The sequence below is a fragment of the Daphnia pulicaria genome, chromosome 8, assembly GCF_021234035.1.
Source record: "Daphnia pulicaria isolate SC F1-1A chromosome 8, SC_F0-13Bv2, whole genome shotgun sequence".
Lineage (NCBI taxonomy): Eukaryota > Metazoa > Arthropoda > Branchiopoda > Diplostraca > Daphniidae > Daphnia > Daphnia pulicaria.
This window is the reverse complement of record NC_060920.1, coordinates 7,214,447-7,281,081: the sequence shown is the minus strand read 5'-3', so window position 1 is coordinate 7,281,081 and position 66,635 is coordinate 7,214,447. Positions and strand designations below refer to the sequence as shown.

Below are 66,635 nucleotides of genomic sequence, written 5' to 3'. Positions count from 1 at the left end.
TACGATGTGAAACTACTCTGTACAAAACGCAGACAAGCAATGGAGTACTAGAACTACCCACCTTCACCAGTTCCAATATTGATACCCTAGCAGCCACGGCTCTACAACAACAACAAAAACAAATAGAGGAATTACAAACCAAACTAAGTAAAACAAATTTTATAGGAGAGTCGCCAGAAACTAAAGAAGACACCATCTTCTACTTGGGACCCAATCAACGCGGAAGACCACCACAACGTTACCAGCCCAACACTGCCGTTCGTTGGTCCGACAACACCAACAACTACCCAAACTCCGAGCAACGATACCGCTCCTAAAGCAGAGACCGACAATATCCAAACTCTTCCAACAACGGATATTACCAACCACAGCCACAGGCGCCACAACAACCATACAATCAACGCCCCAAAAGCCCTGCCAATAGACCAAATACACCAGGCGCATCTTCGCGTTCCAACAGCTGGAACGACGACCCTCAAAATATTCAATACCATCGATGTGAAAATTTTGGACACGTCGCTAAAGAATGTCGGACAAAAGACCCCAAACGACTGCGTCGACCCGCGAAATAAATTACAAACACAAATCTTATAGTATTTAACGTGTCCCAGTAGTATTCCATAACATTAGTAAATTTGCATTAATCGATACCGGAGCTTCTGCCAGCTTTATTTCCGATGAGTACCAAGCTACCATCCCGACAAATAAATCAATCATGAAATCTTCAACACCAGGGATCGAGTCTTCAGAAGCGCAAGTGGAGAAACCATGATGCAAATCTCAAGCATGTACAATTTAAAAGTGAAACTCTCACCTGATTGTACAGTAAATCAAGTCTTCTATGTATTACCTAAACTAGAGGAGGAGTGTATTCTCGGAATATAATTTTTACACAACAACGAAATCTCCTTGGATGTTTTCAACAAAGAAATGAGAATCGGTAATCATCAGGATGGAAAGACAATCAAGCTTAACCGGATCACTAAAATATCATTTCCACTTTATCGTATCGTCGATCAACCTAGATTTTGAAATAGGTCACCTTAAAGAGGAACCACTGTATGTTAAATTTTTAAACCTGTTGATATCATTCACTTCATTGTTTGCCAGTACATTACTGGATATTAGAAAAACAACAGCTATCAAGCACCATATTGTGACAAATGGAGCTACAATCGTTCTTCCTTCGTATAAAACTCCGTTCGCCCATAGACCACTCCTTAAGAAAAAAAATTTCGAAATGGAAGCCGGTAAAATCATCGAACGCAGTACCAGCGCGTTCTGTTCCCCTCTACTAATCGTTGGTAAGAAATACGGGGAAATGAGAGTCTGCCACGATTTCCGGGAACTCAACAAAATCACGACCAAAATAAGATATCCATTGCCAATAGTCGAAAGCATTTTACACCTTTTACACGGAGAAAAATACTTTACAACACTGGACCTGTTTAGCGGATTTTGGCAAATCGAAATTGCAGAAGAAGATCGACACAAAACCGCATTCTCGTGTGAATTTGGACACTTTCATTACATTCGAATGCCATTCGGACTCTGTAATGCTCCAAGCACATTCCAGAAAGCAATGGAAACGATTTTGGAACCTATTCTTAACACCTTTGTAATGGTATACATCGATGATAAACTTAGCGGACCATATCTCACACCTCGAACAAGTTTTTACACTTCTAAACGAGGCAGGTATGAAAATTAAGATTCAAAAATTTCGTTTCGCAAGGGATACAGTCGAATATTTAGGACACATCGTCTCCCACGAAGGCATAAAAGCTGACCCAAAAAAGTTACAAGCAGTGAAAGAATTTCCAATACCCCAAAACCTGGACATTTTAAGATCTTTTCTGGGATTTGCTAATTACTACAGAAAATTTGTGGATCAATTTGCCGAAAAAGCCCACACACTCACCGAACTTACCAAAAGTAAAGTGTCGTGGAAATGGGGAACTAAGGAGCAGACGTGCTTCGAACGCATCAAAGAAATATTGTGCTCCTCTCCTGTCCTCGCGTATCCTGACTTCACCAAGCCTTTTATCATTCACACGGATGGGTCCCGGACATTCAGGCCAGTGACATTCAGATTCACACATCCAAAAGAAGAGACGAAGGAAGAAACTAAGAGGGGACCAAGGGTGGCGCGGGGTTCTCTTTCCTCGGGCAGAGCTATAGAATACTGGTAGCGCCACTGCCATGTTAACTCTTCCTCTCAGAAATTTTCTCTGGGGCTGGAGCCAACTTTAGCAATCGATAGTGAAAATCGGAGCTAAGATATCGATCTCGACCCTTACCACTCCTCCACTTTTCCCTCCATTCCTATACCATGCCTATACCCTATTTCCCCACACACCCGCCGTGGCGCTTATAGCTACGGGACAGGGCAGGCAAGCAAGCAGGCTTCACTCCCAGAGAAAAAAGGAATGGAAGGGCTCGCCATATGAGTGGTGCTACCAGTATTCTATAGCTCTGGGCAGGGGTATGGAGAGATGATTGCCAATGACAGTGTTAAATTTCCCATAATTCGACGAGAAACTACTTTTTTACTAGCGATTTTTTATGGAGGTTGTAGTAAAAGTGCGCCATCTAGGAGTGGTCTGGAGATTTAGTTAAGTTTTCAGTTGCTTTTTTAGCCTCTCCTGAACGTTACAATCACTAAAACTTAATAATTTCTTGAAAATTATTCACAATTAACACTAAAAAGTTCCAAAATGTGATTAAATTTTAACAACTGCAGAAAAAATGAAAATTTGTTCATGCATTTTGAAGGGAAATAGCATGTAGTCCACTTACACACCCGTTTGGTGGCGCGATTCCGTTACAACATTTTAGTAAAATAAGCTTATGGGAAATTTAACACGAAGAGTGGAAACCATATCTCCATACCCCTAGAACCAGTGGCCTATGCAGATTTGACAAAATTTTTGATAATTAAAAGGGAATTCAGAAAAAGGTAAATGTATGAAAAAATCCCATGTTCAATTTATTTCAGTATAAACTGGAATTAAACTACAGGCTGTAACCAAAAGGACCATAAAATTTTTTTATTATATTACATTTTATTACATTTTTAACCGAAAAAAAACAAAGGAAAAAAACGATTGGGAGAGAAAACAAAAGTTAGTGTGTGACATGGCAACTGTGTAAGGGCCATGTGTGTGCAATTCCTTTCTCTGGCAATGGGGTTGGAACTTCAACCCCATGAAGTTGTGTTGAAGATCCGACACACCAATTAAGTGGCGCTATGTTCCGTAACATTGCGTTTCTTCCATTATGAACGCGTCTTTAGACAAGGTTACTACAGAATAACTCCATGAGAATACTATCGTCTTCCATTCATCTTTAAAAATAATTATAAAACAATTATCAGATTCAACTTCCAAAATATATATTTAATTGCCTTTAAACAAATACAAGATCTTAAAATTTATATAAAGGTTAATTTAGACGGAAACATTCGAATTCTATGAATTTTTTAAGTGTTTTGTGTTAAAAGAGTTGTTTGTGAAGATATATAATCGTTGTAAAATTAAGGATTCTGGGGCTTTTCCAGCTGAACTAAGATAAACATTTTGTCAATTATTACGTCGGCATTAATATGTAGCATGAAATGCTGTAGCTGTAACAATAGGGCGCATACTTTGTAGTGTGACTGTATGACAGCTGACATTAATGGGGTCTATCCGTGGTTAAAAAATCTGGCCGTTGTGCTATGAATTAGTAGACAAATTCCAATTTGCCTTTAAAACATGCGAAATTTGATTGAGCCATTGCATTGCCTGATTATCAGATCTAATTTGGAATCTTCTGCCATAGAGATTGGGGTAAAAAGCTAGTGCCGCGTGATTGATTGTTAACAGTTCTTTCTCCTCTGTACTCCAATTAGCCTGTGATTTTGCTAGATGCTTTGATGTGTACGCAATTACTAGTAAGAACGCTAATTGGGACACCGGACGCTTAAACGCTGATTGGGACAAAAAACGACGATTTTTCTTTTAGTTAAATACATTAAAAATGAGAGTTTTATTGCAAAATCTGATTAATTAAATTTAAAATACAGGGGGGATACGCAATTGATCAAAAGGGCATCTTATAATATTTAGGATTAAAAGAGAAATCGTAAATTGAAATTTCAGAATTTTGCTTACGGCCGAGAAATTTGGGCTCTAAGTTGGCTGTTAGCAAAAGAAATACGGCAGAAGGAATATCTAGAGTATAAGTGAACTAATCCTTTAAATAACTATATCAAAAGATAGGGAATAAAAAGTTCTAGATTAGTGTATAAGGTATTTCCAATATTTTGTATATTTTTTGAAATATTTCATTACCAGGAAATGGAAGAAAAATGCTAATTTTGGGATAGCAGACGCGAATTGGGACAACAATTTTTTTAAAAAATTTTGTTATTCAACTATGTATATATAAAGTCTAGGCCTGGCATAGTGAAGATCCCAGTATGGGGATTTAACTGTCGTTAAGTGGGCACCTTTCGATGAAAAATTGGCTCCTCACTTGATTGCTTTACTGGCCTGGCACATTTATTTTATCCCATTGGAATCAAGACCGTAAAAGTAAACTTGTCGGGTTTTCTACCAACATAGCTCTACATGTGACTTTCCCTAGCAATTGACAAGTCATTAACGGTATCCTCTTTTTTCTCTTATGTTTCAGAGGAAATCAGTCTCTGGCAATGATGTCAGTTATCACAAGTTGGTTAGGTCCTTGGCTTCCTTCTATTATAAGTGGAATATAAAACCTATTTAACTTTTTTAACTGAACTAATGTTGATGTTAGTTTTTAGTACAGGCGCAATGAAGGTTTCAGAATGGGCTTACCTTGCTGTCTTTTAAAGAAGTTGGCACCTTTTTTTGATTAGTTCCTCATCGCATGGAATCTCTGGTGAGGTACATTTACATTAGGTCTTATATTGAAATGAAGAACGATTACTAGCTGAACCAGTTGAGGTAACATTAATTTATGGTGCGTGTATGTAAAGATTTTGATGTATAAATAGACAACAGGTCGGTATTATGATGTTTACTCAATTTATTCAAGAAGAAGTTATGGCACTTTTCTTAATCCAAAAATGTTTGCGTTTACATCAATGAGACAAAAAGTTGGAAATTCACACACGCACGACTGACCCCTTATTTTTCTGTCTCCGCGCACGTCTTTTGATGCCGTTGTGAAGTCTTTGTTTTACTTGTCTCTCCTTAATTTTCTTCCTCTTTTTTCTGTCTCTTGGTCGTCTTGGTAACATGTCGAAAATCGTTTCAATGTGTCCTCGACGACCTGCCCATACAGGAACCAGCAATGGAGCTTCCTAATCAGTCAGGTAAGCGGGAATTAATTAAGGTAATGAAATTCAACTCGCGCTGTTACATACCATAAGAAAAGGCATGAAGTTGTGCGACACTTCAGTCATGGAGGGAGCACAAACAACATATGGAGTACTGATATTGGACTGTTGGACATGAATATGAGAAAGTTGTTGGTTGGCATTTGCTCGAACAGGAAATTGTTGAACAGGTGGGAATTGTTGAGCCCAAGTAGATGTTCCACGAGGTTGAGAAGTTGTAGTTGTAGTTAAAGTAGAAGTTGAATTTGAAGCATGGAAATTAACAGGGTGACGATAATTAGGATCCTTAGGAAGTGCATGGTATTGCCATAACAAAGTCGTTTTCCTGGGTCCCCATCCCAAACCTTGAATTGGTGAATACTATTGGAGTAAAAAAAACATAAGATAAGAAAGTGAAATTGTCAACAAGGTGAAAATATAAATTACCAGATGGCGAGGGAAAGCCCACTAATTGTGAACAACAGCGTTGTTGAAGGTGTAGTTAAACCCAGTACGATACTGGGGACCCAGAATTTTCATGCTACGCTGTATTTCCCTGTGAGCATTGCACTCTTCAACAAAACTGATAGGTTGCATCAGTTGAATTTTGGATTGATGGTATCCACTTCCGGTCACTGATTGCGCTTTGGCAATATCTTGCATTGATATCACGGGGTCGCTGTAAAGAAAAATGAATGTAAAATAAGTTTACAAAAACAAAAATAAGCAAATACGCACTGTAGTGAAACGCCATTGATTATGTTAACACCATTGTTGAAACGATATTCAATCCCATGGCGGTAAGATCGGAGCAATTTCTTTAAACTCCTTTGTATCTCACGGTGAGCACTGCACTGCTCAGTTAAAGTTGCTGTTGCTGAAGTTAAAAAACGCAATGCATATTTGATTCGCCTTTGATGGTAACTGTTACCCCTAACAACTCTAGCCTTGACAAGATCTGAAATGGGTAAAACCATTTTCAGAAAACAGAAACTCGCACAGCATCAGTAATGTGATAGAACTCGCGCTGTTACACACTATCAAAAAAGGTATTTTTTTTATTTATTTTTTATTTTATTTTTTTTATTTTTTTTTTATTTTTTTTTTATCTTTTTTATTTATTTTTTTTATTTTTTATTTTTTTATTTTTTTATTTTTATTTTTTTTTTGTTGGGTAATGAAGGTAACCAAGGTATGAAGTTGTGCGACACTTCGTTGTTGATCTTGTACTCAAATCCAGTTCGGAAAGTAGGGTCAATGCATTTCATCGATCGTTGCACTTCCCTGTTCAACATGCACTCGTGTACCAATCCGGTTATGTAAGGCCAAGCCAAGTGAACGCGAATCCTGTCGGAATGGTAGCAATGTCCGACAACGGCCATTGCAGCGTTTAGCTCAACGACCGGAATCACCATTATAACCTAATAAATCATATTTTACACGTTAAAACTATTTCTAATGAAAAATAAAATTAGAAACTTACCTTTCGAAATTGGGTGTTATTTTTCCGGCAAAGGATGTCTAAGATATCAACGGATTTAAATTTGGATATAGGTAGCGTATGAGACGGCTTATGACCAAAGAGATGAGGGTTACAACTAGTTACAATTCTTTAAGAAAATCTCTCCCAATCCATTAGCACAACTTTTCAAACGGTCTTCTTCCCCAACCACTTAGCGCAATTTTTTTTCCAATCACAACTCTTCAACTTTTACAATCACGTGGCACAGCAGCCACTTTACATAACTCTTCATTCTTTTCCTTCCCAATCACTTGGCACAAATTCTCTATTCCTTCCAATAACTTGGCACAATTTTTAAATAAAGTTTTTATCTCAATTACTTAGCACAAATCTCCAAAAAATATTTTTTCGCACAATTTTCCAAAACCTTTCGTCCCCGAACCCAAAACTTTTAAATAAAAATTTTACTCTCCCAGTCACTAGACATAACTCTTTTTCACATTTCTCCCCCTAATTACGTGGAACAATTCTTCAAAAATCTTTTCAATTACTTGTTACAGATTCTTGAAATATTTCTTTCCCTCCCAATCTCGTTCCACATTAAATTAATCATTCCCTTTCCCCTAACCACTTAATCCGAGTCTTTAAACAATTTTTTTCATCACTTGGCACAACTCTAAAAACAAATTCTTTCTTTTTATCTCGCAATCACTTGACACAACTCTAAAAAAAAAAATTCTTTCTTTTTATCTCGCAATCACTTGGCACAAATCATCAAAGACTCTTATCCCCAACCTCCCTACACAAACTTTCTTCTGAAAATTCTTGCTTTCCCAATTACTTGATACAACTATTTAAAAAAAAATTCCTTCCACCTCATACACTTGGCACAATTGGCAAATAGTTTTTTTATCACTTAACACAACTCTTAAATTAAAATTGGTTTTCTCCCCAATCACTTCTTCTCTTCCTAGCGCATAACACAAACCTTTTAGTGAATTTTTTTCCCGACCACTTGAAACTTAAAAAAACTTTTTTTTCCTACCCACTCGGCACGATTTTTAAATAAAAATAAAAGTCTTTCCCCTGAATCGCTAGGCATAATTTCATTTAAAAAAAAATTTCTTTCCAGACACTTGGCACAATAAAAAAAACAACACTTACTTTAACTCCTCTAATTAAACTCTTAACCAACCAATTACACGAATTATAAAAAATTATTTTTTTCACTTGACACTTGACACAAAAAATTTATTTTCTCAAACATTTTTTTTTCACTTGTCACAACTTTTCAACAAGGAAAACTTTTTTAACCAACCACCTGGAAAAAATAATTAAAATTTTTTTTTTCTAAACATTTTGAACAACTCTTCAATTTTATTCCTCTCCGATAACTTGACACAATTCTCCAACGAACTTTCTTTCAACTATTTGGCACAATTAAAAAAATATATATTATTATTCCCATCACTTAGAACTCCCTCCCAATAAAATTGCTTTCCACAAACTTGGCACAACTCTCCAAACAATTTGTTTCCCAACCACTTGGCACATTAAAAAAAAAATTTCGATCTCCTAATCACTTGACATAACTTTTCATTTTGTTTTCTCCTCCCAATTACCTATACAATTCTTTACGATAATCCCTCCCAATCAAATAACCAAATATTTTTATAGAATTTTTCTTCCCCCAACCTCTTAGCAGAACTTTTCGAAAAAACAATTTTTTCCAATAACTCATCACAGTTCTTGGTTTTTTTCAATCACCTGGCACAGCAGCCACTAGACATAACTCTTCAACTTTCCCCTCCCCAATCACTTTGCACAAATTCTTTATCTTCTCCGGTCACTTCGCACAATCTTTAAACAAAGGTTTTCCCAATCTCTTAGCACAGATTCCAATTGAATTTTCTTCGCACAACTTCTCAATAAACACTTTGCCCTCCAAATACTTGGCGCAGTTTTTTAAAATAAACAAATGTTTTTTAAATAACTTTTTTTTTGTTCCCTCGGTTACTAGACATAACACTTTCTTTCCCCTCCTAATTACTTGACACAATTCTTATGAAATCTTCCCAATCATTTTACACTAACTCTTGGAATAATCTTTTTTCCTCCTAATCTCCTTACCCATCGAATTATTCATTCCCTTTCCCCCAACCAATTAATGAATTAACCCAAGTCTTCAACTAATTTTCTAATCCATCACTTGGTACAACTCTCCAAAGAATTATTTTCTCTCCCAAATACTTGGCACAACTCATCAAAGATTTTTCTTCCCAATCACCTTACACAAACCTTCTTTGTATAATCCTTGCTTTCCCAATCACTTGTTGTAACTATTTAAAAACATTCCTTCCACCCCAATCACTTGGCACAATTAGCAAAAAAAAATTGTATCACTTGACACAACTCTTAAAATAAAAATTGGTTTTCTCTTTAATCACCTAGCAAAATTTTTTCAAAACATTTTTCCAAGCACGTAACAAAAACTTTAAAAAAAATGTTTTTCCAATCACTTGACATTTAAATAATCATTTTTCTCTTACTCACTTGAAACAACATTTTTGGTAATAAATGTTTTTTTCTACTAATCACTGGCTACGATTTCATCAACCAATTTTTTCCTTTTTCCCCACACTTGGCACAACTTTGTTTAAATAATTTTTTTCTCCCCAATCACTTGCTGTAACTTCTCTTAATTAACTTTTTAACCAACCACTTACACAAATAAAAAAACTTTTCTCTACCAATCCCTTGAAACAAGAAATTTATTTTCTCAAAAACTTTTTCTAATCTCTTGTCACAACTCTTAACAAATAAAACTTTTTCACCAACCACCTGGAACAAATACTTTCCAAAAACTTTTTTTTCCCAATGATCTGGAAAAACTCTTCAATTTTCCTCTTCTCCGATAACTTGACTAAATTCTCCAATAAACTCTCTCCCAACCATTTGGCACAACTTTTTCTAAAAATTTATGATCACTTATCACCCCTTCCCTATAAAATTTTTTTCCCCACAACTCTTGGCACAACTCTTCAAATAATTATTTTTTCTTCCAACCACTTAACACATTTTAGAAAAAAATTGTTTCGCTCCCCCGATAACTTGACAAAACTTTTCATTTTTTTCTCTCATTCCAATTCCTTGTACAAATTCTTTAAGAAAATCCCTTCCAATCAATTAGCAAAACTTTTCATAGAATTTTTCTTCCTCCAAACACTTAGCACAACTTCTCAAGAAAAAATGTTTTTTCTTATCACTCATCGCAGCTTTTGTTTTTTCAATCATCTGGCACAGCAGCCACTCGACATAACTCTTCATTTTTCTCCTCCCCAATAATTTTGCTCAAATTCTTTATCTCCCCCAGTCACTTGGCACAATTTCTTAATAAAGTTTTTTTCAATCACCTAGCACAAATCTAAAAAAAAATTGTGTTCGCAAAACTTCTCATTTAAAAACCTTTGTCTCCCAACACTTGGCGCTAACTATTAAAATAATTAAAAAAAAATTGCTTAAAAAAATTTTTTTTTCTCCCAGTACTAGACACTAAAGTCACTCAAGTCACACTCCATAATTACTTGACACAATTTTTAAGAAAATCTTTCCAATCATTTGACACGGATTCTCGAAATAATCTTTTTTCCTCCATATAACCTCGCACATTAAATTAATCATTTTTCCCCCCAACCACTCACCCCAAGTTTTCAACCATTTTTCTTTCCATCACCTGACACAGCTTTCCAAAATATTTTTTCTCTCCCAACCACTTGGCACAACTCATCAAGGATTTTTCTCCCTGAACACTTGACACAAATTTTCTTTAGAAACCCTTGTTACCCAATCTTTCAATATAACTGATTGCTAAAAAAAAGTTGTTTTACTCCAATCACTTGTACATCAGTTTCTTTTCCTCCTCCAATCACTTTTAACAACTCTTCAAAAAAAATTTCCTATTCGAGCATTTGATAAAAGCTCTTTCCTTCTCTTCTCTTCTTTGTGTTATTCCTTGTTTGACTAAGATCCTCCTCCCAATCACTTAGCTTAACCTTGTCAAAAATCATCTTTAAAATCACTCGACACAAACCTTTTAATAAGTGACTTTTCCCAACTATAGCACCTGGCACAAAAAATTCCTCAAAAACCCCTTTCATAACCAACCCCTGGAAAGATATCCCTTTATTTTCCGAACTAGGGACTATTTCCGTGATATTAGCTATCTCCTTCAAGCTATCCACACTAAAAAGTTCAGCTTGTTTGACTAAAAATTCTTCTCCCAAGCACTTGACGAAAAAAAATCTTTTTTCTTAATAATTTCTTTTGTATTCCCCATATCACTTGACATAACTTTCCGGATGACCTGACACAATTTCAAAAATTTTTTTTTCAACCACATGGTTAATTCTTACCAATCACTTGGCACCAACCTGTTCCGGCCTATATATCTAAAATTTCTTTCCCTTGGCACAAACCATTCTTGATGGTAACTTTCCCCAACAGAAGCACCAGATACAATTAATCCCTCTAAACTCCTTTCATAACTAACACTGGCTACTATATAAGAAACCACTTTTTAAAAAAATCTTTTCAATCCGTGATTAACGCTTCGCACAGATTCTTTCGAATTTATATTAGCCTTCTTCTTTGGTCACCATCAGCCCCATAAAAACCACTTATCTCCCCCTTCTCTCTTCCACAGTTAAGCACTCTTATCTATACGACCCTCCAATTAAAACTTTTTTCTACCAATCACTTGGCATTATGGCACAACTCTTCCAAAAGAGTTATTATCCAATCGCCCGGCACAACTCTTCAAATGTTTTTAAACAATTTTATAATTTTCTTTCCAATCACTTTGGAACTGGTTTTTTCCCCAACACCTGGCAAACTTTCTTACACTTACACGTTTTTAAATTTTTTTTCTATTATTTCATCCCAACTCCTTTAGTTTAATTCTCTCCAATCACTTGGCGCAACTTAAAAAAAATCACTCGAAAAAACCCTTCATTATATGGTTTCTCTCAACTTATGCACCTAACACAAGAATCCCTTGAAAATACTTTCTATTAAAAACCCCTTGTAATGAATTCTTTATCTCTCCGTACTAACACTCAACACAAATTCTATCAAAATAAATTTTCCAAGCACGAATATCTGACACAATTGGGGCTATTTCTCTTAGTAGAAGCTCTCCCCCTTGCACAATTTTCTCATAATCTTAATAAACATTTTTCCTTTGCTATCATATCTCTTCAAAAAAAAACTTTCCTCCAAAGGGAATCTTACTTATTGACACAGTTTTCTATTAATCAATGCTTGGTTTTATTCCCCACAATCACTTGGCACATTTTTCTTCACCTGTCACCAACTCGATCAGTATGAATTTCTTTTTCTCCACCACCTGATACTAACCTCTCTTTGAAAATTCTTACCAATCACTTGGCACAAACTTGTTCTCGTATATTAATAAAATCTATTTTCCAATCATCCGACACAAATCATTCAAAAATGGCCCTCCCCAACAGAAGCACCTGACGCAAAAAATTCCCTATAAACTCTTCTCATAACAAGCACCTACCACATTTCCAATAAAATCTTTTCTCTCCAAACAAACACCTGGCACAATTTTCTCGTAATCTAAATAAACATTCCTCCTTAGCCATCAGCAATAGCCCCATAAAAACCCACTTATATCTTTCTTCACTCTTCCATAGTTCAGCCACTCTTTACTTCTATTCTCTCATGAATCAAAACCGACTATCGACACCCCCATCCACCACTTTTTCACTTACACCCCTTAAAAAATTAACACATAACACGCTTCTTTCCTCCTTCTCTCTTCTTCGACCAAACCAACCTAAACTCATTTTTTATTATTTTTATTCAATAACAACTAAATTCCTTCGTTATCAGGTAATCTTTTAATTTTTATTTCCCCTCGATAGTCATTGTAGTTTATTTTTTATTCATTTTTTTGTAAACGTCCCTACCGTGTTTTAAAAAAATGTTGCCATTTCCTGTCCCAAGGAAAGAAGGGAAAGAAGGGATGTGTGACGTTCAGGCCAGTGACGTTCAGGCCAGCGACGTTCAGGCCAGTCCCCGGCCACTGGCCTGAACGAGAGACATTCAGGCAAGTGCCAAGGGACTTTCAGGCCAGTATTAAGGTATAGCCACCCCACTGCCATATTAACTCTAGCCTTAAATGAATCACCCTCTCTCACAAAAGAAAAAAGGCAGCGAATTTATTGAAATAGTCTGTGTCCTGTGATTTTAAATTTTAGTTGGGTAGCAAGTTAGGAAAGCGTCGGATATCTATAAGGGATAACTAAAAAAAAACTTAAACCTTTTTGCTTGGTTTGAGGGGGAATTCGAATCACGATGAAGGGGGAAATTATATCACATACATTTTATCATTACTTTTTAAACCATTACCTCCATTACCATAAAATACTTGAACTTAACATACACACTACGGTTCTGTAATGTAAATCTTTATCTGACGGATTTTTGTAATCCTCGTCAAATTTAAGTTCGATTTCGCATATTGTCGGTGAGAAATTTTAACTCTGGAACTCTTTCAGAGATAAGGACTTAAGATGTCGTCTCAGATAAAATTTAAAAGCTTCATGTGCAAAATTTTTTTTAATCATTTTTTTTCTATCGATTTTCTTTTGTTTTTGGTAATTGCTTCTCAAAATTGTTTGGTTGGGAATTGTAAAGAAAAACTTCCCTAAATGCTGAAACTGACTTAAACTGCCTTGGCAGAAAAAAAAAATACCCCTTCCCAACTTCTAAAAATATTTATAAAAATGCCAAAACAGGGTGTGTAGAGACTCAAGACTTTGAAAATGAAAATCTACCTACTGCCGCCACTGGCCTGAAAGGATTTGGACATTCAGGCCACTGGTCTGAACGTCGCTGGTCTGATCGCCAACAAAACGATATTATGTACCAATGATACTGTATTAACTGTTATGGGTGTCCCAGACACATACGTCCAGTTAGTTCACCCGAAAGTACGCGGAAAAAGAGCAACCCCAGACAACATCCCTGGTTTTTAAGCGGTATAAAAACCGTCCCTTCCGTACCGTACAAACAATCCGGAAAAAGGACGGTTTTTATCCGTCTAATTGAAACGCTTAAAAACTAAAGGGTTCCGTCTGACGCCCCTATTTTGCCGGAAAAAAGGACGGAAAAAAGACGGCTTTTGTCCTTCCAATTCGTGTGGTCCCAAATTGGTTTTTTTAGGGGCACAAATATAAAATTCCGTTTGGCCCAAAGCAGTCTAAAACTTGTCTCGTTTCTGTGTTTTGGGTTAGTGAACAATGACACAAAGACACGAAATGCGCGAAAATTCTAAGTTCAAATGCAATCTTAAGAATTACATTTTCAAACTTCTGCTAATTCATAACGTGAGTTGGGTGAATGGTTAGAGTGTCGGACTAGTAAATCGATTATGAGAAAGTGTTGCGATCAAATCGCAGAGCGAAGAGAACTTTTATATTTGAAATTCGGCTTCAGACAGTACGATTAAAGTGATTTAACCATAAATTTATTTTTTAATAATAAAAAAAGAAATTTTAGCATGTTTTAGGCTAAATTTAAACAAAAATTTGATTAATTTAAAAAAACCACAAATAAACCCAAAAACAACGGATTAAAATCCGGCATTGGCCCAACATAAAACCCGAAAAAGCGGACACATTCCCTTGTTTGCGCCTGATTTCATCCCATAAAACCTCGTCTTTAAAACGGTATGCGCGGTCCCAATACGTTGGAGAAAAGACGGCTAAAAGACGGAAGGGTGCTGTCTGGGACGAATGACGTACCAACTGGAATCATTCGACTCGCCAATCACACCAAATATTGCTTGACCTATACCAAATTGGATATCTACATTAATGTAAACATTCTCTCCTGCGCTACTGACGACAACATAGAAACTTCAGACGAATACATTTCAACAATCGAGCGAGGTCAAAATTTCCAATTCCTGGAATCCGGTTTAATCATTCTAACCGGACACAATTCTTTCGAAAACGAAAGAAGAATACTGTCTTTCAGTTACCGATACCAAGGTACTTTCTCTTAAATTGTGTAAATCGATAACCGCTCGCAACAAATTTCCACAACAGAAATTCGCCTATTACAATGGACAACTTACGATTCATGGAACAACTGAGTGCGTGACCCCGGACAAATTATTGACTTGCAGCAACTCAATTAACCAAACAGCGAAATGGGAATATGACTCATCACTACTATCAATGTCATGGAACAGACAATGCATTGCCTTAATTCCCATCACTATCATCCCCAACCTTACATTTACCACCTGCAATATCTCTGATCCACTTCAGCAATGGAAATTTCAACATTCTCTTGCTGAACTAAACCCCATGCCATTACAAACCATCCCGGCGTGGAAAGATCTACAAAAGAAACGTAATCGCAGATCACGAGATAGAAATTGCCAAATTGGCCAAATTTTGCATCATCTTCAACCGGCAGGCCTACTTCAACCACACCCAAATTACCCGTAACCCTCCAAAACCGGTCTCAACATCTACAGCAAGTCAACCCTCATCTCCTTCAAACCAAAATACCACAAACCAAAATACAACAAAAAATATATCAGACAGCGATCGCCAGATCCTTGATATTGAAAACCGATAGTTCATTGAAGCCCAAGCGGCAAAACATGAATCAGTACTAGCAAACGAAATCAGAAATTTATACTGCAAAATCACTGCCATCCAACGAAATCAAGCAGTGATCATGGCCCAGTCAAACAGCATATTAACTGGAAAAGCATTGAACTTGGAAAAATGCAGCAGAGGCATCACCCTTGTTTTACAACAATGCGCCGTTGTACCTATCCAACTGTCAGCAAAGCTGATATCTTGCGGCTATCAACCATTTTTTCAAGCCATATCAGCAAATTATACAATAGGTAAAGATGGATGGTCACTCCACCCATTCCAAGATTGCTTTTGGACATCGCCTTACGTCTCCCTAAACGACAAAACATACCAACGGGTAAATTCCGTCCATCTAACCAAGCTTCATCTCGTCAAGAAATTCGACGATATTCCACTAAAATCTTATAACTATTTACCTAATCACCACTCAATATACGAATCTAACACAATAGAACAAATGAATGTTCTATCTGAACTAATCAGTCGGATACAACTATCCAGCAGCAACTCCCTCTCTTCTCTTGTTCTGGACACTAAATCCCAATCCAATTTTGGAGACATGTCCAGCTGGATCTACATTTTCAAATATGGCCTGTTAGGCCTCCTTGCATGTATTATTCTTTTTACTACCATATATCTAGCCATCGCCTGCATTCCGTGCCATCGCCTCCCAGCGATACTAACACGTAAACAAGTTACAGTGGATGACATTGAACTAACAGCCCCTTTGAATCCTCGACTAACGATTGCAAAGCAACACAACCACAATCACACCATCATCGACCCAATAAAAGGTCTCTGTTGGAACGACGGCTGTGTAATTGTCCCTCCATCAGCCCCAGCTCTTTAAGTAAAAAAATAAAAAAAAATAAAAAAGTTAAAGTAAAAATAAAAGTAAAATTAAAAGTAAAAAAAAAAAAAATTTCCTGATAAAATAACAATAGTAATAACAACAAAAATAAAATGTATATGCCTTTATTTTCCCTTTTTCACTAAATCTTTTTACATCTATGCATTACTAACAACTTGTTAATTGAGCAACTGATAATCTGCAACAAGTATTCCACCAGCCCCGACTTCCGAGCTGATGGTTATTTTGCCTTTCCGGCAATGCCATAAGAGCACAACGACGCGCCCATCTCCAATCGTCGTCCGTCAGTTCATCGGGATCCTCCACCACATCATCGGATGGATCGTAGTGCTGGATAGCACCAAAACGACGTCATACAGCTTGCCTAAACTGCCGCTTTCCACACCGACGACGATCGTTCACAGCACGCACTTCAGGAAGCCGCGCCCCGAGCAGCCCCTCCGGATAAAATACATCAACACCAGACTCCATCTACCACAAAATCCGAGATTGTATAACAGTATAGTTGTCACGATACTTTCTTAAACCCTTCTGCCCCCTTTAAATGAAAAACAATGATTTAAACTTTATACATGTAATCGTTTGATTGTACTAACCCTAAGCGTGTTTCCTTATTAGTCTCCGCTGTCCATCCCAGATAGACACCATCCCATTTAATTAACAAATGTTCTGTCTGGTCGTAGTAACCATCTTTAAATAGAAAATAAGCTTCGGCCCCCAAAGGGAGCCAAATACTTTTCTTTGAACACTCTTCAACACATTTCAGACCCCGTTCTACTCCTTGGGGGTTCACATTGATCAAAATACGATCAATAACGAGCGGAAGCAATGCATACCTGCGACCGGCCATAGTGACAAACCGTAGAAAACTAACTATATACCCTACTTTTTCAAAAAAGGGAGGAAGTGACATTGCCTCCGACCTACAGTAACCTTTTCATTCACGACCTTCGGTGACAGTCACTGGCCAAATCAAAAACCAAATAAAAAAAAGAGAAATCTTTCCTTTCCACTAACATATTCATTTCCTTCAAAAAAGGGAGGAATGTAACGGTTCCTTAACCGTGCACATAGCAACAGCCGAGACACTCTCCTTATTAGGCGGTAGCTGGCAAGTTACACGCCAGATGCACGTGAACGATCCTTTCTGGATCGTCTGGAAACTGACCTACAGTCTGTGCCCACAAGGCACAGCCACGTCAGCATCCTCACTAGTATTTAAGCAGAGTCTACCTGAGACTCCGCAGGACTGTGTGCATAACTGTTACTGTATGTAACATGTACATCTGTGTTTCATAACAAATACAAGTTGTCTCCCATACTTTGAGTTCGTGCATTTACTCATTGTAACTAACTGTTACAACTCTAACGTTAAGATAGCGCGTCAGTTACATTTGTAACAAAAATGAAAGATGAAAATGAAAATTCAGAGTTGAACGATACAAATGCCCTCGTTGGTGCAGTTCGTGGTGCCGAAAATGAATTACAGAACTGTAAAAACTTTTTTCTAAAATAGTTAACAATCATGCTCGTTAACTAACTGCAATTTTTAAATGTTACAGGTGAAAGTTCTGAGGGTAATTCAGTAAGCGAAGCTAGTTGCTCTCAGCTGAATCAAACCCCAAACGTTGGCGACATACATTCAATTTTTGAAGATTTCACAGATATAGGTGAAAAATACAAAGGCATAATTCAGGAAGACCTAGAGCCTTCCCTGGAAAATGCTATTCGCTTGAACAGAGCTCACCAAGCAGCGTTAAAGGGCATTACTCAGAAGTCAAAAGTTCTCTCTGACACCAAGCTTAATTAGTCAAATATCTTACGCAAAGAGATTGAAGTTTTGAAAGCTGAAGAAAAAGCGGCATTAGATGAAAAGAAAGAGCTAATTACATTCTCTTATTTTGGAATTCCATATTTCAAAGATGCAGCATATAACACTCCACTCTTGAACGATGACGCATTGAAAGCTAAAGAACTTGGATTTCGAAATATCAGTCTTCTAATGAACAACAACCCCAGTAAGTTGATGTAAATTTCTTCTACGAATGAGAAACATTTGACAATAACTTGATTTTGTCCACAGTCTCAAAGTTAGATGAGCGATTGATTTGTCAAGGCTTAAAAGAACAAGGTATCAATATGGAGTCTACTTCTCTATTGTGTAATGTGAAAGACAAACTAGAGAAGCAGCCTGTGGACTCCACTACTGAAGAGAGAAAGAAGGAATTCCAAAGTAAGAAGATTTCTATTCAGAATAAAATTTCTTTCGTCCATTTGCTTAATGAGCAAATTCTCTTTCATGTGCCCACATCAGCCATTGATTGGGAAAAGATCTCTGTTCTCAAGGTATGGTTTGAAAATTTGTTCAATTACATTCCTTGGTTTTTAACTGTTAGAGTTAACTTACCACAGTTTAAAAGAACACGAACTCCTGATCAGTTGAGACTACACTGGGAGCAGTAGGCTATCTACGTCCCGGAGTCAATAACTCCCCATGGACAAAAAAGGAAGACACAGTCTTACAAGTAAATGCTTAGTAGTTATTTTAATTTGGCTGTGAGTTAACAAAAATAAAATTTTTAATCAAGGATTTGGTAAGCAAATACGATAAGGGAGTAGATTGGCAAGAAGTTGCATTAAATATGCAAAACGGACGAACAACATTTTCTTGTTTCCGGCGCTTTCAACAGAAGAACGTCGAGGGCCAACAATTAAAATGGACTGATCAAGAAAACAAACTATTAATCAGCCTGGTTGACAGTTGCAAAACCCCAAACATAAACGATATACAATGGGAGGAGATTAGAAAGAATTTTCCTGGCAGAACAAAACGCCAGGTTTGCGGGTACGTGTGGCTTTTCTATCTTTTCGCGTAATGCCCATGATTATTTATCGTGAACATTTTTTGTAGGCAAGCACCACAGAAATTTGATGAACTCGGATCGCAGCATTTTTTTGGCTCATGAGGATTATGCTAAACTGGAAGGCTTACTTACGCAATTTGTAAATTCCAATGATAACATTGCTGATCTAAATGTAAGTTAAAAGCGCAACTTACTGCTTGACCACATCCTGTAATCTCTTTTCGTAGGATCAAAGCATGTTAAAAGAAACATCGGAGGCGGCTGCTGGTCCAAATAAAGCAATAGTGTCTGTAGCTGCCACGCCACCTTCAAATAAATTCAAGAAAAATTCTGAAATTCTGACAGATTTTTAAAAATTGACAGGATTTACTCCTAATTTAAAAAAAAACTGAACAGATGTTTGTTTTGAGTTTTCTGTATCGAAAATTTCCTTTGAATTGATCTCGAAATGTTTGTGTTTATGAAAGGACACCGGTGTTCTTATGTCTGATGTTAGCAGCTAAAGCTTGTGCAGAGGTTGTCCGCACTTTTTGCAAACGATTTGAAAAAATCAGCATAAGTCGTAAACTATGTCTAACAAGACCCTTCCAGGTTCGCCCTCGGGTATTATCGGTCATGATTTCACAAGACATCAACAGACTGTCAACAGACAACCTAATGGATTTTGTGGTTGTCCTAAGTCACAAAAAGCTAATGACTAAATCCGCATAAAAATAAATAAAATTTAGTATTACCAAATAAATTGAAACTTACCTATCCGCTGAGATAAATTACTGTAAGTTTACACAAAAATTTTGAAGAAAATTGATGCAGTTGTTTAGTTTTCTATAAATATATTCTGATTCTGAATAAGGGTTCTGGAAGCCTTGCTCAGAACACCGTACACTCCCCCACACCCCCCTCCTACACACAGTACACACACACCCGCATTTACTTTAATGCCTTCTGGTAGTACAAGTACTACCCTCAAGGATTAAATTCATAGTAATCCAGCCATGTTTGAAATGCCAAAAGATGGAGAAATACAAAGTCTCGAATCTAAATTCCCGTTATTTACAAAAAAAGGTTTGATTACAAATTAGGGTAAGCTGGTGAATAGCTGGTTGGAGCTATTAATGACTTTTCTCAAGACTGTAAAGAGATTCCCCCCACGTATAAATTTTCCTATCTTCTGTCAAGTTTTCTTGGCACCTTTCACAACAGTCCACCAAGTCACAAAAAGCTAATGACTAAATCCGCATAAAAATAAATAAAATTTAGTATTACCAAATAAATTGAAACTTACCTATCCGCTGAGATAAATTACTGTAAGTTTACACAAAAATTTTGAAGAAAATTGATGCAGTAGTTTAGTTTTCTATAAATATATTCTGATTCTGAATAAGGGTTCTGGAAGCCTTGCTCAGAACACCGTACACTCCCCCACACCCCCCTCCTACACACAGTACACACACACCCACATTTACTTTAATGCCTTCTGGTAGTACAAGTACTACCCTCAAGGATTAAATTCATAGTAATCCAGCCATGTTTGAAATGCCAAAAGATGGAGAAATACAAAGTCTTGAATCTAAATTCCCGTTATTTACAAAAAAAGGTTTGATTACAAAAAGGATAAGATATCGATTCTGAATGTATGGTTTGAAAATTAGTTTTTGAGTACATTCCTTGGCTTCTATTTATAAGTTTTTCCATACCACAGTTTGGAAGATCACGAACTCCAGATCAATTAAGACTTCACTACGAACAATATCTTCGCCCTGGGGTGAATATCAGCACGTGGACAAAAGCAGAAGATGATTTGCTAGAGGTAAATATTTAGTAGTCATCTTGATTTGGCTGTGAGATCAATAGAATGTAACTTTTAAAATAGGTATTGGTCAGCCAAAACGAGAAAGGGGTGGATTGGAAGCAAGTGGCAATTAATATGAATAGCGGAAGGACAACTTTCGATTGTTTCCGTCACTATCAACAAAAACATGTCGAACTCGAAGGGCGAATGATAAATCCTAAATCGCCGCTTATGAAAAAGAAGAAGAAAGCTCCCGGGTAATTAAAATACTTATTTTCTATGAATTTCAATCGATAAAATAATTTTTTTTCTCCCGAAATAGAGAGCCATCAACAAGTGCTGGTCCAAGTGAAGCTATTGAGCCGTTAGTTGCCATGCCCCCTTCAAAGAGATTCAAGATTTCGGAGTTTTGAGAGACGTTTAAAAATTGACAGGATTTTCACCAGCGTTCTAATGTCTGATGTTTGCAGCTTGTGCGGAGGTTGTCTGCACTTTTTGCTCCAACTCGTAAACTACATCGATTTAAAATTATATCAACCCAGCAATGTTTAAAATGCCAAACGATGCAGAAATATAAAATCTCTGGTCTTAATTCTTGTTATTTAAAAAAAAAAAGGTTTGATTACAAATTAGGGTAAGCTGGTGAATAGCTGGTTGGAGCTTTTAGTGACTTTTCTTAAGCCTGTAAAAAGATTCACCCCACATATAAATTTCTTATCTTCTGTCAAGTTTTCTTGGCACCTTTCACAACAGTCCACTACGATCAACCTTTTGAGAACAACTAGTACACCTTCATGATTTTCCCAAAGGTTGTACTCACCGCTGTATTTGACACATAAGGTTTCAATCTTCACATTATCCCCCAGTGACCACTAAGTTGATGACATTATCCAAAGTACAGAAGTACTTGATAATAAAAAATATATATATATTCAAGTTTTAATTTGACAGATGGTTTAAGTTTTTTACTGTGTATATTCTGGCTACTTGGTTTGACTTCTTCTTTTCTTAAAATAGATCAGCGTTGAACACTTTAGTGGATTTTTAATTTATTGGGTATTGAGTTAAATATTTCTAAGTATCACATACACATGGGATCTAGTACATACATTATCTGTCCATCTGAATGATGTGACTGGGATGTGACAAGGGATTCATAAAGATTATGGTGGCAGGACTCACGAGCGCAATTCTGAGTTAGGTGGCCACTCTGTTTCCAAAATTAACTTGAACAGAATCAACCTTATTTTTTATGGCTTCTTTGAATTCCCTAGAAATAGTTTGAAAATGTACTCAAATACAAACAAATGATTGAGATTGTTGTAGACGTACTTGACACCACTTAAACTGTGACTAATTGTTATTGCAACTCTGCTAAAAATCTTAATTTTGTAATTTCCTGTCCTGGTTGAAGTCCGTTTTAGGCTGCTGTTGTTTAATTTTGTTCATTTGCAACATTCATTCTTCCATTTTCATTCGTCGTCGTTTCATTAGTCCATAACATTCATTCGTCGTTGTTAAAAGACATACTTGTCACTACTTTGAACTGTGACCAACTGTTGTTGTAGCTCTAGATTCATTGCCATCCTATCCCGATTGAAGTCCGATACAGTGGCGGTCCAGTCATCGGGCCACCTGGTGCAGTGGCCCCATGAGCAGGTGGCTCTATAACCGAGCACCCGATCACAGAGCCACCACGGGGCGAAAGAGGGAAATACATACAATTTACGGTCCCCTATACTATATATGGATGGCCGTTAAATACTGAAGTAAATTGCCGATAACGAGTATTTAATCAATATATTTTGGTAGTCTCTTCTTAAAAATTAAAAGAGAAATCATCTGAGACGGGGAGAGAAAATGACGGGAGCCGTGAACCGACCAGGCATCTATAGCTCTGACTCCGATGTTGGAGCACTCCGGAGTCTTTTTGAGGCGTTGAGGACTTGAGAGTAGATGCACCATGATAGATGATGGCGCCACCATCTACTCCATTACTCTGGTTGAGGAGTGAAACACTGAAATGCATATTTGATAGAAATTAGAATACCATACTAATTCTAGGCCTCCAAATCATGGAATGCGATCATTTATAAAAAACCCTTGTACATAAATATGTAGACATATTTATGTCAACAAGTCATACATATAAGGTTGTAAGGAATACGCGTTTCTTGCCGTGGAGATTGGAACAGGAGCAATTTACAATTCGGTGAAATTAGAAGGCTCATTCACATACCGCCAGCAACGAGCTGCTGCTAAGGTCGAAGTTCCAAGTTTCGCGTCTCACACATTTTCCAAGTCCATTAAATTTTTGATTAACACGCCCCAAAAAACATTTTTTTTTAAATTAATTATTATACATTCTTCCAATCAACACTTGGTTGATTCTTTTTTTCGATTTCAAATGTTTGTTCTTTTACTTTTTCCATGAATCTCCTTCCATTGTTTTCTTTTTTTTAAGGTTTGATCCCCCAAAGTCAAAATAGGTGTCTTTTAATTGTTTCGTCTGTATTATTTCTCCAAAAATTTCAAATCCTGGAATAAGAAGAATGAAAAAACAATTAAATAAAGTCGTTGAGCCTTTTCCCAGCTTTAAGAAACAAATCAAAGTTTTTTAATCAAAAGGATCTGTAGTGGCTGCAAGAGAAGGACAGTGAGAACCCAAAGGGCTGCCAAAAAGCTGTATGCGTTTGATTTACGATAACAGACAAACAAGCGATCACTGTGCCCTCCAACTATTGGCATCGACGAGCATCGTTTTTGAGCATTCTCTCAGCAGGTACAGGCCGCGATCTTATAGTCTTTAAATTCTTGGTCGTATAATAGTATAATTAAGCCATGAAATAAACGCAGCAATTCCATTTTTAATAATTGTGAAATACAATGAAGCCATATGTCCACTGCATACAAATGTGAATAGAAAAAGTTGTTTTTTTCATTTGCAAGGATTTGAACTATATGCTTTGGTATATTGGATAGCTTGACTGGGTTTAAGAATATCGCGTTTGATTCAACATCAAAATATAAAAATTAAAAGACAACTGAGCAGATAAACCTTTTTTTTTATTTAATTTTTTTTCCTACCTACAAACAAACTCTATTTTCATCATGAGAAATGCGGCACATGCGGTGATTTAATACGTTTATTACGTACCATTCATGGTATTATGAGTGGCGTGTGTGGATCGGTGGGCTAAGGCGAAGTCCTGTAGTTAAAATCTCCAACTTGATATCTAATTGGTGCCGTGCCAAGCCTAGTGCGACGTAATAGAATAACGTTCTTATAGATGACCGGAAGGAGCTTAATTAACATGGATGGCACATTAGGATGAGCAAAACGCCGCTAAATTCGGCCATTTAAAGAAAACATTGATTTCTCTAAAAAAAATTTAAATGAAACTAAATTTAAATTTATAGATTACATCATAGTTTTCCGTCGAATTCAAGATTTTATACTTCCATATTGGAACTTCAAAGTTTTAAAGTTCAAAGTTCTTCCATCGTTTACCCAATTAATGTCTACATCCAATTTGTAACCTATCGCAGCAAAGTTGAAATTCTCCACGCTGTCGACCGATTATGCGAACTAATTTTACCCGCGAGTAAATTCCAAAACGGATCAAACTGTTTATCTTATTCGACATTGATTAATTGGAAATTACCAGAGGGATCGCTCTGCGATCCCGATAGGTAATTATAATTATACTAGAATAAACGAAGTGAGACCCTAAGGGTGTAGACGAATTATATTTTAAGCTCTTCAAAGACAAATACTTAGGTTACCTCACCCCTTGCAACGCCCCTCTCTCATCAGACTTTTTTCTCAGGACCGACTTGGCGATTGCAATAACACCGGGGTGAATAACCAATTTGGAAAAAAAACATCATCATTTTTTCTCATGAACAATGTGGGTCAAACATAATAAATGGCAAATTTTCTGTTTCGAAAAGGGAAATAAAATATAAACTGAACCAAAATAAAGTGTTGTTTGGGCAAAAAAACCGGTGATACCGGGCAAAAAAAAGCTCCAAACTAGTTCAAAGGGAAAGAACATTTGACTGCTTGGTAGGGTAACAGAGAATTGTGGTTGGCATCACTCTTGCTTGTCGTTCGCACCACGCCTGGATGAAATAAAATTAAAAAAGAAAAAATATATGAACTGACATGAAATCACAAGCGCGACCCAAGAATAACGAAGTAGGGCGGAGTGGGGGGGGGGGGGGGGGGAAATAAAGACCCTTAGGGTCTCACTTCGTTCATTCTAGTATAATTATAATTACCTGTATTACCGGTAATTTCCAATTATACTGACGAAAGTGACTACTTTCGACCCTAAGGGTGATTTTAAAGTTGGTCGCGCGAACCCTCCGCACCCGAATTGAATATTGCTGGTGTCATCGGCGCTATCGCATCTCTCTGGTAAAATCTACCGAATGTAGACGCGCTACTCCAATGCCCCGCTTTAAGAATACGATCGACTGACATGCCGGAAGCCAGTGCCTTAGAGGCCGCCGCTCCTCTTGTGGAGTGAGCTTTGAACAGGGACGTATCAATTCCGGATGAGGCTAGGGCTGAACGTATCCATCCGCTTATGGTGTTCGCCGTAACGTTCCCATGCGGTGAAATAAATGAAATGAAAAGCGAATTAATATTTGTATCGTTGCGATGGGTTGACGTCCTGTCGACGTATACCCTGATCGCTTCGACTGGACAACACGCCGAATCCGGAAGACCCGGAATAACGATTGATTGTAGCGGCCCATTGTGCTGCACCTTTCTGGGTTTCAAAAGAGTAAACGTAACCCCGCTATTTGAAAAGATTATTGACGACAGATTAATGGAGGCCAGTTCCGAAACTCTCAGCAAAGAAGCCAGAGCCAACAACATGACAGTTTTTCGCGTTAACACCGAGATTGCGAGACTGCGATTTTCGCCGAGTGCCGATAAATAATTAATGACTGCGTTAGGGTCCCATGTACAGTCATATCTTGGTTTTGGGGGGTTAAGGTTGTAGCACCCGTCCAGGAGATTCTTCACTAGCGGGTGAATCCCCACCGGATTGCCGTTAAAAGGCGGGAGTGTTTTGGAGAGCATCGACCGATTGATATTAATAGTGCTATAAGCTTTGCCTGATTGGTACAAGTGCGCTAAAAACTCCAACACTGAGTTTAAAGATACCGACAAGGGATTTTCACCCCGTTGAAAACACCAATGACTCCAGCCCCTTCAGGCTGACTCGTATGTTGAAAGTGTTGAAGTTCGGTTGCTGGCCACAAGAAGCTTGACCAATGGTTCCGAAAACCCCTTCCGGCGGAACTGTCTCCGGATAACATCCAAACGGCTAATTGTAAGGCCCCGGTTTTCAGTAGAGGGTGTGGCTCGCCTTTGGGTGACACCAACAAGGTCGAGGACGGATGTAGGAGGAGAGGAACGTCGCATGTGAGTTCCAGCAGAATTGGAAACCAAGGCTGCGTCGGCCATACTGGACAAACCATAACGGTGTTAGCTAATTCCCTCCCAATTTTCTCGAGGCATTTTGGGATTACATTAAATGGAGGAAACGCGTAGCCCATAAAATCCCCCCAATTGACTGAAAAGGCGTTGACGGCCGTCGACCCAGGTTGTGGCCGCCATGAAACAAATTTTGGAAGCTGGGCATTCCAGAGAGAGCTAAACAGGTCGATCTCGGTGTGCCAAATGTCCCGAATTTTCCCAAACACCACCTGATCTAACTTCCAGTCGCTCGAATCGGTGTCGGATCGTGACTCTTTATCCGCTTCGATGTTAAGCTCACCCGCCAAATAAACCGCTATGATTGTGAGTTGTCGCTGCTCACAAAAATCTGCCAGTGTTTTGGCTATGTTAGTCAGCCCCGCCGACTTCGTGCCCCCTCCCTTATTAATATAGCATACCGTTGTGGAATTATCCAAGTACATTTTGACAGAAAGCCCCCGTGAATCTTTAACAAACGATTGCAGGGCATACAGGGCGCCGAGGAGTTCGAGGCTGTTAATGTGCATTAAAGTCTGATCTCCCGTCCATGGTCACCGCGTCGTAACTCCGTTGCAAATGGCCCCCCAGCCCGTCATCGAAGCATCCGAATAAATTTCTAAATCCGGAATCTTCGGAAATAATTCCTTTCCGTTGACTTTCTCTAGATTAGCCACCCACCATTCCAAATCCAATCTAGATTCAGGGGAGAGGCAACACCGTACATTGAGGTTCCCGAGCGCTTTTTGCGATTCAACTATATAAAATCGCTGCATACTTCTGTAGTGCGATTGGGCGAAGGGAATAGTAGGGATGGCCCACGTGAAGTTCCCTAAAATTGACGCCACGTCGCGCAAAATAACCTGCCCGCTAGACAGAGCTTTTTCACACATTCTTTTGACATCCTGAACCTTTGAGGCCGGAAGGCGAACGATAGTTCGACGGAATTTATAACCATCCCCAAATAGTCCATAATTTTGGATGGCTCCAAAACGGACTTTTCCCAATTAATCAAGAAACCCAACTCCTGTTATAAATCCAAGGCAATCTGGAGGTCAGCTAGCGCACCCTCCCTTGTTTCGTTCAAAATTAGGAAATCGTCAAGGTAGACGACCAAGCGTACGCCCCTTTTTCTTAAAAAGGCAACCACCACCCGTAACAACTTAGTAAAAATGCGCGGCGCAGGGGAGAGACCAAATGCCATACAAGTGAACTGGTAAATCCGCCCCCTCCATGCAAAATGGAGATATTTTTGTTGCGAACAATGTACCGGGACCGTCAGGTATGCGTCCTTAAGGTCAAGTTTGACGAACCAGTCCCCTTCCCTTACCAAATATCGCACCGTCTTCAAGTTTTCCATTTAAAAATGTTCGTAAACAATGAACTTATTAAGTGGTTTAAGATTTACTATCGGTCTAAATCCATTCCCTTTTTTCGGAATACAAAAGAAGGAACAAACGAACCCCTTCGACCCATCAATCACTTCCATAATGGCTTCTTTTTTTAAAAGACTAGTAACCTCGGAATCGCAAACTGTCTGCATTTCAACTGACATTGCGACTTCGTAAGGCTGTGATTGCTGGGTCGGTCGTGACGAGAAATTAATGACTAATCCCTCTGACACCGTTCTCAAAACCCAGGGATCCTCCGATACCATAACCCAATTCTTTGCAAAATCCCGCAGTCTAGCGCCAACTTTGACATTCTCTGCATTACATAAGGAGGATACAGAGAGAGAAAGGGGAGATAACTCGTACCTTCTGCTTGCCCCACCGCGACTGCGGGGTCCCCGATGATCCGACAAGGCTCTCCGGCCACGTCCTCTGCCACGCTCGCCCGGTTGATACTCGAAAAATTGGGGCTGACGGGCGGGCGGCTCTGACTGCCCCCGTCTGGTTGAACGGAACGGATTCCTCCTCCCGCGGGTCGCGGCTGCTACCGCTAAATCCCGCTTCGCCAACGTCTCGTCCTGGTTCGCTTCTTTCAGCATAAGCCCCAGGAAATTCCCGGTAAACAGGAGCTCGCGGGCCTCCTTCCCGGTTGTGAAGACGCTATCGTCTTTAAGCAAGTAATCGACTCTGGGATCAGTTACGCTGATAACTGCTTCCCGTCGCTTCTTGGAAACATGCGCATAAGCTCGGCCCCACTGTTGTAACACGGCTTTGATCGCTCGGCCCGCCAGGACCGCTTCCGGCGATTTTTCGACCACCTTCGCTATTCGCGAGTATAAATCGATTAGCGGGGGACCGATGTCCATGATTTTAAGTTGTGTCTTTACCAGCGCCTCTTCTCTCGCACTAACAATCTTGAAAAGGCCTTTCTCCCGTGCCCGCCGGCTCATAAAGCCGTCCAGTTTTGGTGGCATGAGTGAAAAACCCTGCTCTTCAAATGACAAGGGAAATTCTTTTGAGGTCTGCAATGACTGTTCCGTAGATACCCCGTTAACTAGTAAGGATGAAATTTCTTCACAAATCTCTTTTGACACTAAATGAGGGATATCGGTTGCGACTGACTCGACCTGCGTTTTGGAACCCAAACTTTGGCCGTCCGTTACTAACAAGGGAGTCGCTTGACTAGAAGTGCTTGGTACAGGCTCCTCAGCTCTCGAAGCTTTCGGATTAGACTTTTTCACCAATGCTTTACCTTTACTTGTCCCCGACGCTACCTGATCTGCACCCGGCGGGTTTTTTGGTAACCATTGGCGACCTGTCTCTACCTGTCCGTCCTCCTCTTCGTCCTCCCACTCGTCGTAGCACTCGTCTTCGTACTCGTTAAACGTTGGATAGGATCGAGGATCAGTTGTGGCGAAAAGGATCAGCGTGATCGGGATAAAACTGGACCTGCGGCCTACCACGTGCGTAATGATAAGGATCTGGAACGTCTGGTCTTCTCAAGGGGGATCTCTCTCGATACTGGTCGTAATCTTCGCCATAATGAGGATAAGGAAACTCTGGGTAGTCGTAATCGAAACGATAGTCAAAACGAGGATCAAGATTAGACATTATACCCCGGCCTACGTAAACCACAAGAGAGAAATCACACTGATCGAACTTAAACTTGAGGAAATAAGAAAACTGTGTCGTGAAAATGAACTTTTTGCGAAACTAGTTTCTACGACCTACTCTGTACAAGAGCTTAAAAAAGTCTGATGAGAGAGGGGCGTTGCAAGGGGCGAGGTAACCTAAGTATTTGTCTTTGAAGAGCTTAAAATATAATTCGTCTTCACCCTTAGGGTCGAAAGTAGTCACTTTCGTCAGTATAATCGGTAGGCTAGGCCTACTTTGTTTTTTTAAATGAATTCCGAGTATATTTGATAAGAGATTTAGTCGACGGGAACAAGATAATCGCCCGAATTCAGCAAAGACATCCGAAATTGCTGGTTGTTCTCCTAGACATGTGTCGCACCATTTCCCAGCAAGGGATAAACTCGCGAATTGCCGACGAGCTGTTACGACAGGTACGGCGAGATTCGCGTTTGGCGTTCCAATCTGGTGATAAAATAGTTTTGCATAGCTACGAGGTGAAACATATATTTTCTCTTTTTTACGCTTTTTTAACTTTCTGCTGCCTTTTATTTGAACTAGGCCTACTTTCACAATGTTTATGCAACAATTTTTCATTTGACAGATGGGCCACGAAGAAAATGGAATAGCCTATTTATGACGTATACCTGAAAAGAGCGCAATTGAGAATCGCAACATATTGGTTACTGATATGCTCGAACGTATTAAACAGAATTTTAAACGATTGAAGCTAAAAATCAAATGCCTATTACTTCCTCAAGATTAGCCGAACCCTTGTCGCTTATACGATCCGGTGGACGGCAGCGTCATAAGTACTATTTTTTTATTCTTTTACTTCAGTATTTATTAGTATTAAGCCACTTAGATATTTAGCCTTTAGATTGCTTAATTTCATTGCTCTTTTTATATTTAAAAAAGGTGATGGTAGCCTTTTAATGATTGCCAGATATGTTGGCTATTTCTTGGAAGGAGCTTCCACAAAAGAAAATCGCCACCATTCAAAAAAATGGCTGGGTAGGCCTATATAATCCACATCTACATCCAATCCGGAATGATGGATGACTGCTTCAGTAGCCCCTAAGGGTTTAAAAATTGAACTAACGACTTTTACGACAAAATCACATTCAACCATCCATTCATCCTCCTCTCTGGAACTGCTGGTAGTGAAGCACCAGATGGATTGGAAAAAGTGCACAATCACGTTACACAAGCTGCAAGCGCTGATGGAAGATGCCAGTTTCCCAATGAAAGAATTCTAGTCCATCTCGGACAACCTCTCATTGCCGTGGCTCGTCTATCCGCCAACTATTTCTAATTGTTACAGACTTTTTTGTTATTTAGAATAGTTCTGTTTATTTTTTCGTTTACACAATTGATTTACTTTTTAGGACCAATACATGTATACAGACTGTGCGCAAAGGAGGGACGCTTTAACCTACATTACTGCCCGACTTACCAAAGGTATTATTTTTTTCCTCCATCAGTCATTTCGACTTGTCGCGGATTTCCCAGCGGACTTGATTGTTTGTATTTCGTGGTGCGTTGACGTCAAATGATGTTCTTTTCGGGGGAGGGCGATGGTTTTTTTATGTTTTTCTTTGCGTGACAATTTGCCATTAGTCAATCGAGTGGCATCCAATGGTTGTTGTTGTTGTTTGACGCATAGCGTGGTCGACGCCTCTGCAACAGCCCACTCATTTCCCGGTAGAGATCGTGGCAGCGGAACGAGGGGTGTGCGTGCGCCACGGCTTTATTTACACGCGCGAGGTATGTAATTCGAGGAAGTTGCGGCGGCCGGCAACTCTTCGGCTCCACTGTGATTGGGTAGGAATCTCGTCAGATAAGGAACCGCCACTGATGCCGCCGCCGCCTCGTGTTTTCTTCTTTTTTTTTTTAAATCTTTTTTAATAGCGTCGGCCTCTATCCGCCGTTACTGCGTCGTAACTGACTGCGTTTTATAGCCGCCCCGTGTAGGGCACACGATAATTACACATCAAAAGCTTTTTGACTTGATCTCTCGGCGATCGGATAGAGCCAATCGGTAAAGTTCCTTATGAGACTCGAAGAAAGATGAAATGAACGGACGCGCTGCTCGCTCGTTTAATTTTGAAAAGTCGACAGGCCGAAAAGTGTATTTCAGTTTTTGCAACCAGAGAGGAGAAAAAATATTGGAATTTACGATGCGTTCCTTATAGGGAATTGAGAGAATCAGACAAACGATAATGGACGAATTCAACAATAACCAAAATTTCTGGGTCTATTCCCCAGATGGGACCGCGCGATGAGAGAATAATACCTTTCGGCTCAATTTTGGCTCTACAGAAAAATGTATCGAATAGTTCAATTTTTTGAACGAGAAAACGGTGCTTAAATCTCGGGAAATGTTGCAGCAGATAAAATTACATTGCAGTAGATAGAGTCAAGAAAAAGATTCTAGCTATTTATTTTTGGTTTTATTTTGTCAAAATTTTAATTTCTCGCCCCCCCCCCCCCAATTTTTTCACATTTCTGAATTTCACATCCTCTTATATTTGATTACAGCGTCCAAATGGCGATAACACAATTAACACATGTCTGTTATATTCCTTTAAATAATAATGTATGCGACTCCGCTGAACCAACCAATTACGTTTGCTTGGATTAAGTTTCGAGGTTGTGTAGCTATAGATGGGATATAAAGCGACTCTTTCACGTTCAGAGATTAGCTACATTAAATCACGCGCATGAATGCACTTTTTCAGCTTTGCGCCGGCGATTGGCAGAAACGGATTATAATTAATTAAATTAATACAAATTGACCTTTTTGGGTGCAAGTCTGTCCTCCTTCAATTCGCCGAGTCCTTTTCTTTGTAAAAATCACGCAAGATAATCAGTACTTGGATTTCTAAAATTGGGGTTGGCAGGAGGCACTTCCGGTTCCGGATCTTGTTTAAGAGACCCACAATTCATGTAAGGGCACGCGTGCATTGCACACACACACACACACATCATAGGGGCTAACACATCATTTGCTTGATCCGCTTAAGCATTCCGAAATATAGTGGCAGCAGCCAGGATATTGCGCTTGGGGTTTTATTTTTTCTATCGGGACTCACGAAATTCCGCCCACTTCCTTTTTTATTTGGCGGCCGCGAAATCGAAGATGATGACGTCACATCAACATCCGAATTGTTTGTTTCTTATATTTCCCAATCCGGAATGGACCTTTGATCTTCTTTGACCATCGACGGAGCAAAAAAAAAAGAAAAATGTTCACGTGCCGGGAATTCCTTGTTCTTTTACTATTTTTTTGATTTGATGCTGCGCGGGAAAAAAGAAAAGAAAAAAAATCTCTTGATGACTTGACATTGGCGTCCGTCTTTCCATCCGGAAGAAGAAAAAAAAAGAGCCATCACGCGGGTATATGGAGAGACGTATATATATAAATACAAAGGATCCCAATATGAGAAGCCGGAGGGTAGAAATAAAAAAAAAAAAGATTTGAACGAAAATGAGAATCTCACGCAATTCGTCTGAATGGCGATCATTGTGTGTGCCTGGTCCCTGGATATGTGTGGGTGGGTAGGGTCTACCCCCGCATCGTCATTGTCTGGGAAACAATAGGGCGACTCCATATACCATACGACCAGATTCAAATTTCGCGCTCTCAATCGGAAACGAATTTCCACACAGCACAAAAGGTGTTGAGCCCCATTTCTTTTTTTTCTCCCCTCTCTCAGAATCCAGAAGGTCACAAAAAAATAATAAAAAAAAAAGACCAATCAAAATCTAATAAAAAAAAAAATTTTTTTTAAATGACTCCCGCGTGAGCGCTGCGCTGCACAACCGATCGATGAATGGGCGTTGCTCTTTTTATATAGCCACCCCAGCCAGTGGAATCGTCTCACATATCGGGTGCGGTGTCTTATGGTATCCGCGCGCGTCTTCATCTTTGCGATAGAGTCGAGACATCCGCACGTTGGTGGGGGACGACGTCGAGGTTCTCTTCCGCCGGCAGCAGCTCAGAACGAAAAATATCTGCGACGACGACGATATTCATATCGCTGTGCTCTGCTTGCGCTGCCGAGTTGATTGATGTAACAGCGCGCGTCTACTAATCAACTCGCGTCGCTCCTTTTTTTGGCTTGTCTTTTGTGTCTGCTGTGCTGGGCATCTGCGAGTTGTAGTGCGGATTAGATGTCAACAGTGCGGATGACATCGTTATTCTATCGCCATCATCCAAGCTGCGGGTGGATAGACAATTAGACATTGCTGAAATCTCATCAAGTCCAATCTAAAAGCCACGCCCTTCTATCTTCTACTTCTACTCAGACTGACGTCTAATTGGAATTACTTGACATAATCAGGTGGGTGAATACCTCTCTCCTTATATCCTGATTGCCGAGAGTAGTATGTATTATAGAGTGCTGGCCAATGCGCTGACCATATATGCCAGCGACGGGTGAAATTTATGTCAAACGAATAACGGACGGACGTCGGATTGTTCTTCTACTTCTTTCTCGCATTACAAACGTGCAAAATCAAAGCCGGGCTGGCATCGATCGACGTCGCCGCTGACACTACTCAACATCTCATGCGATAATGAACAAAAAAGGGGGGAAAACAATCGGGGGGAAATACAAATCCGCCGCCGCAGTGTAAAAGGCGGGTAAATGCGGAGCGCGGTGCTGGTGGTGGTCACTTCCGTCACGACCGGACTGCTCACGATCGCGTACTGCTGGCCGGGGAAGAGCGGGTTCAGTGGCGCTGCGATCGTCTGCGTCCCGTACTCGGTTTCCGTCACCACCGTCGTCCCTTTCATCCGCGTAATGGTGCTGTTAATCGTCGTCACTCCGTTCCAGATGGGCACCGTTTCCGTCCGGATGACGTCCTGCGTCCGCACCACTGGTTTGCTTGCGGTTATCACCTAAGATTGCCCACCGCCGTTGGCGCCTCCGTAGCCTGGCAGACCGGGATAGCCGGGGATAGCCGAACGGCAGGCCGACCGCTGCGTACGGATTCACGTAGGCGGAACAAGGACAGCATGGGCGTCTCTTGGCCGGCGGGGAATGGCTGTGGCACATTGATGGAGGGTTCCAGCTGCTGGAAGCTGTTGGGCAGAGGCGGAGTGCCGGCCCTGGTCGTCAACTCGCCAGCTGGATCAACCAAACTGGGCTCCAAATCAACTTGCGCCGACGGCCGGTCCACCGAGGACAGGCGAATTCCTGGCCGATGCTGGACAGATCCGAACGGATCCGAATCGGTTCGGATAGTCGTGCGGAGCCGGAACGCGCTTCTCGTTGCGATGGCCGTCGTCCTCCTTATCCGAGTAGGGCTACTCGTCGTTTTCGCTGAATTCCAGATCGCCGTGCAAGAGTCGAACGTTGTGCTCGGAGCCGGCCTCCTGCATATTGGTGCTGATGTCCGTTAGCTTCTTGCTGGGGATGAACTGGTAGAGATCTTCTGGCGGAACGGTTTTAACGGCCACAACGACTCGGGTGATGTAGTACGACTGAGTCAGCGTCACGCTTGATTGTGCCTCTCACGGATGGGAAAAAAGAGAACCGGTTGGATCAGAATTAATCTTTTTTTATTCCTAACGATTTTTCGGCTTCGATCCAACGCACTCATGATGAACTTTATTATTATGACGGTGCTATGTGTAGCAAGATTCTTTTTTTTTATTCCCAACTTATCAATCTTACCCGGAGCATCGACGATATCCATTACACCGCATCACACTTTCATGTGTGTACAAATATGCATAGAAGCGCAGAGTGTGGTTGTACCTGGGTTGAACAGCAGCTAATAGATAGTTCTCTCTCGGCTAGACCTTACATTCTTTTATATCCGACATGCATACTTCTTCTCTCTCTCTCTCTATTTGGCATTGACCGGCATCGACGTCCGCATGTATGAGCAAGTTCGGACCCACTTTATCATATCTCGTCCCTTTTTTTAGTCCGGAGAGGTTGGCCGTGCGCGTTACAACAACTATGGTTGAACGAAAATGGAACGCTAGAGCTGGAGGTGGGCGTGTTTGAAAGATATGTAGAGAAGGGGCAACAGGTTTTATAAAGACTCACAGAGAGAAAAGTTATCCGACTAAAAAGCCCCATTTTCAATTGGGCTGGCGTATACATCATGGCCCGGCGAAAGGCAAGGGCCCACGAAAGGGAATGAAATTGTTTTTTCTCCTTTCGCTTCAGCTTTCCGTCTCTCGACTCTTTGTATCAAAATCTCACCGAGAATCGACAGACGGAAAAATAGATCAACTAACCGCCTTGTCAGCATGTATAATTTAAAATCGTTCGGCGATAATGAAGAACGTGAGAAAAAGCTTATGAATTAAATGAATCTTCGGTTCTTAACCGATAGGTGGCTGCATGTCAGCTGAATGGGCCGGGACGCCGGGTAAATACAATCAAATAATTAATTAAAAAAGGTAAAATGTACGAAAGAATAGCTGTAATTAATTGTAGATGATTTATTTTTAAATTTAATGTGGCAAATGCCATTAATTTAAAAAAGAAACGTCGCAAAAGAATATCTGGCAATGTTGCTATGCAGACGACTATAGCAGAGCTCTGGCACCTCAGAAATTCCTAATTTCAAATTTCAAAAGGATTACAGGAACTAGCCGGAACTAGGAAGACTAGTCCTATTAGAAATGTAATTTAGATTTTGTAGGCCTTGGCTTCTTATCTTTTATTTACAATTAACATTTTACAATTAATTTTTTTTTTCTTAATTGCCAGCCCGCCAGGGCCAGGAGAAGCAACACTTTTTTTGGCAACGTTGTTTAAACCAATGGTTTTCTTAAAAGGGAAGCAAAATTTAAAATGTCATTCTTGTCTCATCTGCTGTATGGTACAGTAGGCCGTTCCTTCATCCTACAAAAACCTGATGTCATTCTCACGTGGCGATGTAAGTTGGCTAAATGTATTTTTAATGTTCATGTCGCTTTTCAATTGAAGTTTTGAATTGAACTAGTTGCAATTCCAGCAATGGATGCTCAATAATTTGTTGATTAAATTGGTCAAATGATTAATTTCATGGTTCCTGAGCTTAATTAGCGTGAAGAAAGAATTTGCTTGAACTAGGGCGAAATGATGTCCAATCCAAAGTGTTAATATTTAGGATGTAAAACCCATCTTACTATTCATTTCCTTGCTAACTGATGTGAATGTTCTTTGAGTTAAGTACAGGGCCACTGACTCCATAGCTGTATGTGACTAACATAAGTTGGGCAGCAAGCCGCTGGGATGAAACCATGAGTTAGTCAAGTAATGCTCTTTTCATTTTTCAATTTATGTTTTGTTATTTGATGAAAACAGGATGGTTCGCTAAATTGTGTATGAGCAACTGTGATTTCAAAACTCCTTGCAGTCTGAAAACTCACTTCAAATTGTCTATAGTGTTTGGGCTGTGTAAAATAATCTTAAACACTTCTTTCTTGACCTGTTTCAACAGGTCTGGTGTAGGTCTGGTTGTTGATGGCGGCTGCATCGCTTGGTTTATGTGAGTATTTATTTTTTAACTGTTTTGTTTTTTTTAGAATGAGGACAAATGAATTATGAGACATTGTCATTGAATTTATGTAATGAAAGGGAATTCTGGTACTGACAAGTTGATAGCAGTGACATATTTTTTTTAAATTATTCTGAAGTTTTGTGTAATCGTTTGAATTAAATTTGTAGTCAACTACGCGGCGTAGTGTGGATCGGCGTGCCGTGGATGGTAAGCGTAAATCTTCTGTTATTCTTGATCAAAAATTACGCAAATGATGTAAATATCAATTCAATGGTTCCTGCCGAGAAGTGTACCATATCATGTGGAAATTTTTATCTGATTAATTAATTCAAGCATGGAATAAAATATGGTCTTCAGTGTAATAACAACAACGCTTTTTACGCTTACATCTGTAGGATTGGGCGGTTAAGTATCGCAGAACTCTACAAGCAGTATCCGCCGACCTGGGTTTTAGTAGACGTTTCCGTGTTCTTTTGAGTTGTAAGCGTTTTATAATTATCCTTGACCATGTTTATGCTGTGATGCTTTTAGACATTTGAAACCTGAAAATATTCTGTGTGGAAAATACTTCTTACTGAGCTCTTCCATGAACTAGTTGAATTGCTTTTTCTGGTAAAATGTATTTTTTTTTACAGCTTCTGATTTTTTAAACATTCATTTATGGTGTTAGGATTCATCGGCAGTGGTGGCTATCAACGGTTCGAAGGCGGGCTGTCCGGTGTTTATTTAAAATCAGGTTAGTTCACTTCTGTGTCTACTTAGCACCTTCTGAATTTTAATGTAAGACGTCACCCATTCAAACGCAAATGCGTTTGAATGGCGAAATTTTCTTATGTGCTTATATAATATTTCAGGGGACAGACACTTGGATGGTATGATACTGTCCTGATCGGTTCTTCTTGAACAAAACTGTATGATAATGTTAGCTTTTGCTTCTCCGCTAGGGCATCATTGCGCTTACTGGCAGGAACACAAGGATGAATGCTTCGGAATCCTGGCCATCTGAAGTTGGGGGACTAAGATGTGGAACATACATGATGGTTAGCTGAATTAAAGGCGACATTGGTGTAACACGCGTTTTGGGTATTAGGTATTGCATGTTTCATTTAATTTATGGTATGTTTTGAATGAAAAAAGGATGGTTCGCAAAAAATTGTATGAACAGCTGATTTAAAAACTCCTCGCAGTCTGATGCTTAATGCCGTATATTTATATTTAGTGTTATTATGTAGACATGTAACGACATGTAACTTTTTGAAATTAAATTATACAGGTTTCGGACAGGTTTAACAGGTATTTTGAGCAAACTGGCTGCAGTATTTGTCCCATCTGAAATGGAAAGTTGATGGTTTCCACAGATTAGTTTTGGTGTGCCGGAAAATTTGGAGTAAGAACAGAAACAAGATGGTTGGCAAGATTTTATTTGATTTATTTGATTTCATGTCAAATTGTCTAAAATGTTCAAATTCGAGATTAACTTTAGCGTTTGTTGTACAGGTATTATGATGTAAACCAATACAAATGCTTAAATGTGTACCAGTTAATTTGCTTACCGGATTATTTGTAACTTGTGTTTTTTAAGACGTAAAGGTAGAAAAGAGAAATGTAGTTAAACATAAGGACAAAAACTGCTTTTTTTACGACTGTAAATCAGCCGAGGATTTGGAAAACATTTTCAATCAGTATCTCGGAATTAAATGGCGGAATTTCAACGCAACTTATTCTGACATTCAATTCTCATAGGAACACGTCCGCATCGCTAAATAAATTCCCCGTCTAGGAAATAAAGCTTGTGGAATCCCTGTTCTACCTACTAGTGAAAATTACTTTCGCGAGGCTTTTGTTCCTATTAGCCTTTTTTAAAATTTGGGCAAGCAATGAAAAATAGGACTTTTTTTTAAAGCAGGTAATCAGGTGTAATCATGCAAGATCAAATAATGGATGGTAAGGTTTTCTTCCCTTCTTTTTAAGCTGTTAAACCCTATGAAAATTTGAATGTAAATTTTTTATTTTATTCGTAAAATCGGTGAAATCCTCAATCGCGATATCGATGGACAATCATAACGATCGCAGTTTTCGGTACACCACTCTCGGCCCATTTGCCTCAAGCAGCGGTCTGCAAAATTTCAGCTGTCAGGTTAACCATCGAAATGCCGAAATATTTGCTCAGTCAACCAAAAAAAAGACGTTTCATGCAAACATACTCACTTGTAACAATATGTAACATAGTCTTTTGTATTCATGATGGGTTACTGAAATGCTAATTTAAGAGCTTCAAAAATGGAAGGGAGTAGTTTGCAAGGATATCGATGGTGTAAGAATACATAGACAAGACTGAATTTTCACAATTGGTTGTTGCGAGGATGAGAGCCGAGGAAATTTCGCATCATTTCCAAAGTTTCATTATCGACTGTCTGCGTCATTTCTTGAAAGCGGGATGAACCAACTTGTGCCTCCAACTGCGATATCTAAATTTAACAAGCAGTATTTATTTTGTTGGTAGACAAACCTTTTCCTTCGTGGTTCATTTTAGTTAATTTACCTGACTGCGAAAGTATGTAGGAAGCGGAAGTGTGAAAACTGGATCCAAGGAGCGACGAGTAGAAATGTATCTTTTTAAGTGCTCATTGTCAACTTCCTCTTCTCCTTCATCAGCTTGAACATGTCCAGGGGTGTACACCAATCGACTGAATTGAAAAATTATAAAATAAATTTATGTCACTAAGCAAATAGACGAAGGCACTTACTCGATTTCTTCCCCGGAATCAGTCGGTGGCAATATGTCATTGATCGTTTCACAGATGCGCATAAAAAGTCCACATACTTTGTCCAAAATAATACTACAGATAAATATAGCAAATAGGAGTTATGAGATTCCAAATTTAAAAATACAAGAACAGAACAAAATAATTTACTCTGATTGGCAAGTCAAAAGGGAAGCCAACGCAATAGCCAGGAGTTTCTTCTTTTCTAATGCGAAAACGCTGGACATTTTGTCAATCCATAGAGTCATAAACTTGTCCAGTACAAACTCAGGGGTTTGTTTTTCTCTTCGAGCAACTTCTGCAATTACCTAGGAAACGTAAATAAAGAGAGGATTAAATTCAATATAAAAAGAGATCTAAATGTAGAAATTTACTTGGAAGAAAATATCCTTGGAAGCAAGCACAACCCGAGATATGGCCGAAAAGAAGGAGGTGATAATCAAAGCTGTGCTTGATCCATCCAATAAGCTCCTTAAAAAAAAATTTAATTGGTTCAAGAAGAACAAAACAAAAAGATTAAATTTCACTTACGAAACCACGAATGGTAAAATGGGAGAAACGATTGATGCTGCGGTTTCTGGACGATTAACAAGCATGCTCTCTATCACAGACATAACTCTTATTTCACCTTCGGGACGCATGTCGACAATTTGTTCCATTAGAACATTGACGATGCGAGATCCGTACATCTGTAATACATACCACTGGTTCAACAACTTTAAATTTTATAATTTTTAAAAGTAATAAGTTCACCGCAAAAAATTCATCAGGGCACAAATATATGTATGCCTTAAGAATATCGCAGCATATAATGAGATTTTCAGATCCTAGTTCTAAACAAATAAGGAAAACAATTGAAATTTATCAATTGGAATTTACCAGCTAAAGAGTACAGATGAAAGCAATACCTAGAAGCTGGGGCATATTGTTCAACAGCTGCAGTACTTGAGGATTAGCCTGAGACAATGATTCGATCATGGCCTGCCACAAAGCTAAAGCATCGTCCAGCAAATATACATGGGCAGGTTGCTCAGAGTCAGTACTGTAGGCCACAACTGGTAGCAGACAATGAAGCAGATCTTCAGTATTACTTCCTACTCCCTGGTTGTTTAATAGTAATAAAGTGATTAAACAGGCCAATACATAGTTAAAAAAAAAAAAAAAAAAATTTACCTTAACAACATGAACGAGGGTGCTAATAATAGCGCACCGTAGAAGATTGTGCTCCTCAGAAGCATCCCATAAAGCGGGAAGGAGTTGCAGCAACGTACCGAGAAAAGGCTTCATTTGGTTCCCCAGTAATTCGATGAGAAGCGACATCACATTTAACACATTCATCTAAAAGGCAAAAAGATAACAATGAAAAACAAAAGTATTGATCGAACAAAAATTTATGTAACAAACTTTGGTTTCACATTCTTCAGTCTCTTTCAAAAGAGTGAATAACAATGAGAAAGAGCGTTCTAGAAACGGAAGAAATTGCTCGGCGTTGAACTCAAAGTCATCCAGAGCTGATCGTAATGTCACAGCAGCAGACAGTCGAATGACAAGATCTTCGCTGGGTTCCATTAAACCAAGGACCTTTTTAGTTTAAACACAAAAACGACGTAATCACACAAATATGGGAGAAAGAAGTGACAATTGTTACCGTCTCGTAAATCAAGGGTCGGAGGTCAACCGATAGTTTAACACCAATCCAACGACCCAACAGCCAGACCACCCTTCGTCGTAGAATACGGTAGTTATTCTCTTTAACGCGAAGTTCTTGCAACAAAACCTTTGAATGGAAGGGAATCAGTTACTGTTACGAATAGTTTTCAAATATTACTAACCTGACTAAACCAGCGATCAAAATCCACCTCATCGAATAATTCAAAGGCTGCAAGTCCAATAGCATTGTAAAGAGCATCCTTCTTGATTATACGATTCATATCATCTGGTGGTATCAGTCCCATGCTCTCGTTAAGCATCGAAATCAGTACGGGACTCAAGATCGATTGATATTCGTGGAAGAGACTTAGAAATAAACATCCCGTACAAGGCTAAAAAAACGACAGAATTCATAGTCGCAATACAATATTTATAATTCAGTATTTCCATACACACCCGAAGACTGTATTTCCAAGCTTCCCCACCTTCTTCAGCGGCTATTTAAAAAAAAATACATTTTTTAAATTAAAAATTAAGGAATTACAAAATCAGTTTAATTACCAAATTCTTCCGGATTTGTTTCCCAGACATGTAGATCCTCTTGCGACAGCAGCAAATAATTTTCAATTAATTGACGGCACATCAATGAGAGTGATTCAGGTGTAAAAACTTCCGACTTTATGCGATAGGCCTCAAGAGTGGCAGGCTCTTTGGTATCTGAAATGACAACCAGTTAAAAATTAAGTCATAGTTAAATTTGAGACGGAAAATGTGAAAGATACCTTCGATAACCTTTGCTGGTCTATATTCGGCACAAAGTACAATGCCCTTCACCAGATTTAGGGACTGCACAACAAAGGAATCGAAGAGTAGAACTTGGTTCTCTGGTTGGAACAAATAGTGAAGAACGAACTCTACGGTCATACGGATAAACGGGACAAAGGAAAAAGGATGGAAGTCGAGGAGATCCCGGAGAACCTTGCAATGAACAACCAAATATTTTTCGCACAACGCCAACAATGTGTCATTGGAAAGAACAACTTGACCTGCAAAACAGAAATGATTAGACCGACGGTCAAGTGATTTGGTTTCCTTCACTTACGGTATTGGAGAAGGTTTTTAATTCGCTCGTACAAACTCTGAACGAATTCCATAACAGTATTGGTTTGATGAGGTGTCTTAAAACCATGAACAGTCAATTTACGCATAACGCGCAAACACAGTAATGCTTTCTCCATCGTAGCCCCAACTATTTCAGCATTACCCGCCTCCATCTACATTATAACACACACACAAAAAGAAAAAAGTTCAGATCGGTCTTGCATAAAAATCTGATTGGAAATGGTTACTTGTTGCAGAAGCGTTTGACTCAGGTGACTATAAAGGGCGTAAACATAGCTGTACATTTCGGAACTCAGATCCTGGAACGCGCGTCGATCACCTGCCAGTCTTTTAGAGGCAAGAGATTTTGTCACATGATGCAAGTACAGCAAGGCTCTTTGTTGAACCAAATCATCTTCAGTTCTCACAAGATGCAAGAGGGAAGGCAGCAATTCTGGCCATTCCTTGGGATAGTCATATCTGAAAACAAATCATATTTGATTAACCACATGAAGTGAGAATGAACAATTCATTTATGGAAAAAAATTTTACCTTGCAATTTTAGAAATGATGATGGCTAGTTGTGTAGCAACTTGTAGGACAGGTTCATGTATGTGACCAATCAGTTTCTGCCGTAAAACAGATTTTTCACCTTCAGGAATTGAACTGTTTAAAAATGAAACTGAAATTGTTACTGTTAAAATCATGTTACAGGGAATTGAATTACTTGGATGTATTTTTACGCCAATATCTGTCAATCCCATTTTTGAAGTACACAGAAGCCAGCCAACGCACTTTTACATCAACTGAAGTGTTTGTGATAATTTCCTGAAGAAAAACTCAACCACTTATATGGTTGTATGAATAGAAACTTTTCAATGGAACTTACAATCAATGTTAGGTGGAAAACAGGAGTACTCTCAACAGTTTTCAAATAAATTTCTGCCTCCTTAATCAAGGCTGTATTTTCACTAACACCAGCTTGCAGCGCTTCAAAAATAGCTGCTTTCACTGAGGGGTTGATTGACAGTTGGATATTGGCCATTTCTTTGGAAATATTAAGAATTCAGAAACCCCACATGACACCAACAGTACAGATCACAAAATAACTTATTGACAGCTAACAGCATAAATGTATACTCGGTAACAAAAAATTCGTCTACACTCGAAAGGAACCAAAAGGTACAAACGAAAACAGCTCTTTCGATCCAAACGACTGTTTCACCAACTAATAATGATAAGTGTGAAAAGGCAATGAAAACTAATTGAGATATTTTTCTTAACTCGTAAGTCGTAACCCAGTAAATGCAGTTTAAATTCTACAATAATAATATAATTTTTTCGGAAATCCAATCTCACGTGCGAGAGCCAGTCAGTATCAGTTTTGTGAATTCAGCACAACAATGCCACTGCACATTTGTTAATAAAAAAATACAATATAATTCTCAGTAAATTGACGAAAAATAATTTTTTTATTCTAAAAAAATTACAATCAAAATTAAAGCGTTTTCATACAAAATAAAAATTTAATTTTGACTTTTTTTTAGCGGCAGCGTCTACTTCTCTGATGGCGCCCAAATTTTAGAGTACTGCAACTTCTCGGGTCCTTACTCCTTACATTACATCGCTACATCAACGTTCGTACAATTTAGAATCTCGTGTATTAGTACTGCCCGCAATCAAAATGCCTAGAACCTCTGGTAAAAATAACAAGCGTAAGAAGGTGTCCAGTGCAGAGGAAGAATCTGGAAGTGCCAGCTCTTCTGACAGTGGACCTGAAGATGTAAAATAAATATAATAATCCTTACAAGTTTGCCTAGAATCAAATGTTAATTTTGCTATTGATCACAGAGGAATCCTCCACCCAAAACGGAGGCTGCCAAATCTAAAAAACCTGCAGCAGCAACTGCTTCAGGGGCAGCTAAGAGTGTTCAGCAATCTGAAGACGCTGAGCCATCATGGAATCTGGATAAGCAACGTGTTCTGAAAGTCCGATCTTGGAGAGGAAAAGTACTTACCTAGTTACCTGTAGTTATTTATCAACTATGTTAATTCACAGTTTATTTCCACAGACATTCATTGATATTCGTGAATATTATGAAAAAGATGGAAAGCAGTTGCCAGGGAAAAAGGGGATCAGTTTGAATAGCACTCAATGGAGCAAGTTGAAGTCAATAATTTCAGAAGTTGATGAAGCATTGGAAGCAATTTAAATGGATACAAGATTTCCTAAAGCATTGATTGTATTCTTTGAAAATATCATAATCCAGAAATAAATGTGAAGCAAAGAAATAAAATAAAAACAATGATTGATTGTTGACATTTAGACCAGAAAACAGACTAGAATAATGTAGAGAAGACATGAACGTATGTGTTAAAAAAATTAACAATTACGATCGTCATCTTCCTTTTTGTTGTTGCTCAAAGCATCGGGATTCCCTAGTGGATCGAGATCGGCAAAAAGATTGTACCAGGATGACATGTCTTTGCCCATCGCCTGTATTTGGAAAAATCAAATTCTGGAACAATCGAATTTGTTAACACTTTTTAACAGAAAAATACCTTTTTTGAAGTGTTTTCGCTCAGATTTTTTTTCTCGGTAGAGTCCTTTGGAGCATTCGATTCAGCAGACAGCAACGAAGGCGCAGACGTGTCCGAAAGCAAAAGAGATGACTCGTCACTAACAAAGTTGCTTGTTAGAAAATGGGAAGGTAGAAAAGAATTCCAATCGCCCTCAGTTTCTGGTTTAGTTGACCCGAAAACTTGATCGAAGTTAGCTAGAAACGATTGGTCATTTTGGAATGTCAGATCATCGTTTGTTACGAGGCCTTGTGAGGGCTCATCCATTGTCGAAGGAAGATGTCCAAAATCCAAAGAAGCCAATTCCAGAAGCAAAGCGTCAGAATCATTGCCACTGGTGAGGTCCAATCCTAAAAGATCATCCATCCCGTCGCCTCCTAGAAGATCATCAGAACATTTTCCAAGTAATGGTTTGCTTTCTGACGATTCTTTCTTGTTCGATTTAGACTTGGAACGTCCTTTGTTAGTGGTTGACTTTTCTCTTTGTGCACTCTTGCAATCCTCATTTCGACTTGAAGTATCTGGCTTTTCTTCATCGCGAAATTCGCTTTCAAAAAAGAACTCGCTGCAAAAATTAAGAAATTTATATAAAACCGATATTTGTTACGTTATCGATAGAATAAGCGTTACAATTTTGGCTCAGGAGACGAGGATTTTTCGGCGGCTAGCTTCAGTGAAGGATAGGTCAACCCTTTCACAAAAGTAAACTCATAAGGCTGGTAACCTAAACCATTTAAAATTAAGTGTTAAGAAATCTGAAACAATACGAATTGTAAAATAGAGACACCTTTATAAGCTTCAGAAACAGTAGTCATAGCACTCGAAGTTCTCTTCCAAAATGTGGCCATGTTATCCTGGTACACAATAAGACCATGAGAGAACATATTGCAACGCGCAGCTGCCAGTAAATCAATTTTCTGTAGACAAGCCAGCTTGTGGCGATCAAATTTAGATTTGCTAGCGCGGACGTGACTCTGCACACGACGGAATTTTTCTAATTGCTTGAAAGTGTCTGGGTCCAGTTCCTGAGAGACGTTCTTCATCCAGAGTAACGCACCTTTTGATAAATAGAATTACAATCCATGCACATATTAAATGCATTCGAAAATGTGTAAAAATGAACTGGCAAACATACCCCGATAATCATTGCGACATTTTTCCATTTCATTAACAGTATAAGAGGTATCTTCAACAGCTCTTTGGCAAAACGTTTCCACTTCCTATCAATACAAAAATGGAGTGATTACTTCTAATGCGAAATTTCGATTAGGTGGCTTAACGGCCCTCCGTTAAGCAGGCACTTTTCGAGAAATAACTTACTTGGTACAGGCGGGTCAGCGGAGAGCGCAAACTAACACGCTGCTGAGCTGAATAGATCATTGCCTTTCCAACAGCATTCATCATCTTACCAGCACATGTTTTGTCTAGTTCTCCATTAGTTCGCAGGAAGTGGCCAAAAGTATTTTCCTCTTGGGCAAGAACTATTGATAAATGATAACATTCCATATGCATTACAGGGCCTACTGCAACATTGACAAGTCATTAATGTTTTGTTTACCTTGTAGTCTTTCCTGATATTGCTCTACAACTTTGTACAGTTGGGAACATGTTTCTTGGATGGACAAAAACAGTTCCAGCTTGGCATCCAGTTCAGCATCAGAGGCTACTACACAATCATCTTCTTTTTTGCCAAGCCTTCTCAAGATGGTTTGCTTGGCAACCCAGAACTGGTGCTGCATCTTATTCATTGTGTTGTCACTAGCAGTACCATGAATGGATGACTGCTCAACCCAACGATCAAAGGAGTTTCCACTGTAACCACTGAAGAAGGAAAATTAATCTGTGATCTAAACTAACTCAATTCCCAATAAAGTAGAGCTACGATCAACACTTACTGCGTTGCCATGGTTGATTCTGTTATTTAAATCAGCAAAAATAGTGGTTGAAGATGAGGGTACTGGATCGAAACGGGGAAGTATAGGAACGAAACCTATGAAGTTGTGATCCACAGATGGTGAAGGAATAACTGCATAAAGACAACATGAAGTAATTTTAATCAAAAGAGGCCCAAGTTCACGCAGATAATGATTTCATCTAACTATATACTAGCTTACAAATTGAAGCCAATAAACGGCGAGGAATGTCAAGGGAAGTGGGTGTTTTGACGTTTCCTCTTGTGGAGCTGTTAAAAAAAGACTAGCGGAGTTGACGCAAACTATTATTGTCGATCGGCAGGAGGAGGTGGGGCTAAAAGTGCGGATTTTTCCCAAGAATTTTCCTACTCTAACCTTGAACGCAATAACTTATTTTACACAGTTATTAAAAAATTGAATTGATTTGATTCGAGGAACCTATTAGCAGATCATCTTCAGACCTAGGAGAGAAAAGAATAAATAAATATTCCGGAGTACGTGCTACGTGCTGAGGAGGACACCGGAGAAGGTGAGGTTGCTGTTTAGTCCTTATTTCTTACCCAACCTTGGTATCACCGCAAACGAAATTTTGTTGAATTGTTTTTTTAGTTGTGTAGTTTTCAATCAGGATTAGGACGGTTGATTAGGAAGATGACCACGTTAGAGAAGAAGTACGAATACGTGATACAGGCCATAGAGCATTTAAAGCACAGAAAAGCCAGGCCGGATCTCGAAGGTATCAAGAATTACGCTTTCCGACGCCACGGCATCGATCCCGTAACGTGTTGCGCGGACGTCGATGAGCTCATCGAAAATGAACAAATCATCAAAGTGGAATTCAAGGGCCGCACCAGCTACCGCAATGCAGCCAAATATTTTGGGCCGGACGCTGCGAATACTTCCACCACAGTGGAGAGTTCTCCACAGCAGCAGCCCAGAGATGCTAGTCCTGAACCAGTTACCTACAGCTCTGCTGTCACAGCAGCTATTGCAGCTATTCTTTGCGATCAACCAACTCCTCCAAGTCAAACTGGAGCTGTAAACATACGAAGGTTTGTTGATTGTTGGTGAACAAGCCACCATATGACTTAACACTCAATGTATATATGTGTGCTAACTTTTGTATTTCTCTCTCTTTCCAGCATTGCAAGTTACCTGCAGTCAAGAGATCATGGGAGATATTCAAGAAAGTATATTGACAATCTCATTGACCGGGAGATAACAGCTTGCAACATAGCTTCCATCAGCAAGGAAACCTTTACCTTGCCACCAAGTGTCTTGAAAAATCTTGATCGTAGGTGGAAGCATGAGCACATGAAAAGCAAAAGGAAGTCCACTGGGGCAGCAGAAGACTTGAACAAATCAAAGAATCAATTGAACAAGAGCAAAAATGTTCCTAGCAAAGTGGAAAAGTCGCCACCACCGACGCCACCCCGACCAGAACGTGTCGGCCAACGAATGAAAGTAAGTTTTCTCGTTAGAAATTGACACTCGTCGACTGTTGACGTTGTTTATAATGGCGGACACGTCTATATTTTATTCCATTCGTTTGATTGCGTCGCGCAGAGGGCCAAGAAAGTTTTCGACCCGTCAGACGTCGAGGTGATCCCCAGAAAACGCGGTCGCCCCGTTGGGACGGGCAGAAAAAACCGTGAATTGCGCAATAGCTTTGCCACGACACCGGAGCGATCCAAAAGTCCGTTTCTATTAACCGGATCTTCGCCCCCCAACAACTACTCGCATTCCGAGTTCAAAGCGTGTCTCCTCTGCAAATACTACACCGTCATACTACGAGGAGTCACCTCAAAAATGCTCGTCTGCTCCGAATGCAACCGAAACGGTAAACACACCAGCCCTACTACTATTTGTTTGTTTTTTTGTTTGTTTTTTAATAAAACTTTTTTCGATTGCAGTTCACGCCAAATGCTTGGGATTCGATCAAGACGTCCTGCCCCGTGTCCCGGAGTCGGAATGGAAATGCCCCGATTGCCGTCCCTGCAGCGTCTGCAAACTTGTTCAGGAACAGGTAATTGTGACCGATTTTGACGTCACACATTCTGCCTGTGATTGGCATTCCAATGTCACACCCCTCTATGTATGTGTTTTCATCGTTTCTTTTTTTGTACTTTGACATTAGGACACGGTTCTGTTATGCTGCGAGTGCGACACGACGTTCCACCGCTCGTGCCTGGCTTCACCACCGGCGTCTATGCCCGACGGATGTTACTGGGCTTGCGACGACTGCCGAGCCAACGAGTCGGTGGAGAAGACTCCGGTCAAGGACAGCTCGTCGGAAGAAGGCAAAGTTGAGAACAACAGCAGCAAGATCTCGTCGTCATCGTCGTTTCAGCCCTTGGCGCCCATTAGTCTCGGTCCGTGGGTGTTTGGCACGCGCCAACTGGAACTCAAGGGCCCTCCGTTCGAGTGGAATTGCGTCCCCAATCCCGACCCGAGTATTCCCGACGCTTCGCTCTGGACTTCGGAAGACGTTCAAAGTTACTTCAGCCGGCTGGGATTCGAAGAGCAGGCCGCTCTGTTGCGCCACAATGTAATTGACACGAGAAAACGACAAATGGTTCCCAGCAGCTGTGTGTTTCTTATTTTCTCACCTTTTTGTTTTTCCTTTTTTTTCCTTTTTTTCCAATTGGCAGGAAATCGACGGTCCGTCCCTGTTGCTGATGAAGAGAAACGACGTCGTCGGCAACATGGGATTGAAGCTGGGCCCGGCCGTCAAGATCTACAACCACATTCGCCGTCTGCAGACACGTCGCGACGATCTGATTTACGCTTAAGCCAATTGTAGAAGAAAAACCGTCGCTAAGTTTGCAACATTTCCCTTCCACCTTTCTCCTCTCCTCACCAACATTTTTGAAACTTGGAACAAGAAAGCCGGAAGAAGAAGAAGACAAAAATCCCCCAAAATGCAATGAAATCTCGACGCCGATCAAGTTCAAAACAAGCAGACGTGGAATTGCATAATCATCTTTTCGTTATTCCTTTCTTGTTGTAATAATCGTCACACATTTACAATAAAGGGAAAAACGAAATAAGCTGCCCACAATAGTTCAGTTTCAGTTCGAATTCCAGCGAAGCGGCTACATACACGCATGATGAGAAACACTTACACACAGACATACGCACATCACACTCGCGCGCGCGCGGCAATTGCACACACACACACACACACAAACCAACATTTTCTCGAAAAAATCAGAAATATTCGTCTGCGCCCAAAAGAAAACCAGAAAACCAACGACACGAAAACGCGCAACTCAAAATGAAACGGGGGAGGGAACACGGAAATAATAATGAAACGGTTGGGATGATTGGCCACGACGATGAAGAGAATAATAATACAATCATTACTGAGTGGGGGATCGAACGCACTGACAGTATGAGGCTGAGGGACATGAGCCAACGGAAATCGGTTGTAATCGTACAGAAACACAAATGAAACTCATCGACAGTTTTTTTAAAAAAGAAAACTTAAGTACAAAGTGGAAATCGCCCCGAGGAAGGCCTTTCCGGTTTCCGTGTTTCTGTTTTCTTAAAAAACAAACAATTGTCGCACAAAACAACGAAATAAATAAATTACAAAGTTAAAAAACAAGTTAAAATAAAATAAAATCCCAAAATTACAGCGTGCCATTTTTTTTTTGTTTTAGTTATTTGTCTTCTCGTGACGGGAATGATATGGCAGAATGCAGAATGTTGGTGTGGTGTGAGCTGCCTTCGATAATAACTGACGTGGGGCTCCGTAAAAAAGCGCACAAATTCGGTACGGTATGGTAATAAAAAGCGGAACACTGAAAATAATCGGTATTTGCGGGAATCTTTGTCTTTTTTCCTTTTTTAAAAACAAACAAGAAACAAAAAATCTCGTCTCGTCTCCACACCCGGATCTGTACATTATTGGCGCCATTACACAATTTTAATAATCTTTTCTTGGTTTTTTTTTTGCGTTGCGAGTTGGTTTCTCAATTTCAAACAAGTTTTTTTTTTCTTTCCTTAATTTCAAGTCACCCGCCCCCCCCCCCCAAAAAAAAAAAAAAAAAATTGACGCGCATTTTGACTTTTTGTGCCTTTTGTTTTCGCTTCTTTTTTTCTTTTTTTTTAGTTTTCAGTTTTTAAATTAAAAATTTCGGGCCGCAACTTTTCTTCTTTTTATTTTTTTGTTTTTCTTTTGACTTTCTTTGTGATGGCGACGGATGGAACCACACGGCACACGGTAATGGATTTCAACTAGAACCCAAACATCAGACGCAAAGTGACATAGAAAAAAGGAGGTCGGCTCGGAGGTCGGAGGAGGAATACGAGTGGGGGTAGGAGTAGTGGGGGCATTGCAATTTGTATATTTCTAAAAAAGACTAAAGGAAATTCAAATTTAATCAATTTTTCGCCACGTCAGTGACACAAAGTCACTTGAGTTGATACCATGAAAACAATTGTTTATTCGTGTTTATTATCTATATATTGTTCAGTTACTCCAAAATGGCAAAATGATTATTATTCATCTGGTAAACGTAATTGATTTTCAAATATTTTTCAATAATTTTTAAATTTTTAAATTGATTTCTGAACGTTTTAATGGACATTAAAACGGTTAAACATCTACGCTATAATTTTCCGTTTTAGGGTTTTTTTTCTTCCCCTCGAGTTCATCTTTTAACTCGTTTCGGTGCCTCTATGGCTTTGTCTGAGATGAAATGCGACCCCTTTTCCCCCAGATTGATAGGGAATTTCATATTCATTACGATTAAAGATGAATAAATAATAAGATAGCTATTACACTATTACACTCAAGTTGTGATATTTTTATTCGAAAGTTTATTAAAAATTGTGACGTTTTGAGACCAAATGAATAATTAATATTTAGCAACGGTTTTTCTTCAGCCTTGTCTTGATGTTTGCCGGCCGGGAACTCGGGTTTTTAACGGGACTCTCTTCATCCTTACGAGGTTTATAAAATATTTTGGTTGTAAAGTAGAACGCCGAATTCCTTGTCCTGGGATTGGAATTGGAAGGTCAATCTCCGTTTTTAGTTTCATATGATACTCATGAATGGCTTTGGCTGTTTCAACGTTAGAAATTAGTGTGGCTACCTGTTGCCAGGAAAGAAGAACCCCCTCCCAATCAGTCAAAAGGAGCGGCAAGTTCGAATGGCAGATCATATTTCTTCCTTCTTTAGCTGTTTCGAGTATTTTGACATTTGCTGACGTATCCGGGTCTTGCTGCGGCTTCTGCAACCAAATCTCCAGCAAATCAAATAATAAATTCTGAACGTCCATCTCGGAGTCCGCTCTCGCTTTTCCGGTTCTGATATGATTTTCGTCGCGTAAAGCTGGCCCAAAATTCTTTACCATGCTCCTGTAGAGGGCCATCTGAATCCTAATGGCTTTAATGTACTGTGCTCGAGACAGCTTCGTTTCTTTTTGGAGAGACACTCCTCGGTTCATAAAGTCGGGTCTTGTGAACGAGAATACGACCACGTCGAGAGGTTTCTTGTTGCCAGAGATCAATTCATCGTGAATAGCTTGAACGGAAGCAGCGGCTGTGTGTGCATCTATCATTTTCAGTACCTCGACCCATGATAAGAGGTAGGCGGACCAATTTCAGGAGACCTCGTCAAAATATCCGTGGGCGACAGCCAATCTGCCTTCCTGCGCAGTTTCTAGATTGATCATGTCCGTCGGGCTATTGGTTGTGAAAAGGGACGCATTTGTCCTCCGAAGGTCGATGATAGTCTTCAAGAATTCATATGCGTCAACCGCGATTGGTATTGGGTCGTTCCATATTCGTCTGGTCATGTAATTCCATAGACTCGGGCCCAGATGAAGTGTAAGTACGCAAAAGAGTAGAAAACATAAGTCGATGGCAGCGTCCTCGTCGCTAAGGGACATCGGGTGTAGAGGAGGGTGGGGTTGATGGAAAACCTTCCTTTTTCTGATGTTCTTCAACTTCCATGCTACCCAACCGTTGTTTCTCGATTTTCTATTCTTCCCCTTTTTGTTGGCCATGATGATTGTTCAAGGAAGTTTCATAAGAATAATTTGAGTGAGCCATTCAGAGTCCTTATATAACTTATAAGCAACGAAATGCGCCACGCAAGTTACGCAGCAGCGTCGCTTGCTGCCATTAAAACAATTGTTTATCATCTATATTGTTTAGTTGCTCCAAAATGATTATTATTCCGGTAAATGTAATTAATTTTCGAATATTCTTCAATAATTTTTAACATTTAAAAGGATTATTGAATGTTTAAATCGTCAGTTGGCTTTTCCGACTGACACACAGCACGAAGTAATTGGCTCGCATGCTGCTGATGGAATCGCATAGCACCTTAGTTGACTGCCCTGCAACGGCATAGGGCCTATATCGGTGCGCTCAAAAGGTATTACATTTTAAAAACTTTTGAAACAATGTAGGCCTAAGCGAATGACGTCATCGGTGTTATGTCTTCTGTTAAATTGTATATAAAGGATCTGTAGAAAACTCTTATTGGATGGAGAAATGTCGAGCGAGTCGAGAAGGGTATAGCTCGTCAATGGAATGGATGGTCGTTATAGTTCCTTCGGAAGCGAACGAGGTGCTCTAGTTTGCATGGAACTATTGCATTCGAATCATGGCTGGAGTTATATTATTGTTAGTCAATAATCCCATTGGTGGGCGGCTGACAAGGCGAATCCGGTTTCTTTCAGATTCCCGACGCCACAACGGCTAAACCAGTAGCCTACATAGGCCTAATGGGGGGCTACATGTATGAATATATACTTCCTAATTAAATGAAAAGAAGACGAAGGAGCTGCAAGATTCACGATGATGATTCTCTCTCTCTCCCGTCGGAATATTAGAGACCGTGGGGTTTCTAGTTACGGGCTCGTTATCAAACGGTAGGCTACTCCGACTGCTGTTGGCTGATTCTTTTCTATTCATTTCATTAAAATTCATGAGGTCATCAGTCATATTATTTATTATGACCAAGAGGGACCTTCCGCCACACCGGCACCTCCTCGTTATAGGATTTTCTTTTCTGTTATACTAGAGGAGAGGCTCAAGGCTCATGTGTTCCGCGTTTTCTGCCGATGGATTTTATTTCCCAACAGTTGAGCAAGCAGTTGAGGATCCCACCCAAAATGATAATTGTATAGCCTATGATTCAGAAATGAAAAAGCACAGAAGGAAAATGGAAAAATTAGTCATTTTATCCAAAATAAAGAATTATACACGTGTAGTTTTATTATCGCCATGATTTGCTTTTTACCGAGCTTTTTACACTGCTTTGAGTTTCCCGGGAGTTTCCTATATCCTTCCCGTTGTAACCACATGGAAACGGTTTGGAATTGATTGCTTACATTCTTTTTTAAACATTTGAAATATTATACATCGACGTTACATATTTCTAAAATTGAATCCTATAAAATGTTAAAACATTTATCGAATTTCGAATTATTTATTATTTACTTTCCTCGAATCTTAAAAATAAAAAATGAAACCCATGGCAATGCTGATTTTAGCTCCAATTTTTAAAGATTTAAAAAGATGAAGCAATGGTTCTTAACAAAAGCTCATTTGCTAGCCTTGAAGATGTTTGAAACCTAGCATTGGTGTCATACAACTCCTTCACAAGTCCCAACGTCCAAAGCGTTATAATATATATAGGAATTGATGTATAAATACTTAAATAGGGAAAAGTCTATGTAATAATAGTATAATGATATGTAAACAGAAAGTCATATATAAATAGGAAGAATTTTATACTATAGTTAACTACTAGGGTAGCCCATCGGAAGAAGTTCCGACTAAAATGTGGGTGACCGGGTCTCCCGCGGGGACCCGAGTTCAATCCCAGGTGCAGAAGAGAGGTGTAGCTCATCAATGGAATGGATGGTCGTTGGCTTCTTCGGAAGTCAACGAGGTGCTCTAGTTGGCATGGAACTAGTGCATTCGAATCATGGCTTAATAACATATACATCAATATCCGGTATCAGAGATTTTACTACATCACATGTGGTAGTCATCCCAGTTGATTCATGTACTACTGGCAACGTTTGAAGGATTTCTGGACACGGAGGTTCTGGGACACGGGGGTGTCCGGAGACACGGGGATTTCCAGGGCCTGAGTTTAATCGGATGTTGATGGTTGCTAACATTGATCGGGAGATTCTTCGGAATCCCAGTATGCGTCTAAAGGGATAGGCGATACTAGCTTACACCTCTTGCACCTTCTCCCCCTTTCTTATTCAAAAACAAAATTTACATTTTACTTGTCTATTATTTTTTAATAATAGTTCTATATGAGATAAAAAAAATTAGGCTATCGATTTTCCTCAATCCCGAAATTTTATTTTAGTGATTTTTTAATTAATAATGGTATATTATTGCCAAGTCAAATATTGAAAAGTAAGAAAAAACCTCTAAGCAAATGAGTGAATTATTTCACTTAGTGGTAAAAGATGGCGTTTAACCTTTTTTACTGAAAATCCCCGGTGGTCAAAAACCTACGTTAGGTAAAGTAGGTTTTTAGGTAGGTAGGAAGATGAAGATGAAGGCGGATGAAGGCCGGAATTAGCTAAAAGCATACTAGGATACCGAAGAATCTAAAATAGTTTTTATCATATTTATCTATAGGCCTAAGTTTTTATTTGTATCTTTCTTTATTGAATTATTTTATCTTGCCATTTTTTTAATACTTTCGATGTTATTACCCCGAGTCGTTACTTAGAGTCGCGCTACAATAGAGTTTCGCTTACAATAGAGTTTCGATGGAAAGATTGACTCTCGCCAATCTCTCAACAACTTTTCCAGTGGACAATATTGAAAGTATAAAAGAAATAGCAAGATAAAATTATTGGATGCAGAAGGATGCAAAAAAGTTGTATACATGGACAAAAGAACTGCTAAAGCAAATAACCGAGGCATGCCTTCGAAAAGGCATTTAGCCTATTTTCTTTACAAATCAGGTAAAGAAAAAGTGCCATGGAAATAAGATTGCCAAGAAAAATAGTTGTAAGAGTGGCTGTAAATGAACTATAATCGGTTCAATTGTTTCCCCATTCCCTGCACTCTCATTATTTGTAGACCAGAATTCATTTGCGATCATTTGTAGTTGGAGCATCTTTTGTTTGTTCATTGACTTCATTCCCTTTTGGTTTAATGCTCATTTCCATTGGAGCTAGCAGCCATAACCTTCATCTGAATAGACATTATTGTCCAGTTGATTTACAGACTGTGTGGATACCTGAAGGAATAACATGAATTTTCAAAATCATAAGATTACATGACACTAAGCAATTCTAGGCTATAGGCCTACCTTAGTTTTTGTAGCTATACAAGCGGGAAGATTTTTGTCTAGAAAAACGCATCAAGACGCATATTATCTTCCCAAGAATGCCAAGATGATTTTTCTTCTTCTACCCCATAGAATGTCTTTGTCAATCTGACTTTTGGTGAATGTCTAGTTGAAGATATTGAGTCATTCCCATCATTGGTAAATTCAGTTTGAGGTGATTGCCTCATTTTAGACTCATTCTTATTTATATTGCTCTATCTATAGGCTAGAAGAGGTTCTGACAGAAAAGTTGCTTTCATTTGCAGGAGATTTTCCTCTAGGTTTTCTTCTCCCTGGAGTTCTGCTGCGCGACTCAGGCTGCTTCTACTGACAGATCTTATGGTCGTCCTCTTGGCCTCGTCTCTCCACGCTCTGGGAGTCTGGGAAGATTTTGGTTCCAGCGGTTCCAAGGCTTTAAAGCTGTCAACTGGTGCAACATATTTTTTTAAGCATGGTATAAGGCGAGGTGTAAGGTATATAAGTGATTCCTTCTTCAAATTTCACATCGTAAGTTCCATTGACTGATTAGAATCGACGATAACACCTTTGAAATGCAGTCCCCCACTACCAGGCCACAAGAAGCCAGCACAGCAAGACGGAAACAGACTCGCCTATATCCTCACAATAGGTCTTGTTTGGAGCCATCCCTAATTTGAACTTTATATATTTATAGTAGTGATAAAAACACCTGGAATTGATGACTTAAAAACGTATTACTTTTAGCGTATTGAAAGTGATTGTGCGAGTGCGACACGACGTTCCACCGCTTTCCTGGCTTCACCACCGGCGTCTACGCCCGACGGATGTTACTGGGCTTGCGACGACTGCCGAGCCAACGAGTCGGTGGAGAAAACTCCGGTCAAGGACAGCTCGTCGGAAGAAGGCAAAGTTGAGAACAACAGCAGCAAGATCTCGTCGTCATCGTCGTTTCAGCCCTTGGCGCCAATTAGTCTCGGTCCGTGGGTGTTTGGCACGCGCCAACTGGAACTCAAGGGCCCTCCGTTCGAGTGGAATTGCGTCCCCAATCCCGACCCGAGTATTCCCGACGCTTCGCTCTGGACTTCGGAAGACGTTCAAAGTTACTTCAGCCGGCTGGGATTCGAAGAGCAGGCCGCTCTGTTGCGCCACAATGTAATTGACACGAGAAAACGACAAATGGTTCCCAGCAGCTGTGTGTTTCTTATTTTCTCACCTTTTTGTTTTTCCTTTTTTTCCAATTGGCAGGAAATCGACGGTCCGTCCCTGTTGCTGATGAAGAGAAACGACGTCGTCGGCAACATGGGATTGAAGCTGGGCCCGGCCGTCAAGATCTACAACCACATTCGCCGTCTGCAGACACGTCGCGACGATCTGATTTACGCTTAAGCCAATTGTAGAAGAAAAACCGTCGCTAAGTTTGCAACATTTCCCTTCCACCTTTCTCCTCTCCTCACCAACATTTTTGAAACTTGGAACAAGAAAGCCGGAAGAAGAAGAAGACAAAAATCCCCCAAAATGCAATGAAATCTCGACGCCGATCAAGTTCAAAACAAGCAGACGTGGAATTGCATAATCATCTTTTCGTTATTCCTTTCTTGTTGTAATAATCGTCACACATTTACAATAAAGGGAAAAACGAAATAAGCTGCCCACAATAGTTCAGTTTCAGTTCGAATTCCAGCGAAGCGGCTACATACACGCATGATGAGAAACACTTACACACAGACATACGCACATCACACTCGCGCGCGCGCGGCAATTGCACACACACACACACACACAAACCAACATTTTCTCGAAAAAATCAGAAATATTCGTCTGCGCCCAAAAGAAAACCAGAAAACCAACGACACAAAAACGCGCAACTCAAAATGAAACGGGGGAGGGAACACGGAAATAATAATGAAACGGTTGGGAGGATTGGCCACGACGATGAAGAGAATAATAATGCAATCATTAATGAGTGGGGGATCGAACGCGCTGACAGTATGAGGCTGAGAGACATGAGCCAACGGAAATCGGTTGTAATCGTTCAGAAACACAAATGAAACTCGACGGTTTAAAAAAAAAAAAGAAAACTTAAGTAAAAAGTGGAAATCGCCCCGAGGAAGGCCTTTCCGGTTTGCGTGTTTCTGTTTTCTAAAAAAAAAAAAAAAACAATTGTCGCACAAAACAACGAAATAAATAAGTTACAAAGTTAAAAATAAAATCCCAAAATTACAGCGTGCCATTTTTTTTGTTTTAGTTATTTGTCTTCTCGTGACGGGAATGATATGGCAGAATGCAGAATGTTGGTGTGGTGTGAGCTGCCTTCGATAATAACTGACGTGGGGCTCCGTAAAAAAGCGCACAAATTCGGTACGGTATGGTAATAAAAAGCGGAACACTGAAAATAATCGGTATTTGCGGGAAATTTTTTCTTTTTTCCTTTTTTAAAAACAAACAAGAAAAACAAATCTCGTCTCGTCTCCACACCCGGATCTGTACATTATTGGCGCCATTACACAATTTTAATAATCTTTTCTTGTTTTTTTTTTGCGTTGCGAGTTGGTTTCTCAATTTCAAACAAGTTTTTTTTTCTTTCCTTAATTTCAAGTCACCCGGCCCCCCAAAAAATTGACGCGCATTTTGACTTTTTGTGCCTTTTGTTTTCGCTTCTTTTTTTTTAGTTTTCAGTTTTTAAATTAAAAATTTCGGGCCGCAACTTCTCTTCTCTTCTTTTTTGTTGTTTTTCTTTTGACTTTCTTTGTGATGGCGACGGATGGAACCACACGGCACACGGTAATGGATTTCAACTAGAACCCAAACATCAGACGCAAAGTGACATAGAAAAAAGGAGGTCGGCTCGGAGGTCGGAGGAGGAATACGAGTGGGGGTAGGAGTGGGGGCATTTCAAGGATTGTTCGAGTGTCTTATTTTGTGACAAAGAGACGAGACGGACTCCATCCATCCATCCATCCGTCTCTCATAAACGTTTGTCTTATTCGTCCTATCATCCTATCATCGAAGGGCACAGTGTGAGGAGAGTGGCGGTGTGGTGAAGGCGTGCCACGGAGGGACAGCAAGTCGGGATTCGGCCTGCGACCAAGGCGGTGACGGTGTCGACGAGCCACCGGCCGCCTCGCACTGTGTCCCCTGACATCAGTCGAATCCGACGTAGTGGTCGAACGAGCCCAGATATTCCAGCGCCGACCGGTAGCAGAACTGGTACTGATCCTGATTGTACAGTACCTACCAGAAGTTTGGAAACGCGCGAGAGAAGCTTATGTAAAAAGCCGATTTTTGCCGCGTTCCCAAAAAATCGGGTTTTTGACGGAGGGTGTTAATTTTTTTTTTGAGTAGCCACAATGGTTGGCTACTTCCTGAATTTTTTTTCAGATTTTTATATCTAAGGGGAGGGCAGCTACAAATGGATCTAAAAGTTTGGGAACACGCTGTAGAAGCGTATTAAAAATTGGCTACTTTGCCGCTCTCTAATTAGGGAAAAAATAACCCTACAAAGACGCCAAAAAAAGAAAAATAAAGAGCTTCGTTAGTTCTATGACAAACGTCATTTTCAAATTTTTTGAGTTTCATTAAATGTAATGAATTTTAAATTGAAAATGAGATTTGTAATTTTTGCCCATTTCTCCCCTTCTATCCCACCCCGCGGTGTTGTCACGATTTCTCCTTTGTTTCATTTTCGGAGGTGGGAAATTTTCATCTTTGCTCTAGTTGGCGATATTTACCCTTCCTACCAAAAGAATAATTAAAATTTATTAGCAACGGTTTTTCTTTAGCCTTGTCTTGATGTTTGTCGGCCGGGAACTCAGGTTTTTAACGGGACTTTCTTCATCCTTACGAGGTTTGTAAAATATTTTGGTTGTAAAGTAGAACGCCGAATTCCTCGTCCTGGGACTGGAATTGGAAGGTCAATCTCCGTTTTTAGTTTAATATGATATTCATGAATGGCTTTGGCTGTTTCAACGTTAGAAATTAGTGTGGCTACCATAGTCTGTCCCACTTTTAGGTTTATTTTTTATTTTTTAGCGGCCTTTGAAATTGGGTTGCGTTCCTTAATAAAAAATGCAAATCCAAAAAATTAAAAAAAAAAAATTTGCACATACCCCACCATCGAGAAAACCGTATTTTTTCACGAAATTTCGTGTAAAAATGACCGCAATTCACGAAAGGTCGGGAGTTTCACAGCGGCCTTTTGACAGCTTATAAATAAGTACCTTAGAAATAAGTATCCCAATTTTTTTAAGGATCGGAATAAGTTAAGACACATCGTTAATATAGTTTCAAAGACTATATAGGCAGCAGCAGATTGGGTAATTGATGTGAAATTTCAAAAACGGCTTTTCACCAAAAAAATATAAGCCAAACCATTTTATAGACCCAAAGCCAGTAAAAATCATCGATACACATAGAGCTCATGATAACATAATATTTTATTAAGATATTTATCGGTAAATTTTTAATTCTTCATGTATAGAAATTTCCCCTATTCAAAATTCATGATTTGAAATTTAAAAAATGGTTTTCCATCCGAATGACATGGGCTAAGCCTTTCTCATCAAAGTCATATTTTTAACATAAACGATACAATAATAACTCATGTTAAAACAGTACTTAATTGACTTATAGAGCTGCTCAGTGAAACTAAACCGTTAATATGTAAGCCATTTATTACTAAAAAACATTTTTAAAAGAAGTTTTTAAACGAAAAAAACCTGGGCTACATTTCAGTACCAAAAAAATAAATTTCTGAGCTTGTACTGAAAGAAATATCAGCTATAAAACAGTTTGCAAAATTTTGTCCAGAATAGCCCCGCTCCCCCCTACCACGCAAAAAAAAACAACAACACATTGGCGATCTAGGGAAAAGGTAGATGGCCTCCACCTCTGATTTGCTTTTCGTTACTTCTTTTTAAAGCGCAATGACAACACTATCGTCCTTTTTCGGGTTACATATTTTTTAAATAATATTTTTGATACTATACCAGGTAAAAATCGAAACGAATTAAACCACACCGTTACATCCTCACTCAAACCTCAAGCAGGTTCATCTAACTGGGAGGAAACTTTTGATTATGAACCCTCGAAATACATCAAGGTGATTGCTATTTCAGTTCTGAAACGAATACAATAAACACCTAGATTGGATAGTCACATTGTTACATCCGTAGTCAAACCTCAAGCAGGCCCATCTAACCGCAAGGAGATCTTGGATTTGGAACTTGACGAAAGACAAGCTAATTCCTCTTGTAACAAAATATTTTTCTTCAAAAAGTATTACTACGTAAGTCTGGACAGCCAGGATTACGCCAAAGGATTGTCTGGATTTTGTTGTTTTACTGTCAGAAAGTTGTCAGCTATTTTCTTTTCGTAGTTAATTTACAAAATCTAACCATGAATATCCATTTTTTAAAGGGTGTCCCATCTTGGAATTGGTTTTACCCATTTCACTATGCTCCATTTGCTAATAGCGACTTAAAGGAGTTATATTTGCTACCGATTTTGAATCAGGGACTCAGCCGGCAATTTGATAGTGTAATCGAAAATTAAATTGTTTTCCATGCTCAATTGAAAATGCAGTAACGCCCTTTACTCCGTTCGAACAATTGGATTAGTTTTTTGCCTCCATGGAGTTCTACGCTTGTTCCGGTCTATTGGGTAAATTTGATGTCTGATACGTTTATTATTATTATATTTCATTACAAAGGGTGTCTGAAAAAAGTAAAAAGAAGAAGAAGGATATAGAGAGAAAAAACGTGTTTCCTGGCTGCGTAGCTGCTAATAAATAATAATCATCTTCAAGCCACCGTCAATTCAGATCGTTCTGGGCATTGGTTATGGTGTTGAGAAGGAAACAAATACTACTTACTACCCACCTATAGGGCCATGGTATATAGATGATAAGCAAACTCCTGAAACACATCGGGCAAGGCTTTGTGACCAGTTTTTGACAACGAGTGTGTAGCAAACAGCTGTTTTATACCCCTTATAACACGACACATCTAGTTCAAGAAGCATGCAGCTAGTAAAAACCATGGGAAATTTTTAGGCCCAAGTTTGAGCGATGGTACTAGTGGTGGTGCTAACCGTGCTACCATTCGAGAGCATGGTGTTTAATTCTCCATAGGGTGAACATTTTTTCTTTGCATTTATCAAAAAATCAACAAAGTATTAGGTCATAAGTTTTAATATTTTTTTATGAAAAATATTACAAACCGTTTGCGTTCTAGAAAAATCATTTTAAGTTTAACATATATAATTATCACAAGTTGTTTATCTCTTTTCCTGCAGTGAATAATCAGTGTTTCAGTGAGTATGTTGGTGTGTATCCATTTCGGCGGTAAACGAGACACAGTCAAGTTATTCGAGAAGCCGTTTGGAGCATACCAGTCTACAAGGGTTTATTGGGATCAAAAGGCAAGAGTTCGCTTACAATAATCCTTTATACCATAATGTAGTGTTCGACATCTTTTTAAACATTTGTTTCCATCTTGCAACTGAGCCGTCGTTGGAACTGCTAGAAGAGCCTCAGGCATAGCGACCCACTTTTTTTGAACCATTAGATCAGAACTGCCCCCCCCCCCCCCCATCTATCCACCCCCTACCCCTACCCCATTCCTAAAACCCACCCAGATAAAGCGAGGGACAATGCCGGAGGCTCTTATAGTCTAAATCTCACAGCAGCTACTATATCGCTCGCTAGTACTGTATGCTGAGATCTGTTTGCCGGAATTCTTTCTCGGGCCATTTTTCTTGAATGAGCGTATACTTTTGAATGAATAATGCGTTTACAACGGTAATTGAATTTTTTTGAATATGAAATGCGAAATTTAATTCGTTGACTGACGATTAAATGAAATATTGTTCGAATTCGAATTGTACTTTGTACAGTGGGTACCGAAAGTATCCGTACGGCTGAGAGGATCAGTAGGGAAAACGCGTTTTTCAAAACGCTCCCACTAATTGAATTCTCAGTGGAATTCAATACACATTTTTCTAAGGTTAATATTAGGGTGGGGTTTCATGTGATTTTTTGTGGGAATTTTTCAACAACGCGATATGTGGTTTTTATCGTGTTGCGTAAGTATCTGTTGAAGTTTGAACCTTAATCAAGGTACTTAGTATATTCTAGTTAACATAGTATTGGTTATAACACAGTTAGACATATACCACATTACAAGACAGGATCTAGAATATACAGAGAGCGAGGGAAAGTACAACGTTACCATGAAAGATATCAGAACATAGAGATCAGACGAGCTCCATTACACTCAGCACTTTGACAGTAGTGTCTTCACTCCTCTTAAGCGTAAGTGGGTTTTCCCAACTAGCAGACGGAGTTGCTGAACCCGATTCCTACTTCAACACCTGGTCTAACTTCGTATGTTTGCGGGAAAACTAAATAAGTAATAATGGTGAATTAATATTTTTTGAAAGCCTGGTCTGGTAAAACAGTTCTCTAAGAATTGGATTGGAGAATTATTGGGTTGCGTATTATTGTGCTTAAGTGTAGGGTACTATTTACTTGTCAGTTATGTGTGAGAATGATATCTACCTATTCCTTAATATCTCGAATTCCCATCATCCGTTGTAGACGTTGAAACCTTTTTCTTTGCAAGGGGCTTGGTGAAAATATCCGCGACCTGATCTTCAGTGGGAACTTTTATCATTTTAAGTGTTCCGATTTCTTGGTGATCTCGGATGAAGAAATATTTTATGTCAATATTTTTGACTCGTTGGTGTTCTTCGGGATCCATTATTATGCTTATCGCACAATTGCTGTCACAGTACAAGGGAATGGTTCCCGTGTTGATACCCAATTCCCCCAAAATTGACTTGAACCAGATGGCATCTCTTGCTCCCTCTGAAGCGGCATAGAATTCTGCGTCGGTAGTGGAAATGGCGGTTGCTCTTTGACTCTTGCCCCCCCAAGAGCCTGCTCTTCCATAGAATTGGAATATGAAACCCGTCGTCGATTTACGCTTTTCCATGTCCGATGCAAAGTCAGCATCTTTAAAACCCACGAGGAGTGTCTCAGGATTTTTACTTTCACCTCCAAAGCAGATTCCATGATTTTTGGTGCCAGCTAGGAACGCAAGAATCCGTTTGATCGCCTCCCAGTGTCCACTTCCAGGGTTGGATACGAAGGCCGATATTTGGTTAACCGCGTATGAAATATCTGGTCTTGTCATGTTTGCAAGGTACATTAGGGATCCAATCGCTTCTCTAACGGGACGTTTTTCCATATCCCGTTTGTCTTCTTCTGTTGTTGGGGACATTTTGTGATTCACTTTGTTGTTGGGATCGGCTGGAATCGACTTATAGTTACAATCTTCCATATTATATCTCTTCAATATTCTTCGGACAAAATCCGGTTGGTTGATGGAGAGAGATCTTTCTTCTCTATTTCTAGAAATGTCCAAACCAACAAATCGATTTGGGGGCAATGTCCTAACTTGGTATTTGCTGCGCAAGTGTTGGTGAATGGCTTCAAGGACTTTGGGTCGGTTGCTACATGCTAAACCGTCGTCCACGTATATAATGAGAATGGTATATTCCCCATCTGGACGAGTTCTTAGGTATACACACCGGTCATGCTGTGAGCGCTTAAAGCCGAATCTGATAAGGTCACTATCAAATTCCTTGTTCCAACAATTAGATGATTGTTTAAGGCCATAAATTGGTTTCTTCAGATCACACACTTCTTTTTCCCTTCCAGGTATCACATACCCCTCAGGTTGGCGCATGTAGATTGTCTCTTCTAATTTCCCATATAGGAACGCAGTTTTAATGTCTAATTGCAACATTTCCAGATCGAACACTGCGACGATCGCCAGGACCAGTCGAATAGAATAGTGTTTGACAACGGGGGAGTAAGTCACGAGGTAGTCCACGCCATATAACTGATCATATCCGCAGGCTACAAGCCTTGCCTTGTATCTCGCGTTGACTCCTTTATGACCAGGTTTAAAATCCAGTATCCATTTGCATTTAATTGCTATTCTACCTTGTGGTAATGGAACAATATCCCAGGTTTTGTTTTCCATGAGTGATTTGTGCTCGTCTTGAATGTACTCTTTCCAAAGATCAGATTCTGGGCAGGACATTGCGTCATTAAAGCTGATTGGAATGTATGGTTCCAGGAGAAGAGCACTAGCAGGACTGTATGGTTTCGATGGGTCGTGTTCTAGCGTCAGTACTTCAAGGAGTGCTTTCGCACCCTGTTCAATTTCGGATTCATCCGCTGTGTCTTCATTGTAGTTTATGCGTGGCAGATGACGTTTTGATCTTCGACTACCCACTTCTGCTTCAGGCTGTAATATATCAATATTCAGTACTGGTATGATGTTGTTATCATCATTGGCATGTTCTATATTCGGCGCTAGATATACCTCTCTAATCGCTGCTTCCATTTGTTCGTTCACAACATCCCATACATTCTAGTAAAATAAAATAAGATTTATTGTTCAGATCTTTTGTATTTTCTACTTTATCATTGTGCATGTAAGTTTTGGAAAGTAGTAGTCAAATTCTTTCTTGAGAAAGTCACTTATGTAGTATGTGCACAATATGAGAATTATGAAGAAAACTATCTGTGGGATAATTACATCAGCTTCTGGATGAATCACGTCCTCTATGACAAGGTCTAATACTTCATTCTGCCTCTCATTGTTTTGTTCCACCAGCATTGGTTTTGGTCTAGGTGTCCCAGCAATTTCATCTTGTTGCATATCTTCATTCTATGGTTGAAAGAGAGTAAGCAATAGTGAGAAAAAATATCAGCTTAGTTTGAATTTTGTTTAAATAAGTTTACCAGTAGCTGATGAACTTTTAAGTCTTTCCTTTCCTCATGAAATGGTTCTTGCTGAACTGTAAAAGGATCACAGATAGATTTGATGAAGGATTTTGTTGCTATGCTGTGGGTTAAGTCTGGTTGAAATCCAATTCATGTCTCATCAATGATTACATCACGAGTAACAATCACTTTTCCTTTGAGAGGGATGAAAACCCAATATCCTTTTGTAACGTCATCATATCCTACTAGAAAGCCTTCTGAACATTTGCTTTCCAGTTTGCTTCGTTTGGCGTCAGGCACTAACGCAGAAACTTTTGATCCAAAGATTCTAATTGGTGATAGGTCAGGCTTGTGTTTGTGCATGATTTCAAATGGTGACTGCTCGCGTTTCCCTGGAGGAATTATGTTTCTGATGTAGACCGCGTATGAGGCAGCTTCTGCCCAAAGCCAAAGTGG

The 66,635-nt window shown here is 39.5% G+C and overlaps 4 protein-coding genes, 1 long non-coding RNA gene and 1 pseudogene across 7 annotated transcripts; 3 read left to right on the top strand and 3 right to left on the bottom strand.

Moving 5' to 3' along the window:
• Nucleotides 1-20,932: 20,932 nt before the first annotated feature.
• Nucleotides 20,933-22,601, top strand: LOC124352571. Its single transcript, XR_006921499.1, has 3 exons — nucleotides 20,933-21,056; nucleotides 21,120-21,295; nucleotides 21,361-22,601. It is a non-coding gene; the product is annotated as an uncharacterized LOC124352571 (long non-coding RNA).
• Nucleotides 22,602-33,507: 10,906 nt separating this feature from the next.
• Nucleotides 33,508-35,261, bottom strand: LOC124311914 (annotated as a pseudogene).
• Nucleotides 35,262-39,278: 4,017 nt separating this feature from the next.
• LOC124312259 (importin-11-like) lies at nucleotides 39,279-43,972 on the bottom strand. Of its 2 annotated transcripts, XM_046776714.1 has the most exons (21): nucleotides 43,943-43,959; nucleotides 43,473-43,630; nucleotides 43,311-43,411; nucleotides 43,136-43,249; nucleotides 42,832-43,063; nucleotides 42,585-42,756; nucleotides 42,265-42,528; nucleotides 42,044-42,199; nucleotides 41,939-41,979; nucleotides 41,665-41,874; nucleotides 41,481-41,609; nucleotides 41,237-41,413; nucleotides 41,006-41,170; nucleotides 40,741-40,933; nucleotides 40,586-40,665; nucleotides 40,364-40,521; nucleotides 40,207-40,303; nucleotides 39,983-40,140; nucleotides 39,815-39,907; nucleotides 39,610-39,754; nucleotides 39,279-39,535 (listed from the first exon to the last, which is right to left on the bottom strand). In XM_046776714.1, the coding sequence occupies exons 2-21, from the start codon at nucleotides 43,626-43,628 to the stop codon at nucleotides 39,410-39,412; spliced, it is 2,967 nt and encodes a 988-aa protein (XP_046632670.1). In that variant the 5' UTR covers nucleotides 43,629-43,630; nucleotides 43,943-43,959; the 3' UTR covers nucleotides 39,279-39,409. The 2 variants fall into 2 exon arrangements, with proteins under 2 accessions (XP_046632670.1, XP_046632669.1); XM_046776713.1 differs by having other exon boundaries at nucleotides 43,473-43,972.
• A 170-nt stretch (nucleotides 43,973-44,142) lies between these two features.
• On the top strand, nucleotides 44,143-44,892 carry LOC124312639 (RNA polymerase II transcriptional coactivator-like). Its single transcript, XM_046777126.1, has 3 exons — nucleotides 44,143-44,366; nucleotides 44,435-44,593; nucleotides 44,656-44,892. Exons 1-3 carry the CDS (start codon nucleotides 44,268-44,270, stop codon nucleotides 44,794-44,796), a joined length of 399 nt encoding a protein of 132 aa, XP_046633082.1. The 5' UTR covers nucleotides 44,143-44,267; the 3' UTR covers nucleotides 44,797-44,892.
• Nucleotides 44,809-47,375, bottom strand: LOC124312638 (islet cell autoantigen 1-like). Its single transcript, XM_046777125.1, has 9 exons — nucleotides 47,278-47,375; nucleotides 47,059-47,189; nucleotides 46,722-46,984; nucleotides 46,484-46,644; nucleotides 46,299-46,383; nucleotides 45,951-46,220; nucleotides 45,794-45,887; nucleotides 45,146-45,728; nucleotides 44,809-45,080 (listed from the first exon to the last, which is right to left on the bottom strand). Exons 2-9 carry the CDS (start codon nucleotides 47,067-47,069, stop codon nucleotides 44,967-44,969), a joined length of 1,581 nt encoding a protein of 526 aa, XP_046633081.1. The 5' UTR covers nucleotides 47,070-47,189; nucleotides 47,278-47,375; the 3' UTR covers nucleotides 44,809-44,966.
• Nucleotides 47,376-47,492: 117 nt separating this feature from the next.
• LOC124312637 (protein let-418-like) lies at nucleotides 47,493-50,126 on the top strand. 2 transcript variants are annotated; one of them, XM_046777124.1, is made up of 7 exons: nucleotides 47,493-47,605; nucleotides 47,686-48,128; nucleotides 48,219-48,540; nucleotides 48,643-48,916; nucleotides 48,990-49,102; nucleotides 49,214-49,624; nucleotides 49,728-50,126. In XM_046777124.1, exons 2-7 carry the CDS (start codon nucleotides 47,728-47,730, stop codon nucleotides 49,866-49,868), a joined length of 1,662 nt encoding a protein of 553 aa, XP_046633080.1. In that variant the 5' UTR covers nucleotides 47,493-47,605; nucleotides 47,686-47,727; the 3' UTR covers nucleotides 49,869-50,126. The 2 variants fall into 2 exon arrangements, with proteins under 2 accessions (XP_046633080.1, XP_046633079.1); XM_046777123.1 differs by lacking the exon at nucleotides 47,493-47,605 and having other exon boundaries at nucleotides 47,633-48,128.
• The last annotated feature ends 16,509 nt before the right edge of the window (nucleotides 50,127-66,635 follow it).

Bases quoted from the DNA above. Each gene is read 5' to 3' on its own strand.
- LOC124312638 (XM_046777125.1), bottom strand. The intron at 45,888-45,950 runs GTGTCTCTATTT...TAAATGGTTTAG, and splicing joins TGTTTCTGAAGCTTATAAAG to GTTACCAGCCTTATGAGTTT. The intron at 45,729-45,793 runs GTAACGCTTATT...TAATTTTTGCAG, and splicing joins TCGTCTCCTGAGCCAAAATT to CGAGTTCTTTTTTGAAAGCG.
- LOC124312639 (XM_046777126.1), top strand. From the start codon at position 44,268: ATGCCTAGAACCTCTGGTAAAAATAACAAGCGTAAGAAGGTGTCCAGT. The intron at 44,367-44,434 runs GTAAAATAAATA...TATTGATCACAG, and splicing joins CTGACAGTGGACCTGAAGAT to AGGAATCCTCCACCCAAAAC. The intron at 44,594-44,655 runs GTACTTACCTAG...TTATTTCCACAG, and splicing joins TCCGATCTTGGAGAGGAAAA to ACATTCATTGATATTCGTGA.
- LOC124312259 (XM_046776713.1), bottom strand. From the start codon at position 43,628: ATGGCCAATATCCAACTGTCAATCAACCCCTCAGTGAAAGCAGCTATT. The intron at 42,200-42,264 runs GTATCTTTCACA...TTGTCATTTCAG, and splicing joins ACCAGCAAAGGTTATCGAAG to ATACCAAAGAGCCTGCCACT. The intron at 40,934-41,005 runs GTAAATTTTTTT...TTAAACAACCAG, and splicing joins CCCTCGTTCATGTTGTTAAG to GGAGTAGGAAGTAATACTGA.
- LOC124312637 (XM_046777124.1), top strand. From the start codon at position 47,728: ATGACCACGTTAGAGAAGAAGTACGAATACGTGATACAGGCCATAGAG. The intron at 48,541-48,642 runs GTAAGTTTTCTC...TGCGTCGCGCAG, and splicing joins GTGTCGGCCAACGAATGAAA to AGGGCCAAGAAAGTTTTCGA. The intron at 49,103-49,213 runs GTAATTGTGACC...CTTTGACATTAG, and splicing joins GCAAACTTGTTCAGGAACAG to GACACGGTTCTGTTATGCTG.